The sequence below is a fragment of the Mytilus edulis genome, chromosome 7, assembly GCF_963676685.1.
Source record: "Mytilus edulis chromosome 7, xbMytEdul2.2, whole genome shotgun sequence".
Taxonomy (NCBI): domain Eukaryota; kingdom Metazoa; phylum Mollusca; class Bivalvia; order Mytilida; family Mytilidae; genus Mytilus; species Mytilus edulis.
Genome location: NC_092350.1, coordinates 81158830 through 81230918, shown reverse-complemented (window position 1 = coordinate 81230918; position 72089 = coordinate 81158830). Strand labels below are relative to the sequence as shown.

The window sequence follows — 72089 nt, the reverse complement described above, 5'->3', positions numbered from 1 at the left end:
GATCCAGCATTACTGATATTTCTTAAAGTAAGGAAATCGAAGAAAAACGGGTCATTTATAGCCATATTGAGAAAAAAATCCATGGTCACAATGTATTTAATGTTAATAATTATAGGCCAAATAACAGCATTTAAGAAGGAGCCTTGGCTCACCCCAAACAGCAATCTCAGCTTGTTTTTGCATAAAAATTGTTTCCAACTTCAAACAATACTGATGTCTCTTAGAGTAAGGAAATCGAAGGAAAACGGGTCCTTTTTAGCCATTTTACCACCCACCACCCCCTCTTGGGGACCTCACTCAGTCGGCGGCCCCAAATCCCTGCCTCCCCTGAATTAGAACCCTAGTTTCGGCCCTGGTTTTCCAACTTTGTCTTTATCCCGTGACTCATTCAGCGTTTGGAGCTTTAATGTTTTAACTTTTTTACCATTGTCCTTCGTTTTGGCTCTTGAAGATTCACCACCGGATGTTTTCTTCTCTACAAGGAGCTCGTGTTGTTTCGCCAATAAATCACGTTCCAAAATTTTGTTTTGTATTGTCAAGTTCACTCACAATGTTCGTAGATGAAGGTAATTTTGGACGAACGCTAACGTTAGCACTTGCTTCATCTGATTTCAGTGTTGATGTCTGACGATGAACCACGTTTTCAGAATTAATCATATCCCCTGCATCTGTAACTGAATCAAAATCAGTCTGCATTTCAAAAGACGAAAGAATAAAGTCCCTTAAATACGCTCCATGGATATTTTCTTGTTCAACCATTGTTTTCCATTTAAAAGGGGGAAAAAACACATTCACTACATATAAATGAAAAGTGGCTGGAACATGCTCTCCAAAAAAAAGTAATGATCACAAAAATACTGAACTTAGAGGAAAATCAATTCGGAAAGTCCATAATCACATGGCAAAATCAAATAACAAAACGCATCAAAAAACGAATGGACAAGAACTGGCATATTCCTGACTTGGTACAGACATTTTCATAATTTCTATGTAGAAAATCTGGTTTTATAAACTCGCGGATGACGTACCAAGGGGAGGCAAATCTAGCTGACAATTAGGTACAATGAGAGTTGCCTCCCATTGGGCCATTCCAGTTAATATCTGCTAAAAGGGGATGGATGGTCCTTTCTGAGGGGTGTTAAGTTTATACATCTTAGGGGTGAAATTTTGGATTTTTCATCTGACACGTACACTTATACACAAAAAAACTTCTGAGGATCTTGCACAGTAAATAATTAAAAATAATTACATCTTAGGGGTTACGAAAATGCCAATGTCAGATCTTAGGGGTACTTTGGAATGTAGACAGTTTCATATTATGCATTATCTGGTATTAAAATTCTGATGGGTACAATCCTTGCAATAAAAAAATCTGATAGGTAAGGCAGCAACCATTTGATTTTCTGGGGGGGGGGGGGGGGGGGGGGTATGGTTTTTTTTTCTGGACAAAAGTCGAAAACAATTTTTTTCTTTCAATTTTAGCATTACATATAGTGGCAGCTGAGGGTGAAACAAACAATATTTTTTTCTCAGAATCAAAAACAAATTATTTTTTTCTCCAAAAACTGGAAACAAACTTTTTTTTCCAAAAAAAACCATAGCCCCCCCCCCCCCCCCCCCCCCCCCCCCCCCCCCCCCCCCCCCGAAAATCAAATGGTTGCTGCCTAACTTTTTCCCATGAGAGCCAATCCACCCAATTTCAACAGAAACTCCTACATCTGATAGGTCTTAATTTTTAGATTTGATAGGTAGTTTTTCATTATGTTTATTTCTGGTAGGTATATAAAAAAAATCTCCCCATCCATCCCTATGGCACGCCTGAACCACTTTTATTAATTAATCTTAGATTATCTCAGATAAACTAGGTTTATCTGAGATAATCCCGGTTTATCTCAGATAAACTAAGATTATCTCAGCTTAATTCAAATTTGAAAAAAATCCTAGTTTATCTCAGAAAATACATAAAATTCATTATCTGGAGAAAATCCCGGTTTATTTTAAAATATTAAGAAAATCTAGGTTTATCTGAACGATTTTCAGATAATCCTACTTTATCTCCAGATAATTAATTATCTGAATTTCAGATAATTCATTATCTCATTTTCCAGATAATTTAGGTTTAAATATACCAAAGAACAAAGTAACGAGTGTTATAATTGGACGACAATCGTTTGCCAGATACCGTCAGATAATTCATTATCTCATTCCAGATAATTCATTATCTCATTTTGAAGATAATTTATATAAAAAATACCGTCAGATAATTCATTATCTAATTTAGCAGATAATTTATATAAAAAATACCGTTAGATAATTCATTATCTCATTTTCCAGATAATTAATGTTTATTACGGATTCTAAATATACCAAAGAAAAGTGTAACGAGTGTTATAATTGGACGACAATCGTTTGCCAGATTTTGTATAAAAAAGAATACCGTCCTTTTTTAGAGGCGGCATGCAATTATCAAACTACTCATGGTGTGGACATCACCGTTTTTGACACCTGGACAAGCGAAATTCGTTGAATAAATAAAAAAAAAACAACAGTAAATTACAGAAGGGCTGATTATATACAATATACATCATAATATACTTTGAACATACTTAATAAACAAATTTGTTATCTCTCTCTCTTTGACGCTAACTGACGGCTAATTTCGACATCGAATATTTTAATTTAATCAGTCGGTTTTAATCTTTTTATAATGACAACGGGTTTGTAAAATATTTAATTTTTAACTATTGCATTATTTCGTCATGTGTCAGTGAACAAAATAGAGATTACACTAGAAAGAAGAAAATCAAGTAATCCAATACACAATAATGCACGATTCAATTATGGAAAAAACAATTATTTCATCATGGAAAAATACATATTTTTCATTTTGCTTTTCAAAATAATTGAATACATAAGTCAGAGTTTAAATGCCTTAAACCTTAAAGAGTCAGTTTTAAATTGTAGGATATAAACAATACATGTACATTGTCGGAAAGACTAAATGTTTGCTTACTCGCTAAGAAACAGGAGAAAACGGTTTTCTTTTACCTCTTCGTTCTGTTTTTAAATCTGGACCCAAAAAAGTTTAATTTTTACAGGTAAATGTAATTACGGGTGACGTGATTGTCAAACCTCTACCTGTTATATGGGTAATAAATATACAACTACCCGCAATAAATGTTGACATAACAGGAAAAAAGTAATAAAAGTCCTTTAAGGAGGCTCGCGGGTATAAGATTTTCAAAAAAATTAAACATTAATTTTTCATAACAAATTTTATTGATTACCTTAAGTAGCTGCTACTTTATCATATGGTACAAAAGTCATTCCAAAAAATCAATTCGTGTTGGCCCCAGCGGACTTTTAAAATGTAGATATCATTGAAAAAGCTTAAAATTATCTCCCTTTGGTGCAAAAATGCCATTTTTTGGCATAAAAATTGAAATATCTTTTTTAACTCATCGGTGACCTATATTTTTTATTGTTGTTTTCGAATAAGCTGTACATAGACTAAATAATTGTAAAATTTTAGCGATTTCTGTAATTTAGTTCTTTTTTTATTTCGATATTAACGCTATTTCTCCTATTAGTTCAACAGAAAAAAAGGACATTAACAAAAATGTATGCTCCTTTCGAAGGCAGATTGTGAGCGTAAATGAACGGTGACCCCATTTTTTATTTCATTTTTCTATTAAGTATAAGATAAAGTTCATTTATAGAAAAATATAAAGAAATCCTATATTAAATAAAAAAAAAATCATTTAGACCCGCGAGCCCCCTTAAGACTGCTCAAAACAAAAAAATAACTCATGCACGAAAAAAGATATTTTGAAAGGTTAATATTCCTACGGTTTCTGTTTTATATTTTTCTCTTATCTTTTATTCTAATTATCACTCCTGACTCGAAAACTAGCATATTTTTACACAAGACACAAAATCAAAATCCAGTGATATGAATTTTTTTTTAATTAAATCCTGCTCATAGGAAATAGCCTTCTACAATAATTAATTCAGAGCTCTTCAAAATTGACGAAGAACATATATAGAAAAGAAAAAAAAGAAATTTAAAATGTGTTCGTCAATCTATGTACAAATAAAGAAGGGAACTTAATCCAGTTCAACCAAAAATCCATCTGAATTTCACAAACTTCTAGATGATCTTGGTGTTGTCTCGGTGTTGTAACAAACACAGATGTTTCAGCATATTTTGTACAGAATTAAAATTACTCTACCAAGTTGTAAATTGCTGGTCCTAAGCATGAATAATGGAGGAGCGAATTCAATTATTAGTCGTTTTATACATTTATAAGTAAAAATAAATAAATTCATAAAATTGGCCAAACAAGATAAATTCATCAAACCGGCAAGACAAGACAAGACAATTTATTACAACTTAGGGACTCGTTACAAGATTAAAAGTCAAGATTCTTATATAAAATAATCTCAATAATTGTACAAAATCCAATGTTTGATCGTATTTCACTTTGTTTCTTTTCAAGGTAAATAAATAACATTTTTTTTTTAATTTCATTCTTCAAGTTTTAATTGTTTATTTTTTCCAGACAGTGGACAATTGACATGACAATAGTAAACCAAGGAAGTTGATTACCACACTGAGACTCTGTTTGAATGTATTTAAAACGAATGTAGGACAGAAAGTCACAGGACAAAAAGTCGCGGACAAAAAGTCACAATACAGTTTTTGAGAAAAAAATTCTTTGAATAAGAAAAAAACTAATTTTTAAAACATTTTTTTTTAGTTTGACTTGAAGTATTCTATATGAACAACTTTGTTATTTAAATGTATTGAATAAATATATATAATGATTAAATAATTGTTATGTGCCAAGGAATATATCATTTGCATGATCAAAATTTAATAATTTTTCATTTATCAAGGCTTATGGAGAGTTGTCTCATTGGCACTCACACCACATCTTCCTATATCTATTATGAACAAATATCCAAAGCTTAGAAATGAAACAAATTAATTGTGACTTTTTGTCCTGTGATTTTTGTCCTATCAAATTTGTGACAAGTTTATGTACTGTGACTTTTTGTCCTGTGACTCTGTTTACCATTTGAAAATGACATCTTCAAAGTTTCGGTGTTAAAAATATCCAGTCTTTAAAAACAAGTAAACTTTATCAAATACAAATACAATAATATATATTTAATAAATATTTACACAAACGACGAACAAAGACATCGTTCATTGTTTTTTTGACACCATGTTATCATTTTTTTATTACAAGGTACAAAGTCTTGACATTTTTTTCATAAATACATTCTTCAAGGCCATACATTTACACCTTTATTACAACTACGGATCAAGGTTATCTAGACTACAACAGGTATATTTTCTGTTTCATCAAACAGCCCAACGAAACATATACCCCAAATACAGCTGTGCAGTCCTTTTTTGTTGCACCATGTGCTCTTTTTGTTCCTCATAGCAAATTACGATTTCTGTTGATTCTTTGTTTTCCGTACAAAACAGTGATTATAAGACCCTTTGTGCTCTTATGAACTCCTTTATGGTCCTTTCTGCTATATTGTGCTTTTATTGTGCTCAAAGGAGGTCCTTTATGGTGATTACGAGACCAAAGGAACATGATATGTTGTCATATGTTTGGAATGTAAAAAAATAAGTCTCAGAAAAAATCTCTGCGTGGGATTTTTTTCATGAATTTGGATTATAATATTTAAATATATAAATGATTTGGTCAATTTTAGAGGTCAATGTCTAACTCTATCTCTACCTCTATTACATGGTCCACAGCTGGTAATAGCATGAATAGTTCAGGTGGTCGTTGTGACAACCAGACATTTCTACCTAATGCTTTAAAACTTTTACTGGTCTAGTGCTATGGGTAATTTTAGATACCATGCATACATATGTACCTCTACTACTGGTAACCATGGCTCACACGGAAAAATCAATAGGACATTGAACAAGTTCCTAGTATAATAGATTTCAACACGTACCTGTAATACATATAGAATATCCAACAAGTACCTACTATACCAATAGCTAGGATATTCAAGAAGTACCTGCTTTAGATATATGACATTCAACTAGTACTTGTTATAACTATAAGACATTAAACAAGTTCCTACTATGATAGTAGGAAATTCAAAACTTACCTGCTTTATTCATAAGACATTCAACAAGTTCCTAGTGTACCAATAGCACATTCAACACGTACCTGTTATATCTATATGACATCCAACAAGTACGAACTATACCAATAGGATATTCAACAAGTACCTGCTATAGCTATGTGACATTGACAAGTACCTGCTATATGTAGAGGATATACATTAACTTCCTACTTTAACCATAGGACATTCAACAAGTACCTGATATGACTTCAGGAATTTAACAAATACATTTGTACCTGCTATGACTATATGATATTCATCGAGTACCATCCATGACTATAGGACATTCAAAAAGTACCTGTATATCTCCATGACATTTAACAAGTTCCTGATATGACTACAAGACACTTTGTATATCTATCACCCCTCTGTATATCTCTCACCACTCTGTATATCTTTCACCACTATGTATATATCTCACCACTCTGCATATCTATCACCCCTCTGTATATCTATCACCACTCTGTATATCTTTCACCACTATGTATATCTTTCACCAATCTGTATATCTATCACTAATCTGAACATATATCACCACTCTGTATATCTTTCACCAATCTGTAAATCTATCCCAATTCTGTATATCTATCACTACTCTGTATATCTATCACTACTCTGTATATCTATCACCACTCTGTATATATATTATCACTTAGTATATAACGATCACCACTCTATCTACACTCTGTATATCCATCACCAATCTGTACATATATCACCACTCTGTATATCTTTTGCCAATCTGTACATCTATTTTGATTCTGTATATCTATCACTACTCTGTATATCTATCACCCCTCTGTATATCTATCACCACTCTGTATATCTTTCACCACTCTGTATATATTTCACCAATCTGTAAATCTATCCCAATTCTGTATATCTATCACTACTCTGTATATCTATCACTACTCTGTATATCTATCACCACTCTGTTTATCTATCACTACTCTGTATATCTATCACCCCTCTGTATATCTATCACCACTCTGTATATCTATCACCACTCTGTATATCTTTCACCACTCTGTATATCTTTCACCACTCTGTATATCTTTCACCAATCTGTAAATCTATCCCGATTCTGTATATCTATCACTACTCTGTATATCCATCACCAATCTGTACACATATCACCACTCTGTATATCTTTTGCCAATCTGTACATCTATCTTGATTCTGTATATCTATCACTACTCTGTATATCTATCACCCCTCTGTATATCTATCACCACTCTGTATATCTTTCACCACTATGTATATCTTTCACCATCTGTATATCTATCAATAATCTGAACATCTATCACCACTCTGTATATCTTTCACCACTTTGTATATCTTTCACCAATCTGTAAATCTATCCCGATTCTGTATATCTATCACTACTCTGTATATTTATCACTACTCTGTATATATATCACTACTCTGTATATCTATCACCACTCGGTATATATATTATCACGTAGTAAATAACTATCATCACTATATCTACACTCTGTATATCCATCACCAATCTGTACACATATCACCACTCTGTATATCTTTTGCCAATCTGTACATCGATTTTGATTCTGTATATCTATCACTACTCTGTATATCTATCACCACTCTGTATATATATATATTATCACTTAGTATATATCTATCACCACTCTGTATATCCATCACCAATCTGTACACATATCACCAATCTGTACATCTATCTCCATTCTGTATAATTATCACCAATCTATATATCTATCGACAATCTGTACATTTATCACCACTCTGTATATATATCACCAATATGTATATGTATTACCACTCTGTATATCTACCAACACTTTGTATATTTTTTCACCACTTTGTATATCTTTTTTCAACCTGTTTATATATCAGCATTCTGTATTTCTATCACCACTCTGTACATCTATCACCACTCTGTATATCTATCCCAAATCTGTACATCTATCTGCATTCTGTATATCTATCACCAATCTGTATATCTATCGACAATCTGTACATATATCATCACTTTGTATATATATCACCAATATGTATACCTATTATCAATCTGTAAATGTATCACTTCTCTGCATATCTTCAACCACTCTGTATATCTATCACCACTCTGTATATGAACCACCGCTCCGTTAACTACCCCCACTTTGTGTATCTAATCTCATCTATACATCTATCACAACTCCACATCTATCTCCAATCTGTATATATATCATCACTTTGTATATATTTCCTTAAGTGTATATATATATCACATACTTGTATATAAATGACTTCTGTATATCTATCACTACTCTGTATATCTATCACTACTCTGTATATCTATCACTACTCTGTATATCTATCACCACTCTGTATATATATTATCACTTAGTATATCACTATCACCACTCTATCTACACTCTGTATATCCATCACCAATCTGTACACATATCACCACTGTGTATATCTTTTGCCAATCTGTATATCTATCTTATTCTGTATATATATATCACTACTCTGTATATCTATCACCCCTCTGTATATCTATCACCACTCTGTATATCTTTCACCACTATGTATATCTTTCAACAATCTGTATCTCTATCACTAATCTGAACATCTATCACCACTCTGTATATCTTTCACCACTCTGTATATCTATCACTACTCTGTATATCTATCACTACTCTGTATATCTATCACCACTCTGTATATATATTATCACTATATCTGTCACCACTCTATCACCACTCTGTATATCCATCACCAATCTGACACATATCACCACACTGTATATCTATCACCAATCTGTACATCTATCTCCATTCTGTATATCTATCACCAATCTGTATATCTATCGACAATCTATACATATATCACCACTCTGTATATATATCATCAATATGTATATATATTACCAATCTGTATATCTTCCAACACTCTGTATATTTTTCACCACTTTGTATATCTTTTTTCAACCTGTTTATATATCACCATTCTGTATATCTATCACCACTCTGTATATCTATCACCAATCTGTACATATATCACCACTCTGTATACCTATTACCAATCTGTCCATCTATCTGCATTGTGTATATCTATCGACAATCTGTATATATATCACCACTCTGTATATATATCACAAGTCTGTATATATTTCCTTAAGTGTATATATATATCACATACTTGTATATAAATTATCTCTATGTAAGTCTAACACCACTCTGTATATCTATCACCACTCTGTATGTCTTCCACCACTCTACATATATCTATCTCCACTCTGTTTATCTATCACCACTATATATATCCATCATTATCTGTACATATATCACATCTATGTATATATCTATTACCTCTCTGTAAACCAATCACCACTCTGTATATCTAACATCAATCTGTATATCTATCACCCCTTTGTGTATCTATCGACATTCTGTATATCTATCTCCATCTGTATATATATCACCAACCTGTTTATCTGTCACCACTCTGTATATCTATCAGCACTCTTTATATTTACCATAACTCTGTATTTCTTTCACCACTCTGTAAATCTATAACCACTCTGCATCTATATCACCACTCTGTATATCTTCCACCACTCTCTATATCTTTAACTCCCATGTATATTTATAACCAATTTGTATTAATAACACCTTTTTGTAAATCTACCGACACTATGTAAATCTTTCAACACTCTGTATATCAACCACCACTCCGTATATCTATCAACACTCTGTGTATCTATCGATATCTATACATCTATCACCACTCTATATCTATATCACCACTCTGTATATCTTCCACCACTCTGTATATATATCCCCACTTTGTCTATCATCCACCACTCTATATATTTCCTAAAACTCTGTGTATCTTTCACCACTGTAAATATATCACCAATATGTGTATATATCACCTTTCTGTATATATATATCATCACTCTGTATATCTTCCACCTCTCTGTATATCTATCACCACTCTGTATATTTATCACCTTTCTCTCTATATATATATATATCACCACTGTATATCTATCACCACTCTGTATATCTACCACCACTCTGTATATCTACCTCTACTCTGTTTATCTATCACAATTTTGTCTATCATCAATCACAATGTATTTCTACCACCACTCTGTATATCTATCTACACTTTATTTCTATCACCAATTTGTATATTTTGCAAATCGGCGGCCAATTCTATCACCCTCTAATTGAGGTCCAATTTTTGGCTCTTCTAATCGAAGTCCAATTTTTAGCTTCTCTAATCGTTGTCCGTTTTAATGGACCTATGGAAAGATCCAAACGTCGAGACATGTTTTGCCGACATGCCGTATTATACAAAAATATATCTTAAAAAACTGAACAAAACTGTGGAAATTGGGACAAAAAAGTTTATAACAGAACTGAAAGTTGGATTGTCCGAGAAGAATAAAGAAAAAAAAAGTAGTAAAGACAGTTCTAGATCAATATTTTTACAACCTAAACAGAGTATATGTGACAAATAAAATATATTATCTTTTAATGTACGTATTACTGATGTTTACAGGTTGCAATATCATTTTTTATGTAATTTAAAAGCTTATTAAAAACAATGAAACGTGTAGAGATTGCCAATCGGACAACTATAGACCAGAGTTCAAATAAAGTGGATGTAAGCAATTATATAGCCCTTTACCTTTACAGCTTGCTGCTCGGTGTGAGCCAAGGCTCCGTGTTTAAGACCGTATTTTTACCTATGATGGGTTTCTTTCACAAACTGTGACTTGGATGGGGAATTGTCTCATTGGCACTCAAACCACATTTTCTTATATCTATAGGGGACTGTACGTCCTTCAACAAGGAATCATTGAGCAAATAAAGGTCACGACATGACACATATAAAACAATTATTATACAACTAAAAACTAACTTAAAACAAAAAAATCTGAACAACAAATATTCAAGACATAAACCAACGACAACCACTATACTACAGGCACATAAAATATTTGGCTGGGTTTAACATGTTTGTGAGCGCTTTTAAATCTTCCTCTAATCTGAGACAATGGTGTAACAGCACAACATAAAAACATAATGCCAATTTATTTTGTATATTTTTCACTCCAGGTGTAAAACAAATGAATTTGTTGACAAACTTTTACAGAGTCCAAATTATAATACTTTAACAGTTGGCATTTATACTTCTTTATTTTGTCCATTGTTGAAGACTGAGTGTTGCCCTATATATATATTTTGTTTAGTTTTCTTTGTCGTTCGGTTCTTTTTAAAGTATACTCGCTTGTCATTTATCAATATGCATTTACATGTATAAGTGTAAGTTCAGCAATTTGTTATTCTATTATTCATTAATAGTGGACATCGATAAGAGAAGACTACTATAAATCGGACGTCGTTTTTGGCAATACATGACGGCACATTGTCATTGGACGTCGATTTTAGTATCAAACAATTGGACGTCGAATTTAAAAGAATTTAATCACCACTATGTATATCTAACAACACTTTGTATATCTGTTCCAGACCATACGAGTATTTGGACCGTACGCGTACGGTCCGGACCGTATACGTATACTCGTACGGTCGGACCATACGCGTACGGTCGGACCGTATAAGTATACGCGTACGGTCCAGCTGACCATACTTGTTTTGGGATCATATGGGTTAAATTCAAACAAACATTTATCAAAATCTTTATTTTTCGTTATACAAATTGTTATAATTACAGTTAGATGGATAAAGTGAATAAGCGAACAATTGAAATTAAATATTTGTTTATCCGATAATTCTATTTTGTTACTCAAGGTGACACTGGTTTCCACAGAGAACGTCATATTTTTTTTTACATTAACATGTTTTGATCATGCATGTTCCTTTGCATATGCATTTTTTGTAAAGTTCCTAAATATTCTAAAACTATAATTGTTCTCCCACTCTATGTTTACTTCCGATGAATTCAATTTCAATGAGCATACTGGGCTGCTATTAATGAATTACTTACATGCTAAATACAGGAGATTAACAGATTGAATAAGCGTGATTTTTTTTAAATAGTTATAATATGAAAAGTTTTTATTTCAATTACTATTGAACTTTTTATATTAATTTCAGATGTAAGTTATGTTGATCTACCATATACATTTGTATCAAATAAACTTGACCAACTTCTTAATATTAGTCGGACCGTACGCGTACGGTCCAAATACTCATACGGTCTGGAACATATCTACAATCACTCTGTATATCTATCACCACGCTATACCCCGTGACACCCCTAATAAGTTTTTCTATAGAGGCTATGAAAAAAAAATCTCCATTTTTTCATATATTTTTTAACATAGTGCCACTCGATACCTTGCGCAAAAGATGCGCCTGTTTCTCCTCTACAAGACCTAAATAGTCATACCCGGTGACTCCCCTCATTGTTTTTCTCAAGAAGCCATAAAATAGGCCAACCCCACTTTTTTCCGTTTTTTTCAAATTTTTAGCCCTATAGTTTCAGATTTTTGAACATAGCGCCACTCTATTCCTTGCGCAAAAGATGTTGTTCAATAATCTAATATGAAGTTGGGCTATTGGAAGTATTCCGTTTAGGATGATGATAGTAACATCTGCTACATAAGTTGGTAATGAGAGTATAAGCTTAGAGGTAGTTTTTTTCTAGAATTTTTCGATTAATTCTAGTGAATTTGTTTTGGTAGTGTTAGCTCTTATCCATAGATAAGTACTATAGAGATACGTAACACGAATGATTGAATGACACATGAAATGACCGAATGACACATGCAATTTTAATCTTACTAGTTTAAAAAGTATTTATTAATGAAAATTTTTACAAGATTAAGTATTACAATATGTTATATGAAGTTTTAATCTTAATTAGCATAAATTGGTGACTTTTAAACATTGATTTATAAATAGTATTGTGTATTAAAGATGATTTATTAAAGCAGGAAAGTACATACAATGTTGTTATAATTTTGTGGATACATCTGTTCCTGATTTCATATATACGATTGCCCAATGTGTTCAATCTGGACTACCAAAGTCGGGCTCTCATTTGTATAATAAATTAAAACTCACTGACACTCTATGAATTTACATGTATTTCATTTAACAGTAAAAAAAAATATTTTAAGTAATAATTTTCCAGAAAGTCTTAAAACCGCCCAGGACCTCCTGATTGCACTGAGTACGAAAGGTTTTCTTAGAACAAAAATAAAGATACAAGTTGCAAAAAAATAGATCTAATTCAATTCAAAATGTGGCGATCAAACACCCGTGTTAACAGCGTTTGTTTAATGGTTAACAATGCACTGGGCACGTGTCGTTAAATAACAAACTAATAAACAATATAATAGAGTTGTAAGGTAATAAATATTTCAGGTATTGGGCATTTGTCATCATCATGATTAGATTATCTAATTAACAAAAAACACTTAAAACTTTTTATTTCAATTTACTAATAAAATACAAAATGTAAGTACTAAAATGTAACATTAAGCAATAAAATGTATGATACCATATTTCCTTGTTTTAATAGAGAAAATTACGGAAAGAAAAATGGCGCGTGATATCTTTTTTAATTAAGATTATAACTTTCTAAAAGGAAACCCTTTAGGACTTCTAAATGGTGTATTTCATCTGTGCTAAACTTATTTCAACATTAAAGTTATTTGTCCTAGTTAATTGTGCGGATGTCAGATTTATGTAACATATTTCACTATCTTCATAAGGAAAAATACGGATATTACATTCAAATTCTCTTAAAAGAAACTTTCAAGACAACTTCCCTCTGATCTTCACTAATATCGATATACCTGTAATACATGTACATCCTAAATAAATCAATTGTTATTTTTTATAAAATTTAGAAAAATTAAACGTTCTAAAACGTTTCCCGTAAGAGTCTTATCTTTCATTATTCTGTCTGTATAGATGCACCATGGTCTCTATATCTTATCCCTAATTATGACCATGAAATTATCTTCCAATGTGTCGTGACTTTCTATTGGCTCCTTTTTTTCCGATAATCAATTTTCTCAGAATTTTCAGATAATCCCGGATTTTCTCAGATAATCCCGGTTTATCTCAGATAAACTAGGATTATCTCAGCTTAATTCAAATTCGAGAAAACTCTAGTTTATCTGTGCATTTAGACGTGGACATGGATGTCAGACCACACTTCTCAGAGTGTTAGAAGACTGGCGAGAAGCTCTTGATAAAAACCAGTACATTGCAGCAGTATTAATGGATCTTTCTAAGGCTTTTGACTGCCTGCCTCACAATATTATGCTAGATAAATTATCAGCATATGGTTTAACCCCCAATGCAGTTGCTCTTTTAAAGTCCTATTTATCTAATCGAAAACAGCAAATTAAAGTCAACAATGTTCTGAGTGGTTGGGCTGACATCCATAAAGGCGTACCACAGGGTTCGATACTAGGGCCATTGTTGTTTAATATATTTATAAATGATATTTTTCTTTTTGTTAAAAATGGTAGTTTATATAACTATGCAGATGACAATACTTTATCTTTTTGTACTCCAGATTTCGATTTATTAATTTCAACTTTGGAATATGATTCAAAAATACTTATTGAGTGGTTCAGGGTAAATAAAATGCAAGCAAATCCTGACAAATTTCAAGTTTTGGCTGTTGGCAAAAAGACCTTTGAAAAGAACCCATCTATACATATTCAAAATTCGAACCTCACATGTGAAAAAACAGTAAAATTATTAGGCATTGAAATAGACTACCAGCTAAATTTTGATGTTCATGTCAGCTCAATCTGTAGGAAGGCATCACAGCAATTAAATGTTTTAAAACGTTTAGGCTCATTTTTGGATAGACTTAGTAAACTTACTATATTTCATACTTTTATTCTTAGTAATTTTAATTTTTGCCCTTTGGCATGGCATTTTTGCACTGAGAAAAATTCCAAAAAACTAGAAAAGGTGCAGGAAAGAGCACTCCGTTTTGTTTATGAGGATTTTACCAGCTCCTACGAGGACCTCTTACTTAAAGCTAAGGTGCCTTCCTTGCAGATCAGACGGATAAGAACAATGGCTCTAGAAACTTTTAAAATTATAAACAACATCGCTCCTGTGTGCTTACAAAATTTGGTGAATGTCAAAAAATCTAAATATTCTTTCAGGTATGTAAATATTCTTGAAATTCCACAGGTAAAGTCAACCCGTTACGGTAAAAAATCGTTCAAATTTGCTGCTGCTACTTTATGGAACAGTCTTCCAAACCATTTCAGGACTGAAAACAGTTTTTCACATTTTAAAAGTCTTGTGCAGTCCTGGAACGGTTTGGAATGTCACTGTTCTGCTTGCAGATAATTCTTAAACTGTTTTATTATTTATGCTGCTTTTGGTTGCTCTGGTCAAGCATGTTTTTACTTCATTCTAAATTTGTTGATTATTTTTATTGCATGCTATGTATGTGAGATTCAACTTTGTATTACAGGTTGTTTTATATGTCAAAATGCACTGTTTTTATGTTATTTATATGTTTTTATATTCGGTCAAAAGCTCCTTAGAGCTTGTGTTGCTTATTTGTACTCATGCCGAATCAAAATAAAGTTTTCTTATCTTATCTTATCTTAGAAAATATAGAAAATTCATTATCTGGAGAAAATCCCGGTTTATCTGAAAATTCTGAGATAAACCCGCATTATCTGGGAAAATTCGAGATAATCCCGGTTTATCTGAGCTTAATGTAAAAAAGTGAGATAATCCTAGTTTATCTGAGAAAATCCTGGTTTATCTGAGATAATCTAGGATTATCTATAAAAGTGGTTCAGGCGTGCCATACATCCCCACCTGTTAGAAATTAACTGGAATGGCCTATTGTACACAAACTGCACATTTATTGGTTAATCAGAAATTAACTGGAATGTCCTATTGTACACAAACTGCACATTTATTGGTTAATCAGTTGATCATGTGATTGGCGTACTAATGCAAAATGGTGGACATTACAAACGAAAGTAGAATGTCGCATTGAAAAGTCAAAATTGTGGTAAAAAAAAGTTATTTTTGACAATTTTAAACATAGTAAATCAACAGTACTTACTTTCGGTATTTCATACACACAGGTTGGCGTCCAAGTAGGCTATCAAAATGATCAAACAACCACCCGGTTTAATATAAAGTGAATCCGGGTCCGTTCGCGCCCATTCACGTTCGCACCCCATCACATTCGCCCCCTTTCACTTTCGCACCCTACACGTTCGCGCCCACTTTTGATTGGTTTTGTGTTAATAACTTTGTAATCAAGTTTTGGCAAGTGTATTCCTATATCTAGACAATAATAGTGCATTGACTTGACTGTTGACATATCAATGATAATATGAGGAAGGCACTACTTTTAATGGCAGCTTTATACTAAGACTATACTATATCCTATATATATAATGATTGGTTGTTGGTTGTTTAACGTCCAGTGTCAAATATTTCATGCATTTTCAGGACGAATGCCCCAGGCTACATTTATATATAGTTTTTGTATAAAATAAAATTATAAGTTCAGATTGAAAATATTTAGGGAATGATCATTGAACTTCAAAAGACAGGAGGGGGTTATCTTATTTTTCCTAAAAAATATTTTCTTTTTCCCAAATTGATTAGAAAAAACATCTGTTCAAGCACTGAAGCAGAGGACAAAAAAAATATTTTGAATTCAGATCTTCACCAAAAACATTAAAAATGATTTTATCTTTCAGAAATGCAAAATAAATTTAACTTTTATATATATATCTAAAAATATTTAAAACTTCCTAATCAGCACAGGTAAGTCTGTACACAGTAATTTTTTAGGTGATAATAGGCTGTATTTGCCAATTTGTTATGATGAACCTTAATACTAGTGTTAAATTTTGACTAAATAATTTTAATTGATAGCGATGAAGGGGTTCAGTGAAAAAAATCTAACTCAAACAAAAAAACAATCGTATTCCTGATCATCTTCACTTTGTTTGATCTACATCAATTTCATGTCCTAATTCAGAGTCAGTTTTATGACATTTCTTGCATATATTTTTTTGTTAGCTCACTTTTCAAGTTTTTATATGACAGCAAAATAAATTTGAGAATGGAAATGGGAAATACAAGCTTGTCAAAAATTTGCTTTCGAGTAATGCTAATACCTCTTTATACATTTTATGTATATCCCGAGTTGGTACAATTTTAACCGCCATCTGTGCAAATGCCATATTGCATGGATTTTTTTTAATAACCCGCCAAAGTTAAGTGTTCCCCATATGAGTAACCTTCCGGTTTCCCAGATGAGTAACAACTGACCATATGAGTTACAGTCCTTGAAATGGTGGTTTATCCCCAACCTGTTTATTGGGAAAGAGGGTAGGCAGGGGTAAGATTAAATTTTCTGTCTTTATATAGTATAATATGATCAACAACTATCAGATTTACCCACCCAATGACAAAGAAAGTTTACTTTCTATTTCATATACTTCACAGGCAAGATGTCTTCTTTCTTATTCTTAATCTTAATCGGATTCAAGCTCAAATATGAAAAATCTACCAAATATGCTGAAAAATATCACTTTTCAGATGGTTTTAGTCAAAAATGAAAGTGGCCCCATCCGTGTTCATCGACAACCTTTGTATATGTTATGTACTATCATCAAATACAACTTAGCCTTCAGGAGCATCTGAGATCACCCCTAGTTTTTTGGTGGGGTTCGTGTTGTTTATTCTTTAGTTTTCTATGTTGTGTCATGTGTGCTGTTGTTTGTTTGTCTTTTTCATTTTTAGCCATGTCGTTGTCAGTTTGCTTTAGATTTATGAGTTTGACTGTCCTTTTGGTATCTTTCGTCCCTCTTTTACATTTCAATATCAAGGATGAACACGAATGCGGCCACTTTCATTTTACATGGAAACCGTCTAAAATTTAACTAAATGCTAGAATTGTGGAGATTTTAGTTATTTAGCATGACTTATTCTTAATAATGGTGCTACTACCCGATATATGTGCATTGTAATGTCAACAACAGCCCATATTTATGTAGCAGAAGCATTCTTCTGTCCAATAAATAACTAAAAGTTTACATTTTAACAAAAATTTTCAAAAACTGCTATATTTTGGGGCCAAAAAGGGGTCTTACTAGACCTACTCCTTTGAAACCCAAACAGAACACAATATATACAACCAGCACCCTGTTTTCATTGTTTTGGAGGTAAATACACAAGTGTGTCATATTGAATCAGCAAATTCCTCAGTTAATTCTTGTTTAAGTTTTAATTATCGTAAACATCAAATTATTTTGAGTTTTATATATCAAGTGCAACTGATGCATCCAAATATTTCCATATGCACATGTTTGTCTACACTCACAGTAATATAAAAATCTTGAGACGTAGACAAATCCATTTTAGCCAAAAGGTCCAGATGAACCCTAAAAATGTTAATAAGACTAAAAATGAATACTATAGTTAACATTATTCAAATTTTGGTTTCAAATTAGATTACATGTACCATTAATCATGTTAATGGTTGTATTAAAACGAAAATTTAAAATTCAAATAAACGTAATATATATTGAAATATTAATCACCAATCCTTCTGAGAAGATTTATTACATCTCAGCTCCTTTGTTCTACCAGTTATGCTCTGAGCCATACACAGTTATACTTGTTATACTCATATAAAAAAGAAAGATGTGGTATGATTGCCAATGAAACAACTGTTTACAAGAGACCAAAATGACACAGACATTAAACAACTATAGGTCACCGTACTGCCTTCAACAATGAGCAAAGCCATAGTTTCTATTTCTGAAACAAGGGTTAATTACATGAATCTATGGTTACGAATAACAATGGATTGTGACCACAGGATATGACGAGTTCATAACAATAGAAATTGACTATTTTTTCAATAGCATGAACATAAGAAATTACTTATAGTGTTCACTTGTCACTACAAGATGTTTCTATATATTAAAAAAACACAATTTATGAAATTCGTGTCGTGAAAAATAAAATTGAGCATTTATTTCAATTAAAAATAACCCTTTAAATATTCCTTTGTTTGAAGGTAAAAATTTTGATACCAGTTAAATATGTCTCTATTCTAAAGCTTTGATCGTGAAAGAAAACGGTGATTCTAACTTCCAGTAAATAAACTCATCATAGATACCAGGACTAAATTTTGTATATGTATTAGTATTCGCCAATGATATTGGAACATGTCTTTTTTGGCTTCTGTTTATTTGGCTAGAACGTTTGTTTTCTATTTGATATCAGATTTCATATATAGATACAAGACGATGTGGTATGAGTGCCAATGAGACAACTCTCCATCCAATAAAGTTATATATTATTATTTGATCAATAACATCACACGCCTTATATTCTCAGGATCAAAACAAGGAGATTTGGTTTGGGACAATATTATCAACCTTAACAAAAGTATAACTACGGTTTATAACATATATAAAGGGGAGCAACTTTCTCACAAGCAGGCAATACATTGCCGTAAGATATATGGATGCATGGTATGCACACAAGCACAAAAACAATGTTTTTCTACATCTTGACTTTACGAGTAAAAAAAATAACCAATATGAAAATAAGGTAACATAGCTTTAAGGTTTATTTGGACCCTTCGACTAAAATGAATGCATTTTCATCTCAAAATTTACTCTGAGTACAGACAAACCTAAGTATCTGGAAAATGTTAAAGCGTAGCATGCTCTATACAATGTATATATAAAGAAAATTAAAATACGTGTTTCTCTTTTTTTTAATTTAAAAGTAAACTGTATTTTGCAGTGCATTCAATGGTATTATTTTCATTCCTCCAGAAGGTGTCAAAATGAACAAAACTGTGGAAAGAGGTTTCAGAACTTCCCCATTAGTAATACTTTAAGTGAACTCTATTGATTGAGAGGGACAATAATTTGAACTTTGTACCTGAATGGATTATATCAAGTGAGACGCAACTGTGTGTTTATTTCACTACCTTTGCAGGGACGAATAAAAGTACAAAGCACAATTCAGTTTAGTTTTAGATATTATAAACCATAAAATGCATTTGAATTTTATATATCTAGGGCATCCTTTATGTACAGGTAAGTTTGTACTCAGAGTAAATTTTTAGTTAAAAATGCAGTCATTTTAGACAAAGGGTCCACATGAACCTTAAGCACTCTCAAGGCTATTTTATGTAGTTATATTATTTTTTTACAGGAAGGGATTGACCATAACCTGAGAATGTAATACATTGCAATTGTACAAACGAAGATTTTTAAATGATGGCACCACTTTCGGAAGAAGAAGAGAATTATGTTCGATTAGCTTTGTTATTGAAAGGAGTGGCACCCAGAGCAATTCGTACTTATTTTGACAGAACATTTCCACCTACCTACCTACCTTCAACGCTCAATACTAACTACAATACTCTTGATAACTTGAAATTCAGAAGAGTTTTAAACCAGGCACAGTGGAATCTTTTGTTTCCAACAAATGGTATGTTTAAATTGACTTATAAGGAACACATATAGTTTGTATTAAAAACTGTTAATATATATATGAATGCAAAAACCCCCAACAACAATCCTATGTTGAATATAAAGTGCATAGTAAAACACAAAAATACTGAGCTCCAAGGAATTTTCAAAACGGAAAGTTTCTAATAAAATGGCAACATCAGAACACACTAAACCAATGAACAACAACTATCAGTCATTCTGGACTCGGTAAAGGCATTTTCTTGTGTACAAAATGGTGGATTTTACATTGGTTTACAGATAGATAAACCTCTAACTTGTATGACAGTTGTATAAAAGTCAATTACATTGACAACCATGTGTGAACAAAACAAACATACATAATTGGTAAAAATGTCAATAACAGGGGTACAGCCGTCAATGTTGTGTTGTCTTAATTACTATAAAACAAACAGATATATAAACAAAAAATTACCATAACACAATGGCCTGATGAAAAAGTACAAAGCGGCTTTTAAGCCACGTCACATAAAAAAAGACACGAAAAGGAACACAAAGCCCATTAGACATGTTAGAAAAAAACGAAAGACAAAAATACAGAAATTATCATAGACCAAAAACACAAAAAAATTATACAGAGCCACGTCATATGTAACCAAAACACACAAAAAGGCATATAGAAAAAGCATGTGTGATCAATTTCTTGCCATCAATTCTGCTCAACCCTGGCTAAAGCCATCTTGAACTTACTACTGTGAGATTTTTAATATATACGACCAGTTTCCGGACATATTATGCTACACCTTTGTTTGTATGTCCATCTGTTGTGTTAGTCTGTCCGTCCGTCGTCAATATGTCGGACAATATTTCTCATAAAATGATTTAACCAATTTGTATGCAATTTTGGTGAATTATTTATATCTATTGACATGAGGGCTCTTAATTTTTATAAATACTTCAAACATTTATAAGGAATAGGATGTTATTTATTAAATAGTTATCAAAAGTACCAGGATTATAATTTTATACGCCAGACGCGCGTTTCGTCTACATAAGACTCATCAGTGACGCCCAGATCAAAATAGTACAAAAAGCCAAATAAATACAAAGTTGAAGAGCATTGAGGACCCAAAATTCCAAAAAGTTGTGCCAAATACGGCTAAGGTAATCTACTCCTGGGGTAAGAAAATCCTTAGTTTTTCGAAAAATTCAAAGTTTTGTAAACAGAAAATTTATAAAAATGACCATATAATTGATATTCATGTCAACACCGAAGTGCTGACTACTTAAAGAGGGGAATTTGCTAATTTTTGGGACAATAACTCAAAAATTGCTTTGAGCAGTTTTACTTAAATCTTTGTGATTGGTTTATGTTTATTAAAATAACCTTCCTTAAGTTGTTTATTTTTATACCGTTTTGATATGACATTGAGGAGTAATGTAATTTTATTCGTTGAAAAAGTGCCGGAGTAAAATACACTCAAGGCGCAGTTCTTTATTTCTCTCGTGTTAAAAGGATTGATGCGAGATTGCTGTTAGTCAATCAAAATACCATATAATAATGAAACACATCTAATGTAATCATTAAATTTTAGTTGGTAATAGACACTACATGTATATTGTGTATTTGTTCAAATATTGTATTTGGTGTATAGAATCACTGAAAAGTGTACATATCTGTAAGCCAATGTACATCTGACTGTTTTCAGTGTTATTTATAATTTAACAAAATGCCCAATTCTCAATTTTAGGACAATACTAACTGAAGATGTTCAATGGCTAATTGTTTGTAACCCGTTTGATGTTATAGGCGTACCTGTTTCTAATTAATTTGATGTTACAGGTTTGACTGATTCAACATCTTTTGATGTTACAGACGTTTTGATGTAATAGACGTATCTTTAGTACAAGTGTTCCTGATTTTAATTCCTTTTATATTACACATGTTTATTTGATTTTGATACTTTTTGTGTGCATTATTCTAATACTTTGATGTTACAGGTGTACCTGATTCAACAACTTTTGATGTAACATTGATGATTTGCTTGATTAGAAACTTGACATCTATTATTAAGCCAATCAATGGATTCGACAAACTTCCACTACCAGTGGAGACAACTCCAGGAGCTGATCTTGCAAGGATTAAATGGTACAGAAATCAATTAGCTCATCATGATAGTAACAAAATAGCCACTGCTGATTTCAATACAGCATGGAGTAATATATCTGATGTAAGTGTTACATATGTATCAATGATTATAGAATATTGCATGTATTTAAATGATTGTGTACAGAAAATCAAGAACATTGAATACAAGAACAATACAATCATTAAAATTGACAGTAAATCTATTAAAATAGCCAATCCAGAATTGGACATCATATTTTTAGCTCACCTGGCCCATAGGGCCAAGTGAGCTTTTCCCATCACTTGGCGTCTGTCGTTGGTTGTCAGTCGTCCGTCGTCGTTAACTTTTACAAAAATCTTCTCCTCTGAAACTACTGGGCCAAATTAAACCAAACTTGGCCACAATCATCATTGGGGTATCTAGTTTAAAAAATGTGTGGCGTGACCCGGCCAACCAACCAAGATGGCCGCCATGGCTAAAAATAGAATATAGAGGTAAAATGCAGTTTTTGGCTTATATCTCAAAAACCAAAGCATTTAGAGCAAATCTGACCTGGGTAAAATTGTTTATCAGGTCAAGATCTTTCTGCCCTCAAATTTTCATTTGAATCTGACAACCCGTTGTTGGGTTGCTGCCCCTGAATTGATAATTTTACGGAATTTTTGCTGTTTTTAGTTATTATCTTGAATATTATTATAGATAGAGATAAACTGCAAACAGCAATAATGTTCAGCAAAGTTAGATTTAAAATAAGTCAACATGACCAAAATGGTCAGTTGATCCCTTTAGGAGTTATTGACCTTTATAGTCAATTTTTAACCATTTTTTGTAAATCTTAGAAATCTTTTACAAAAATCTTCTCCTCTGAAACTACTGGGCCAAATTAATCCAAACTTGGCCACAATCATCTTTGGGGTATTTAGTTTAAAAAATGTGTGGCGTGACCCGGCCAACCAACCAAGATGGCCGCCATGGCTAAAAATAGAACATATTATCTTGAATATTATTATAGATAGAGATAAACTGTAAACAACAATAATGTGTAGCAAAACAAGATCTACAAATAAGTTTTCATGACCAAAATAGTCAATTGACCCCTTAAGGAGTTTGCCCTTTATAGTTAATTTTTAGCATTTTTCATAAATTTTTGTCTTAGGCGTGTAGGAGAAGGTATTTCGTGTTTATGATATCAACAGAAAGTAAAAACACCTTACAACAAAATTATTAACAAATAAGCATGTAACAATTCTACTTCTATTGATATCAAATTAAACACAAGGTTTATGACCACAAGAGGAAGGTTGGGATTGATTTTGGGAGTTGAGGTCCCAACAGTTTAGGAATTTGGTGCCAAAAATGGGACAAATAAGCATTTTTCTTGGTTTTCACACCATAACTTTAGTATAAGTATATAGAAATCTATGAAATTTAAACATAAGGTTTATGACCATAAAAGGAAGGTTGGGATTGATTTTGGGAGTTTTGGTCCCAACAGTTTAGGAATAAGGGGCCCATAGGGTCCAAAATTAAACTTAGTTTGATTTTAACAAATATTGAATTCTTTGGGTTCTTTGATATGCTGAATCTAAAAATGTACTTAGATTTTTTATTATTGGCCCAGTTTTCAAGTTGGTCCTAATCGGGGTCCAAAATTAAACTTTGTTTGATTTCATCAAAAATTGAATAATTAGGGTTCTTTGATATGCCAAATCTAACAGATTATGTAGATTCTTTATTTTTGGTCCCGTTTTCAAATTGGTCTACATTAAAGTCCAAAGGGTCCAAAATTAATCTCAGTTTGATTTTAACAAAAATGGAATTCTTGGGCTTCTTTGATATGCTGAATCTAAACATGTACTTAGATTTTTGATTATGGGCTCTGTTTTCAAGTTGGTCCAAATCAGGATCCAAAATTATTATATTAAGTATTGTGCAATAGCAAGAAACTGCAATAGCAAATATTTTCAAAAAAGCAAGAAATTTTCAATTGGAGTTATCTTTCTTTGTCCTGAATAGTAGTTGAATCAACTTAAATCATTGTTTTATACAATATACAATGTATATTCACTTTTACTACCAACTGATAAATTAAAACAATCTTTACCATTCAGTGATAACAAGCACTTTTTTACATTTTAATCTTTTATGATGTATTTAAATGAGTAGTTATTGTTGCAAACTCCATTAGAAATGGGGGATGTGAAAAATCAAAGTGCTGGATAGCACCTCTGGAAAGTTTGCAACTGTAGCTGTGTATTATTCCAAAAAGGTTATAGACGTGTAATATTTCAAAAATGTATTTCATCACAGCTTGGATGTTTTAAACTAAACCATTGTCTTGTCAGTAATTATCAAAAATCACTTTTTTTCATGTTTGTCATAAAAAGTTTTGATATTTTCTCTTGCAACCTAAAACTGTAGACTAAAATATTGCAATATACAGAAAGCTCTGATAATTTCTTTTTAAGTACCCATGCCATGTCAACATCAAGGGCCTCTGAATTAGTATTTTTCTATTGGTTTAGATCCTTCATGTTTCTTTTTAGTAAATTAACACGTAAGGTTTTTTTGTTTGAATTGTTCCACATGTTTCCTATCGGGGCCTTTTAAAGATTTCTGCATGTATATGGTACAGATATTTTTCATTATTGACGACCATATGGTGGCCTATAGTTATTAATACATTTTCCTCCTTTGAACTCTTTTGGATAGCATTGGTTCTTTGCAAAAAATACCACATCCTTTTTTATAAATAAGACAGTTACAGTAACTTAAATCAATACAACTGTAATGAAAGTGAATTTAAATTAAAGACTTTTATCAAAAATAGGGAACGTGTCCATGGGACACAAATGATGCCCCCGCTAGCATTAATGTTATAAAGGGTCACAACTCAAGAACTGTAAATGTGCGTGAAGCTACCAAAATGTGTACTTGATCTGAGTTATGGGGGTAGTAAGTATTGTGTATACATTCTAATTACACAGTATTGCGCAATAGATTTGTCAGATCTTGACATTTGTTTTGTGTCAGAAACCTATATATTATGTCAAAAATTTGATCGCAATCCAAATTCAGAGCTATTATAATCAAGCTTGAATGTTGTGTCCATACTTGCCCCAACTGTTCAGGGTTTCGACCTCTGTCAGGGATGATTCCAGGTGTTTTCAAATGGGTCCCTTGAACATCAAATTGGGAATTTATATCCCAATTGGGAATTTTTTATGCATACTATCTAAGACGAAATCATATCATTTTCCATAAAAATGGAAAATGTATATTAAGTTAAACGTCTACACTGATTTAAGAAGTTGTAATATTTTGAATAATTATGGATGTGCTACTGATTGTGATATATATAATTCTGATCTCATAGATATGATCACCAGATTACTTAAAAGTTATTGGATTGAGACCAGGAAAGTTGTATTATGTGGAATATCATTGCACATGATGCACTAGTCAAAATAATTATGATGTCTTGAAATGCTATTGCATTTTATTTTTTTTGACGCCTTACTTATAAGTAACCTAGGCATATTACATATAAATAAACATATATACCAGCTAACATAAATCTATGGCAAGCCGTTTTACTATTTAATCAAATGTCAAGATATCTCATGTAATATATAAGATATCTCATTTAATATATAAGATATCTGCTATAGTTTGATTTACATAAGATGTCTTATATATTATATGAGATATCTTATATATTATATAAAATATCTCATAAGTTTATTAGAGATCTAATAAAGTATATGAGATATCTTATAAATATCTTTTATAATATTATTAATTCGTATATTTGAACAAATTTGATTCGTTTAGGGATAGTCACATGTTAAACTATATTTTCGAAGGTAGAGAGAAACGGCGGATAGCAAAAAGCATATTGACCGGCAAAAAGCATATTGCACGGTTATTTTTGGAATATAAAAAAAAACGATATACTTTGTGACGTCATGTAATGAATTTCAGGATATTGCTAAGCGATCTTAAACGTTTTGAAACAAATGATATCTGTGATCGATTATTTGACGAAAAATATCTTGAAATACATAAGATGACAAACAAACAGAAAAAAGCAATTGAAATAACAACTAATATTTTGTTATTGTCAAGGAGACAATATGATATTTATAAAATGCCAAAAAAATCAAATGACGATTTTGTAACAAATATGGTCAGAAATTAATAATATAACAAATATAGCCTTTGTATGAGGTCAATACAGGATATATCGACCCAAAGAAGTATATCGACCTCAACTTCGTCCTCAGTCAATACACTTCTTTCAGGTCAATATATCCTTGTATTGACCTCATACAAAGGCTATATTTGTATAATTTACAAGATAACTTTTATAATTTACAAGATATCTTATATAGTTGATAAGACATCTCATATAGTTTCTAAGATATCTTATATAGTCTATGGGATATTTTATAAAGAAAATTATATAAGATATCTTATAAACTTTATATTTTATAATATATCTTATATACTTGATAAGATATCTCCTAAAGTTATTAAGATATCTTATGAATATATTTCAGATTATATATCTTATATAGTTTATAAGATATATTTAAGATATCTTACCAAGTTTATAAGATAGTTTATAAGATATCTTATATAGTTTATAAGATAGCTTTTAAGATATCTTTAAGATATCTAATATAGTTTATGGGATATCTTATAAACTATATATCTTAAAAGATATCCCATATACTTTTACAGATATCTCCTAAAGTTATTAAGATATCTTATGTATATCTTTCATATAAGATATCTTATAAACAATACATATCGTTTATAAAATTTCTTATATAAATTAAATAACAAAATGGCTTGCCATATGAACCAATGAAAAAAAAATCATCCATTTGGTATTTTTTCAACAGGTCATCTTTAAAAGTTTACCTTGATTAAAATGGATTATAAAATTGAACTGATCCGTTGTCGTATTCAGAAAGACAATTACAAAAGTTTATATACTTAATAGATAAGATATTTAAAGCAATTGACCAGTGCACTTTAAAATTATTTGGAAAAATTGTAAATTTTATAAATAAATAAAAGAATATTTGAAATTAACATAAAACGATTTATGCATGCGCCGGAAAGTAATTCTCAAAAAGTTGATGGTATTCTAAAGAATAAGAAAGGATCATTTTCATAACTTTTGAAACAGTTCCATATTAAATGGTGACATATCGTGTTTCATGAATGGTCTAATGAGGGGGGGCAAGGGGGGTCCCCATAACAGCAAAACAGTGAATTGATTTGGTGAAAAACAGATAACAAGGAATTGAAAAGGGATAATAACAGATAACAGTAAATGAAATATGAAAATAGATCTGTCCAGGACCAATCCAGTAGATGACTCGTAGATCTTAGTATATAACTTGTGGTATGGACCTAGAAAATTGTAATTTGTGTAAACAAGACGTTCCGGCCGTTGAGGCAGTTCTGCCTTGGTTGATTTTTTCCGTAACTTGTACAATAAGTTATAGTATGGATGTTGAATTTTTCTGAACGAAATTACTGGTTTCTGTTTTTGATATAGGGATATTTTTAATCCACGGCATTTGAGGGATCAATTTTTAATGATTTAGGTTTTTTTTATTTAATTTTTAAAAATAGTGCAGCCAGTGACACTTTATTATCAATTTGATTTTTTGATTTTTTTTCTTCTGAAAAGCAATATATGTCATATATATACTTTACAAGTAATAAAAAAAAACATTGATGCACAATATATTTTTTTTATTTAATGACCTTATGATAAAACTTACTTATAAAATACAAAAATACCCAGATCAGTGGAGACAGGACATGTAACTGAAACACGCATACCAGTTATGATTATTCTGATAATAGAAATTGACTGAAGTGAAAATTCTGATAGTATAATAGAAATTGGACATAGTGAAAATTTGGATGACACCAAGTGAAACACCAATCATGTGTCTTATGTGAAATTATAGAATATGAAAAATTTGGGTACAGCATTGGAGAAGCTGTGGGATTTTAAAAAGGGTGTTTACCGAAAAATTAAACTGAAGACACATCTGTGTTTGCATCAATGGTTTCTGAGCTTCAATTTTCGCCATGTGAAGCAGTTAAAAAGCTTTTAAATATATGGTGGTCAGGGTTCTCTTTCATGTTAATGAAAAGAGAGGGAGTAGCACTTATAATTTAAATACTAAAAGAAAAAGATGTTGTATAATTCCCAAAGCCATAATTCAAACCCACACCACTTAGTAATGTAAAACAATTCAAAGGAGAAAACTAACTGCCTAATTTATCCACAAAATAGTGAACGAGAAACTTAGTAACACAGTTACAAACTACATGTACAACCACTGAATTCAGGCTCCTGACGTGGAAATAGGCAAATACAGAATGTGACTGCATCAACTTTAGCATGCTAGTTGGTGTCTAATCCTCCCCTAATCAGGGACACTGGTGTAATAGTACAACATAAAGATTATTATGTGGTCATTGAATAAAAAAATCTATAGGGTGTACCAATGCTTTTTTTATAACAAAATCCATACTATGAGTTATTGTACAAGTAATAAGTGAATTATAATTTGTACAAAATGCTACATGTTCACAGACAATGGAATTTATTTCAAAGGATAATAATAATATATACTGGAATGGTCCTGGGTCCAATTGATTTTATATGTTTATGTGATGTATGTTACTGAAATTCTTCTGCAAATACAGGGCCACCCTATAATACCAGTAGAAAGACCCCAATAGATATACATTGTAAGAAGATGTGGTAAGCGTGTCAATGAGACTATTATCCATTCAAATCACAATTTTCAATAATCTTCAATTTCTACGGAAGATTGGCTGTCAAAATGCTAACATTCCAATTTTCAATAACAGTTAACAGCAAATAGATTCTCACAATAACAGATAACAAAATAGATAATAGTCATATAACAGCTAACAAAGAATAAGACAATTACAGCTAACAGTAAATATATTTTCAGAATAACAGATAACAAAGAATTAAAATTCCCCATAACAGCATAACAGTTAAACCCCTTGCCCCCCCTCTCTAATCATCAACATTAATATCTTTCAAAAACGCTCAAACTTTTGTCTTTTGATGAAAAAGAGCAAAATATAAAATAATTTATTTTCATCAAATTATATAACCATGCAGCTCTTTTGGGCGATCAGCTTTTACGAGATCGGCGCCCATTAAAATGGATTCATTAATATTATCAAAATTTGAATTTGCTCTTAGCCGAGGTCTGTTTTCACACCAATTTTGACAAACATGTTTTTGATCAACCTGCTAGGCGATCTACTTTTACGAGATCAAATAATCCCATAACATTTTAATCAATTGAATCCGGCTGCTAAAATTGTTTACCACATGTTGACATAATCATAGATATCTATGACATAATCAAATTGTCCACTAAATTCAAAATATAGGACACTTCATAAACATCTATACTTTGCCTATATTTTTCAACGTTTAACGAATAAAGTCCTAAACTTTTCCGGAAATACCGATTTTTATTTTATTTTCATGAATTGGGAATTTATATTCAAAAATATTTTTTTTGGGCCGCTGACTGGTTTTAGGGCCGCCAAGCGGCCCTAAACTATATAGTGGAATCAACCCAGTCTGTGGTTGTATAAAGATGTGCCCAGCGGAGCATCTGGTTCCATTTGTAACGAGGCACAACCCTAGAGCAGTAAAAATTACTCCACAAAAATTCAAGATTGATCTTTGTTTTATTGTCGAGCCTGCAACTTTTGTTGCAGAAAGCTCGACATAGGGATAGTGATCCGGCGGCGACAGCGGCGGCGTTAGCTAACTTCTTAAAAGCTTTATATTTTAGAAGGTGGAAGACCTGGATGCTTCATACTTTGTATATAGATGCCTCATGTTACGAACTTTCCGTCAGATACATGTCAAATGTCCTTGACCTCATTTTCATGGTTCAGTGACCACTTGAAAAAAAAGTTCAGATTTTTTGTAATGTTGAATTCTCTCTTATTATAAGTAATAAGATAATTATATTTGGTATGTGCGTACCTTGCAAGGTCCTCATGCCCGTCAGACAGTTTTCACTTGACCTTGACCTCATTTCATGGATCAGTGAACAAGGTTAAGTTTTGGTGGTCAAGTCCATATCTCAGATACTATAAGCAATAGGTCTAGTATATTCGGTGTATGGAAGGACTGTAAGGTGTACATGTCCAACTGGCAGGTGTCATCTGACCTTGACCTCATTTTCATGGTTCAGTGGTTATAGTTAAGTTTTTGTGTTTTGGTCTGTTTTTCTCATACTTTATGCAATAGGTCTACTATATTTGTTGTATGGAATGATTGTAAGGTGTATATGTCTAGCGGGCAAATGTCATCTGACCTTGACCTCATTTTCATGGTTCAGTGGTCAAAGTTAAGTTTTTGAGTTTTGGTCTCTTTATCTAATACTATAAGCCATAGGTCAACTATATCTGGTGTATAGAAATATTTTATGATCTACATGTCAGTGGCTCAGGTTTTATTTGACCTTGACCTCCTTTTCACGGTTCATTGATCAGTGTTAAGTTTTTGTGTTTTGGTCTATTTTTCTTAAACTATAAGTAATAGGTCAACTATAATTGTTGTGTGGAAGCATTGTTAGCTGTATATGTCTGCCTGGCATGGTTCATCTGACCTTGACCTCATTCTCATGGTTCATTGGTCTTTATTTAGTTATCTTGGTTAATGTTTAGTTTATGTGACAGTTGTAATAAAGCTTTATACTTAGGACTATCAACATAATATCAATGATTAATAAAGAAGGCGAGACATTTCAGCGTGTGCACTCTTGTTGTTAAAAGTATTAACACTGTATAAATTTCATAACATTTGGTTGAGCCAACTTAAGTTAGATAACTGAAACGAAAATATTCAGCAATTGTTTACATTATATGTAAAGGGGCGTAACTTTAAAATGGTATAACTATCGCCACCAAAATTCAAACTTGATCAGTGTTTGTGGTAATGAGCATTGTATATAAGATTCATAGCATTTAATAAGACAAACTAAAGTTAGAGAATAGAAACTAAAATTTCCAGCAACTTTTCTATTTGTAAAGTAGCATAATGCTAGAATGGTAAAAGTGACGCAACTAAAATTCAAACTTGACTTGTGAATTGTGGTTATTAGCATTGCGTATAAGTTTCATACAATTTGGTTCAGGCAAACTAAAGTAAGAGAACAGAAATGAATTTTGGGATGTACAGAGGTACATGTACGTACAAGTAAGGGAAGGACGTACATACTTACAGCAAAACAAGGATAAAACTCAATACCGTGGGAATATAACAACAGCAGTATGACCACAGGAATAAAAAGTTTATATACACTAGATTCATAGAGGTGCTTATAACTTGTAACACATTTAGTTGCTGTTGTGAAATTAAGCATTGTCTTATGAGTTAAGAACATTTGAGAATTTTTGTTTTAATCCATTCATTTGTCATGATTTGATATATTACGGTAATCATTGCCTCTGTGTTTGGGTGACAAAGCAATTGAAATCTATTTATATAGGGCATGGTATGCTTTAAAACTTTTCCAGATGCACAGGCCGCGGTTTGTCTGTAATCTATCTAAATTTTGAGGTGAAAATGCAGCCATTTTAGCCAAAGGGTACACATCATGAACCTTAATCATTTCTATAGAACTTGTCTTGATACCCTGAGCTATAGTATTCGAAGAAGTAGATGCTGACTCGGTTGCTTTTAATACGGATGCTATATGATACGAATTTACAATAATACACCAGAAGTGGTATGATGTAAATTATTGGAAGAAGACTGAAGAAGAACTGACGTCGGGTCAATGTTTTTCTGCTGTCAGTTTGATCCACTTGAGCATGCTGAACGAGTAATTAAAGTTCCTTATATCCACATTGGAATGTGAAACAGTTAGTATTTAAATAACGGAATTAAATTTTCAAATGATTTTTGGCATCAAAATCTTCCGATCGATGTTTAGACAAAAACAATGCATTTTTAAATTATTTTTTTTTTATCAAAGCCGGTATTTACCTTTACTCGTCCTTGGCGTGAGACGTTAGACATATAATATAATTATCGAGTATTTTATATTCTTTCATCTGTGTTCTATTTAAACAAACCATTATCACTTTTCAATTATCCGACGGCTTGGTCAAAATGTCAACTTGTTCTCGCATGTAGTAAACAGGTAAAAGTAGAGCGGGGAAATGTTCATTCATGAAATATTCATGAATGAATGAAAACGCAATCTCGCGTAGATTTCTTGTGATTTTCTCTACAGCGCATGGCAGATCCGCGAAGTAGTGTTTGTAAGGAAAGCAATAGCAAGCTATAGCAAACTTTCCAAAAAATTCGGGGGGGGGGGGGGGGGGGGGGGGGTCATTTCAGATTTCATAAATAAAAAGAAAATTTCTTTAAACATTTTTTTGAGAGGATTAATATTCAACAGCATAGTGAATCGCACAAAGGCAAAACAAAACTTTTAAGTTCATAAGACCGCATTCATTCTGTGTCAGAAACCTATGCTGTGTCAACTATTTAATCACAATCCAAATTTAGAGCTGAATCCAGCTTGAATGTTGTGTCCATACTTGCCCCAACCGTTCAGGGTTCAACCTCTGCGGTTGTATAAAGCTGCGCCCTCTGGTTCTATATTACATCTTATTTTTTCTATATTATATATATAGGAAAGCTATATGCATTTGCATTATGCAGAGGCTATATTGGTGTGCAATACATTATGAATAATCTCCGTGCATTACACTGAGTACATTCTTATACAATTTTATTAGGTAAGATTTTAAAGCATCGAACATGATACATTCTCATATGGTCGTTTTTGGTTCATTTTTATATCATTAATTTTACACCAGTTAAATTTAAAGCATTACACTATATATACATTGCTAAAGCAATACCTAATGCACAATATTATGTATGTTCCTGTCGTAATTGCACTAGGTACGTTGATCTCAAAAGTATCATATTAGGTGTATGTTTTCATTGTATGTGTACAGATATGAAATATCTGTGACGGGAAGTTATACCAAATACTCTGATCTTCTCTATTTTGTTAAAATGAATAAACGAGTACTTCTTTTTAACCTCATTGCGGCCTAAAAAATTCTCAAGATTAAATGAAATAAACACGTTTTAAATTTCAAGCGTCCGAAGCGCTTTTCTGAATTAACCTTGATAAGGAACACTAAAGGTCCAACATTTGAAAGCCACGAATGTATAAGAACCAAAATAGTTAAAGAGCCATAGTATGCATTATGCTTATTGTTAAATCCTTGTTACCCCAAGGATGACTGGGGAAACGAAATATGGTCATTTGGTCTTCTCCCGACCGGCAGTAAAACGCTTGCCGAAGTGGGGCATCCGTTTGGATGTCTTGTGTAAAGAGAGGGCCACGCTCTTTACACATTAAGAACCCTTGCAACAACTCTTTGAGGGGTCCGTAGGTGGCCTGTTGCACAGCAAAATTTCTGTCCCTATCCAATATACCCCCATTTTCCAGTGGCACTCCAAATTTCCTAGACCATTATCCCGGATGGCTTCTGTTATGAGCAAAACTTCCTATTGTATTTATCATGTTTATTGTTAACTTGTTCTCGTCCTGAACATGCATGAAATATTTGCTACTGTCCGTTAAGCAACCAACAATCAATCAATCAAATTAAATCTGTGTATGTGGATTTTTAACAAATAATGCCTGGAACGAACAAATATTTTCTTATGTTACTGCATGAAGCTTTTCCATTCAGCAAACATTACATCATTCTTTGTCATTTAGTTAAATAAAAGGGAAAGTTAAATCAAGACAGGAAATTTGATAAATAAAATATTTTTTGCAGAGTTGCGTCACGAGCATGTGTGTCAACAAGACTAATGAAATAAGTTTATAATGTAGGCTATATTGTGTGCGCAAATCCTCAGATTAACAGCATGCAGAAATGACGAATATGAAAATATGCAGAAATTTGGTCTACTTTTTTAAATACAAACATGCAGAAGTAAGATTGAAAACGAGGTGTATACCCGATCCTAATATTAAAACCGATCAATTGATTCTTACAACCAGAGACATATATACACATATATGTCTCTGTTACAACACTGTGTTAACCGGGACAAATTCAAACTCGATATTTGATTCATAAAAAAATTTAACAATCCATGCAAGCATTAAAAAAAGGTGCGGAAACCACTCTTATTTAGAAAAGATGAAGTTCAATTGTTTAAAGATGAAGTTAAATTGTTTAAGTCTACGGTAACTTTCTTTCATTTGCGGTAGATTTAATTACAAACTTGCATGTTTTTTGCGACAGAAATATTCTTTAAAATTAGTTAGTTTATTTCCTTATCAATTTTTTTGCTGTTTTTGGTTACTATCATGAATATTATTATAGATAGAGATAAACTGTAAACAGCAAAAATGTTCAGCAAAGTAAGATTTACAAATAAGTCAACATGACCGAAATGGTCAGTTGACCCCTTTAGAAGTTATGGCCCTTTATAGTCAATTTTTAACCATTTTCCGTAAATCTTAGTTATCTTTTACAAAAATCTTCTCCTCTGAAACTACTGGGCCAAATTGAACCAAACTTGGCAACAATCATCATTGGGGTAACTAGTTTAAAAATTGTGTCCGGTGACCCGGCCAACCAACCAAGTTGGCCACCATGGCTAAAAATAGAACATAGGGGTAAAATCAGTTTTTGGCTTATAACTCAAAAACCAAAGCATTTAGAGCAAATCTGTGGTTAAATGGTTTATCAGGTCAAGATCTATCTGCCCTGAAATTTTCAGATGAATCAGACAACCGATTGTTAGGTTGCTGCCTCTGAATTGGTTATTTTAAGGAAATTTTGATGTTTTTGGTTATTATCTTGAATATTACATGTATTATAGATGTAGATAAACTGTAAACAGCAATAATGTAATGCTTGGGGTATACAATGTTTTTTTATACTTTCATCATAAATTATATTATGAACACGAGACAAACGAGACATTTCAGTGTGTCCACTCTTGTTTTTACTTTTGAAGAAGATATGACAGAATCGAAGAACCATTTATATAAATTGAAAACCCAAAATAATCATTGTTGGAAGATTTAAGCAAAAAAGTTAAGGTGAGCGATTCAGGCTCTTGAGAGCCTCTTGTTTGATTGATGTGTCTCTTTGCATGAGTATTTTGAAGACGAAACACTCATCTGTCAAACACAATACAACTCTGTTATCTATGATGAGTTTGTTTGGTTGAAAAATGACACATGACACATTTTGTAATTACCATGCATGTACATGTTTTTCCTTTTGTATTTGAATTTCCATACTTTTAGTGACAATTAATTTATGTCACATTCGGCAATAGCTTTATCCTGATCATCAGTTGAACACATACAAATCTACAAAATTTAGCTAATGGCATTTTGATTGTTTACTAGTATAAAGTTTTAAATCAAATATCTATTTGTAGGCTGTAAGTAGATTAGGTGGTCATCCAATGAATCAAGAGTGCCAAGAGTTAAAGGTTAAAATCTTAGATCAGTCAAATCAGGAAATTATGCTGGAAATCAAACAATTACAGAAAGAGATGGAAGAATATAGACGTCCAATTCCATTGAACATCAGAGGTATGTGTTTTATTGTCAACCTGTAAAAGCAGCAATAAAAGACCCGGACATGACAAAATGTAAAACAAACTAAATAATAACAAAACAATAGAAACAAACAAAACAAAACAGACTGGCAGCAACCAACGACAACCACTTTTTTTGGTAAGTTATAAATCCTTGAAGAGTATATTTCAGTGAGGTAGGGTTCAACTGACCTGTATGCCATTGTTCACAAGTCAATGTTTAGTTTTTATACAACCGCAAAAATTGAAAAATTTTTGGTCGTATATTGGTATCAAGTTGGCGTCGTCGTCGTCGTCGTCAGAATACTTTTGGCTTTCCCACTATAACTTTAGTTTAATTAAATAGAAATGTATGAAATTTAAACACAAGGTTTATGACCATAAAAGGAAGGTTGGGATTGATTTTGGGAGTTGAGATTTTGGAAGTTTTGGTCTCAACAGTTTAGGAATTAGGGGCCAAAAAGGGGCCAAATAAGCATTTTCTAGGTTTTCCCACTATAACTTTAGTTTAAGTAAATAGAAATCAATGATATTTTGTCACAAAGTTTATGACCACAAAAGGAAGGTTGGGATTGATTTTGGAAAATGGACCCAAATAAGCATTATTCTTTGTTTTTGCACAATAACTTTAGTATAAGTAAATAAAAATCATTGAAATTTTAACACAAGGTTTATCAACACAAAAGGAAGGTTAAGATTGATTTTGGGAGTTGAGATCCGAACAGTTTAGGAATAAGGGGCCAAAAAGGGGCCCCAAATAAGCATTTTCCTTGTTTTTCGCACCATAACTTTAGTACAAGTAAATAGAAATCTATGAAATTTAAACACAAGGTTTATGACCATAAAAGGAAGGTTGGGATTGATTTTTGGAGTTTTGGTCCCAACAGTATAGGAAAAAAGGGCCCAAAGGGTCTAAAATTAGACTTTGTTTGATTTCATCAAAAATTGAATAATTTGGGTTCTTTGATATGCCAAATCTAACTGTATATGTAGATTTTTATTTTTTGGTCCGGTTTTCAAATTGGTCTACATTAGGGTCGAAAGGGTCCAAAATTTAACTTAGTTTGATTTTAACAAAAGTTGAATCCTTGGAGTTCTTTGATATGCTGAATCTAAAAATGTACTTAGATTTTTGATTATTGGCCCAGTTTTCAAGTTGGTCCAAATCGGGGTCCAAAATTCATCAAAAATTTAATAATTGGGGTTCTTTGATATGCCAAATCTAACTGTAGATTCTTAATTTTTGGTCCCCTTTTCAATTTGGTCTACATTATAGTCCAAAGGGTCCAAAATTAAACTAAGTTTGATTTTAACAAAAATTGAATTCACAGGCTTCTTTGATATGATGAATCTAAACATGTACTTAGATTTTTGATTATGGGCCCTGTTTTCAAGTTGGTCCAAATCAGGATCCAAAATTATTTTATTAAGTATTGTGCAATAGCAAGAAATTTTCAATTGCACAGTATTCAGCATGTTCAATTTTTCTCATTTCAGATTTCATAAAAAAAAAAAAAATTCTTCAAACATTTTTTTGAGAGGATTAATATTCAACAGCATAGTGAATTGCTCATAGGCAAAACAAATTTTTTTAAGTTCATTAGACCACATTCATTCTGTGTCCGAAACCTATGCTGTGTCAACTATTTAATCACAATCCAAATTTAGATCTGAATCCAGCTTGAATGTTGTGTCCATACTTGGCCCAACCGTATAGGGTTCAACCTGTGCGGTCGTATAAAGCTGCGCCCTGTGGAGCACCTGGTTTTGTGATTGATATAGAATACAGAGATGGGATCTGATTGCCCATTAGAGATAACTATCTGCGAGCTTTCGGATTAAGCAACATAAGGTCACTGTTCTACTGTTACGTAACAATAAGCAAATTTCAACCTGTAAAAGCAGATATAAAATACCCGGACATGACAAAATGTTAAACAAACTTAATAATAAGACAAATAACCCGATTTATAACAAAACAATAGAAAAAAACAAAACAAAACAGACTGACAGCAACCAACGACAACCACTGAACTAGAGGCCCCTGCTTTGGGTCAGGCACATATGTATATATATATAGAGAGAGAGAGAGAGAGAGAATTTGGCCGGGTTTACATGTCTGTGATTGCTTAATCCTCCACTAACCTAGAACCTAGTACCTAAACTGTTCAGGGTTCGGCCTTTACGTTTGTATCAAGCAGCGGGATATTTTAGTATTGTGACAATGAAGCCTTGTGAACGTAAATCGTTCAAGTCGGTCTTGATGAAAAATCTCATATTTGGTAGCATTTGCTGCCATCATGTTTTATTGATCACTTTGTACTGTCAATTTGAATTGGATATTTTTTTAAAAAAGGAGTTATGAGACTTTTTTTTCTCTTGTACCATAGTGACACATAATGTCGGGGACATTTGTACAGACTGAGTTCAGGATTGATTATTAATTTCAGGTTGATGAATTGTAGTCATTTGCTAAAACTTAAGTGCCAACTCCCTCTAGCCAAGTTGACCAAGGCTTGTATCTAAAATAAAATAAGGCGATGGATGTGGTATGATTGCCAATGATACAACTATCCACCAGAGACCATAATGAATTAGTCGTCAATAATACTACGTCCTATTTAGTCTGTAACAATGCTAAAACCAAATACTGAAAGAAAAAAACTCAAATTAGAAAATAAAAAAAAAAAAACAACTGCATGACTTTTGCACATACAACAAACGAAAAACAGGTATGATATAAAGTATAATAACAACTACTGAATTAGGCTCCTGACTTTGGACAGGAATATACAGAATGTAGCATGGTTAAACATTTTGGTGAGCTGGCATTCTTTCCCTTTCCTGAATCAGTGATGCAATATAACAACACAAGAACAAGTTGTACACAACAACAAATGAAAAAAAAACACCTGTTTTACTTTTAAGTTTTCCAAAGTTTTAGTTCTTGAGATTTCTGTTGAAGTTAATTCTATGACAAGACATTGTTTGGATCGGAAACATATTTCTTTTACGTAGGAATAACGTTCATCAGGTAAGCTCAAGACAAACATTTTGTAAATTTTATAAAGTACAGGTCATTATGGCAAGGTCACAGTAGTCAGTCTGAAAGTAACTGTAAATATTTAATAGAAATATCATTTTTTTTTAATTTTAAGGTCAAATTAAAGAGGAATTGGAAATTTGGGCAGAAGATGATAAAATGTTTATAGAAACAAATGGAGCAAAGAGTGTATTAAAATGTATCAAAGAAAATGGTTGCGTTGTTGTCACTGGAAGTTCGGGAACAGGAAAATCTTCGTTGGTGCGTCATGTTGCTCTTCAAATGCAAGAAAGTTATGAGATCATACCGGTAACAAATCCTGAAGATGTTATCCATTGGTACAATCCAAGTAAACAAATCCTGTTTGTTGTTGATGACTTTTGTGGAACATATACCATAAATCCTATAAAGTTTGAAAACTGGAAAAATCAGATGGAAAAAATCAAATCATTAGTTGAAAAGAAACTGTTTAAATTAATTATGTCTTGTAGACTACAGGTTTACAAAGATGAAAAAATGAAATCTTTGTCATTTTATCAATCCTGTGAATGTAATCTTTTGTCTGAGGATCTACGTTTATCACAAACAGAAAAACAATTAATTGCTAAACTTTACTTGAAGACAAACGCTTCTAAAATCACGAAATTTAATCACATGTTTGACTGTTTTCCTCTTTTATGTAAATTATACAGCAAAAACACAAAACTGAAAATGTTACAGTTCTTTAAAAATCCATTTTCAATTTACAAAGAAGAGATAGATAAATTACAGCTAGAAGGAGCACATGTCAAATACTGTGCACTTGCTCTGTGTGTCATGTTTAACAACCATATTAAAGAAGAATGGCTCACAGAAGATGTCGATAAAGATATCAAAACAATTATAAAGAACACATATGAAGCTTGTAAAGTGATGAAAGGAACATCACGATTGGTACTTCGTGATGAACTAGATTCACTAACTTCTACGTTTATGAGAAAGGATGATGACGTGTACAGAACTATTCATGACAAGCTGTTTGACTTTCTTGCTTATTACTTTGGCAGTGCTATGATATATTGTTTAATTAAAAATGCTTCATATATTTTTATTCGTGAAAGGTTTTTATTTGAAAAAGAAAGCAGTAGTGATGAATTCATAATACCTGTACCGGAAAAATATCAGCAAATATATATAAATAGACTGGTAGATGACTGGTTGAAAGGAAGGGTAGCAGATGTCTTCTGTAATATCAATATGGACGATCCTATCTTCACACATAGGTTTCTTGTACATGTAAAAGGTTTACAAATATCACAACAAGAACAATTGGCTAGTATATGTGACACAGAAAGCAATAGCACTTCATTAATAGAGTGCTCTTATAAAGGATATATTGATCTGGTTACATGGTGTTTACATCATTATATCGGTAATGTAAACCATTGTCGTGATGATGGAGTATCACCTCTGTTCATGGCTTGTCAGGAAGGACATACTGAAGTAGTACAGATGTTAATAACCAATAATGCTGACATTAATAAGTGTAGAGATACTGGAGCATCACCTCTGTTCATGGCTTGTCAAACTGGACATACTGAAGTAGTACAGATGTTAATAACCAATAATGCTGACATTAATAAGTGTAGAGATAATGATGGAACATCACCTCTGTTCATAGCTTGTCAGAATGGACATACTGAAGTAGTACAGATGTTAATAACCAATAATGCTGACATTAATAAGTGTAGAGATAATGATGGAACATCACCTCTGTTCATAGCTTGTCAGAATGGACATACTGAAATAGTAAAGATGTTAATAACGAATAATGCTGACATTAATAAGTGTTGTGACGATGGAACATCACCTCTGTTCATAGCTTGTCAGGAAGGACATACTGAAGTAGTAAAGATGTTAATAACCAATAATGCTGACATTAATAAGCGTAGAGATAATGATGGAACATCACCTCTGTTCATAGCTTGTCAGAATGGACATACTGAAATAGTAAAGATGTTAATAACGAATAATGCTGACATTAATAAGTGTTATGACGATGGAACATCACCCGTGTTCATAGCTTGTCAGGAAGGACATACTGAAGTAGTACAGATGTTAATAACCAATAATGCTGACATTAATAAGCGTAGAGATAATGATGGAACATCACCTCTGTTCATAGCTTGTCAGAATGGACATACTGAAATAGTAAAGATGTTAATAACGAATAATGCTGACATTAATAAGTGTTATGACGATGGAACATCACCCGTGTTCATAGCTTGTCAGGAAGGACATACTGAAGTAGTACAGATGTTAATAACCAATAATGCTGACATTGATAAGTGTAGAGATAATGATGGAGTATCACCTCTGTCCATGGCTTGTCAGAATGGACATACTGAAGTAGTACAGATGTTAATAACCAATAATGCTGACATTAATAAGTGTAAGATTACAGGAGAGTCTCCTGTATTTATAGCTTGTTTTTACGGACATACAAAAACTGTTGAATTGTTATTAAAGAATGATGCAGACGTTAACCTTAAATCCGAAGGACTAACACCCCTAGATATTGCGAGAAGAGAAAATCATTGCAATATTGTACATGTTTTACAAAAAACAAAATAATATACTGTAAAAGTTCGGCACACACTATTAAATATAGAATGCTATTCTTTTCATGTCAGAGTGTTCTCAATAAATATAAGGCACTGATATCATTTGATATTGCTTGAGGATCAAGAGAAGATAACATCAGTAGTGTTTGTTTTTATTGGGTCAGAATATATATACCATGTAATTATTATAGTAAACAGTACATTTCTAGTTGTAGTATAAAAGTGATAATGTTTTTTGTTTGACAATGTTGAATTCTGTGTAACATATATCATATCGTTTCTGTGATCATGTTGATTTTTCTTCTCAAAATTGTTTTTCTATGAATTTTGAAGAAAATAAATCTGTCAAAACAAATGTTTTGTCGAATAGGTTATCAAATCTGGTCAAAGATTTTTTTCGGAGATCTTTAATATTTCTTAGTTGATTTACCATGTTTGGTCATGTTGACTTATTTGTAAATCTTACTTTGCTGAACATTATTGCTGTTTACAGTTTATCTCTATCTATAATAATATTCAAGATAATAACCAAAAACGGCTAAATTTCCTTAAAATTACCAATTCAGGGGCAGCAACCCAACAACAAGTATTCCAATTCATCTGAAAATTAAAAGGCAGATAGATCTTGACCCAATTAACAATTTTACCCCATGTCAGATTTGCTCTAAAAGCTTTGGTTTTTTAGTTATAAGTCAAAAACTGCATTTTACCCCTATGTTCTGTTTTTAGCCATGGCGGCCATCTTGGTTGATTGGCCGGGTCACCGAACACATTTTTAAACTAGATACCCTAATGATGATTGTCAATTTGTGGCCAAGTTTGGTTTAATTTGGCCCAGTAGTTTCAGAGGAGGAGATTTTTCTCAACGTTAACGACGACGTGGACAGACGCTGGACACTGGACGCCCGACGTAAAGTAATGAGAAAGAGCTAAAAAACTAATTTTCAGCCAATATGTTAAAATAATAGGACAAAGGACACAGGGTAATAGTGAGAGCCCCCTGATCTCTCAATCTTTCTATTATGCAGACATTTAGTCAATAGGTAGATACAAACGTGACTAAAAGGAATTTGGGTACACTTCCTGTCTTTTATGTTTACGGAGCGCCCAAAGTGCCAGTTGGAAATTCAAAATATATAGCGAAAACCTACCCGAAACCGCTTTAATGAGGTTGAGACCCCCCTGGTCTTCCAATGTCCATCAAATTCAATCACATCATTGACTCTGTATATATAAAGGTTGTATTAGATGGATTTTCCAGAATAACGTCATCTACAATATCTACGGAGGGCTTAGATTGTCACTTTTCAGCTACATATTGTCAAAATTTTAGGACAAAGGGCACAGGGTAGTGGTGAGAGCCCCCTGATCTCTCAATCTTTCTATTATTATGCAGACATTTAGTCAATAGGTAGATACAAACGTGACTAAAATGAATTTCGGTACACTTCCTGTCTTTTATGTTTACGGAGTGCCTAAAGTGCCAATTGGATATTCAAAATATATAGCGAAAACCTAACCGAGACCGCTTTATTGAGGTTGAGACCCACTGGTCTTTCAATGTCCATCAAATTCAACAACATCATTGACTCTGTATATATAAAGGTTGTATTAGATGGATTTTCCAGAATAACGTCATCTTCAATATCTACGAAGGACTTAGATTGTCTCTTTTCAGCAAAAAAGTGTCAAATTTTAGGACAAAGGGCACAGGGTAGTGGTGAGAGCCCCCTGATCTCTCAATCTTTCTATTATTATGCAGACATTTAGTCAATAGGTAGATACAAACGTGACTACAGTGAATTTCGGTACACTTCCTGTCTTTTATGTTTACGGAGCGCCCAAAATGCCAATTGGATATTCAAAATATATAGCGAAAACCTAACCGAGACTCCTTTATTGAGGTTGAGACCCACTGGTCTTTCAATGTCCATCAAATTCAACCACATCATTGACTCTGTATATCATGTATATATAAAGGTTGTATTAGATGGATTTTCCAGAATAACGTCATCTACAATATCTACGGAGGGCTTAGATTGTCTCTTTTCAGCCATAAAGTGTCAAAATGTAGGACAAAGGACACAGGGTAATGGTGAGAGCCCCCTTATCTCTCGGTCTTTCTATTATTATGCAGACATTTAGTCAATAGGTAAATACAAACGTGACTAAAATGAATTTGGGTATATCTTTTGTCTTTTATGTTTACGGAGCGCCCAAAGTGCCAGTTGGATATTCAAAATATATAGCGAAAACCTACCCGAGACCTTTTTAATTAGGTTGAGACCCCCTGGTCTTTCAATGTCCATCAAATTCAACCACATCATTAACTCTGTATATATAAAGGTTGTATTAGATGGATTTTTCAGAATAACGTCATCTACAATATCTACGGAGGGCTTAGATTGTCACTTTTCAGCCAAAAAGTGTCGAAATTTTAGGACAAAGGGCACAGGGTAATGGCGAGGGCCCCCTGATCTCTCAATCTTTCTATTATCATGCAGACATTTAGTCAATACGTAGATACAAACGTGACTCAAAGAAAATTTGGTACACTTCCTGTCTTATGTTTATGGAGCGCCCAAAGTGTCAGTTGGATATTTAAAATATATAGCGAAAACCTACCCGAGACCGCATTAATTAGGTTGAGACCCCCCCCCCCCCTGATCTTTCAATGTCCATCAAATTCAACCACATCATTGACTCTGTATATATAAAGTTTGTATTAGATGGATTTTCCAGAATAACGTCATCTTCAATATCTATGGAGGGCTTAGATTGTCACTTTTCAGCCAAAAAGTGTCAAAATTTTAGGCCAAAGGACACAGGGTAATGGTGAGAGCCCCCCTGATCTCTCAATCTTTCTATTATTATGCAGACATTTAGCCAATAGGTAGATACAAAAGTAACTAAAAGGAATTTGGGTACACTTCTTATCTTTTATATTTACGGAGCGCCCAAAGTGCCAGTTGGATATTCAAAATATGTAGTGAAAACCTATCCGAGACCGCTTTCATGAGGTTGAGACCCCCTGGTCTTTCAATGTCCATCAAATTCAAGCACATCATTGACTCTGTATATATAAAGGTTGTATTAGATGGATTTTCCAGAATAACGTCATCTTCAATATCTATGGAGGGCTTAGATTGTCCCTTTTCAGCCAAAAAGTGTCAAAATTTAGGACAAAGGACACAGGGTAATGGTGAGAGCCCCCTGATCTCTCAGTCTTTCTATTATTATGCAGACATTTAGCCAATAGGTAGATACAAACGGGACTAAAAGGAATTTGGGTACACTTCTCATCTTTTATGTTTACGGAGCGCCCAAAGTGCCAATTGTATATTCAAAATATATAGCGAAAACCTACCCGAGACCACTTTAATGAGGTTGAGACCCCCCCTGATCTTTCAATGTCCATCAAATTCAACCACATCATTGACTCTGTATATATAAAGGTTGTATTAGATGGATTTTCCAGAATAACGTCATCTTCAATATCTACGGAGGGCTTAGATTGTCACTTTTCAACCAAAAAGTGTCAAAATTTTAAGACAAAGGACACAGGGTAATGTTGAGAGCCCCCTGATCTCTCAGTCTTTCTATTATTATGCAGACATTTAGCCAATAGGTAGATACAAACGGGACTAAAAGGAATTTGGGTACACTTCTTATCTTTTATGTTTACGGAGCGTCCAAAGTGCCAATTGTATATTCAAAATATATAGCGAAAACCTACCCGAGACCACTTTAATGAGGTTGAGACCTCCCCCCCCCCTTGATCTTTCAATGTCCATCAAATTCAACCACATCATTGACTCTGTATATATAAAGGTTGTATTAGATGGATTTTCCAGAATAACGTCATCTTCAATATCTACGGAGGGCTTAGATTGTCACTTTTCAGCCAAAAACTGTCAAAATTTTAGGACAAAGGACACAGGGTAATGGTGAGAGCCCCCTGATCTCTCAGTCTTTCTATTATTATGCAGACATTTAGCCAATAGGTAGATACAAACGGGACTAAAAGGAATTTGGGTACACTTCTTATCTTTTATGTTTACGGAGCGCCCAAAGTGCCAATTGTATATTCAAAATATATAGCGAAAACCTACCCGAGACCGCTTTAATTAGGTTGAGACCCCTGGTCTTACCATGTCCATCAAATTCAACCACATCATTGACTCTATATATAAAAAGGTTGTATTAGATGGATTTTCTAGAATAACGTCATCTTCAATATCTATGGAGGGCTTAGATTGTCACTTTTTAGCCAAAAAGTGTCAAAATTTAGGACAAAGGCCACAGGGTAATGGTGAGAGCTCCATGCTCTCCCAATCTTTCTCTTATTATGCAGACATTTAGTTAATATGTAGATACAAAAGTGACTAAAAGGAATTTTGGTACATGGCCTGTCTTTTATGTTTACGGGGCGTCCAAAATGCTAGTTGGATATTCAAAATATATAGCGAAAACCTACCCGAGACCACTTTAATGAGGTTGAGATCCCCCTGATCTTTCAATGTCCATCAAATTCAACCACATCATTGACTCTGTATATATAAAGGTTGTATTAGATGGATTTTCAAGAATAACTTCATCTACAATATCTACGGAGGGCTTAGATTGTCTCTTTTCAGCCAAAAAGTGTCAAAATTTAGGACAAAGACCACAGGGTAATGGTGTGAGCTCCATGATCCCTCAATCTTTCTATTATTATGCAGACATTTAGGTAATAGGTAGATACAAACGTGACTAAAAGGAATTTTGGTACATGTTCTGTCTTTTTTGTTTACGGGGCGTCCAAAATGCCAGTTGGATATTCAAAATATATAGCGAAAACCTACCCGAGACCACTTTAATGAGGTTGAAACCCCCCTGATCTTTCATTGTCCATCAAATTCAACCACATCATTGACTCTGTATATATAAAGGTTGTATTAGATGGATTTTCAAGAATAACGTCATCTTCAATATCTACGGAGGGCTTAGATTGTCACTTTTCAGCCAAAAAGTGTCAAAATTTTAGGACAAAGGACACAGGGTAATGGTGAGAGCCCCCTGATCTCTCAGTCTTTCTATTATTATGCAGACATTTAGCCAATAGGTAGATACAAACGGGACTAAAAGGAATTTGGGTACACTTCTCATCTTTTATGTTTACGGAGCGCCCATAGTGCCAATTGTATATTCAAAATATATAGCGAAAACCTACCCGAGACCACTTTAATGAGGTTGAGACCCCCCCTGATCTTTCAATGTCCATCAAATTCAACCACATCATTGACTCTGTATATATAAAGGTTGTATTAGATGGATTTTCCAGAATAACGTCATCTTCAATATCTACGGAGGGCTTAGATTGTCAGTTTTCAGCCAAAAAGTGTCAAAATTTTAGGACAAAGGACACAGGGTAATGGTGAGAGACCCCTGATCTCTCAGTCTTTCTATTATTATGCAGACATTTAGCCAATAGGTAGATACAAAAGTGACTAAAAGGAATTTGGGTATACTTTTTATCTTTTATGTTTACGGAGCGCACAAAGTGCCAATTGTATATTCAAAATATATAGGGAAAACCTACCCGAGACCGCTTTAATTAGGTTGAGACCCCCTGGTCTTACCATGTCCATCAAATTCAACCACATCATTGACTCTATATATAAAAAGGTTTCATTAGATGGATTTTCCAGAATAACGTCATCTTCAATATCTACGGAGGGCTTAGATTGTCACTTTTCAGCCAAAAACTGTCAAAATTTTAGGACAAAGGACACAGGGTAATGGTGAGAGCCCCCTGATCTCTCAGTCTTTCTATTATTATGCAGACATTTAGCCAATAGGTAGATACAAAAGTGACTAAAAGGAATTTGGGTACAGTTTTTATCTTTTATGTTTACGGAGCGCCCAAAGTGCCAATTGTATATTCAAAATATATAGCGAAAACCTACCCGAGACCGCTTTAATTAGGTTGAGACCTCTGGTCTTACCATGTCTATCAAATTCAACCACATCATTGACTCTATATATAAAACGGTTGTATTAGATGGATTTTCCAGAATAACGTCATCTTCAATATCTACGGAGGGCTTAGATTGTCAGTTTTCAGCCAAAAAGTGTCAAAATTTTAAGACAAAGGACACAGGGTAATGGTGAGAGACCCCTGATCTCTCAGTCTTTCTATTATTATGCAGACATTTAGCCAATAGGTAGATACAAAAGTGACTAAAAGGAATTTGGGTACACTTTTTATCTTTTATGTTTACGGAGCGCACAAAGTGCCAATTGTATATTCAAAATATATAGCGAAAACCTACCCGAGACCGCTTTAATTAGGTTGAGACCCCCTGGTCTTACCATGTCCATCAAATTCAACCACATCATTGACTCTATATATAAAAAGGTTTCATTAGATGGATTTTCCAGAATAACGTCATCTTCAATATCTACGGAGGGCTTAGATTGTCACTTTTCAGCCAAAGACTGTCAAAATTTTAGGACAAAGGACACAGGGTAATGGTGAGAGCCCCCTGATCTCTCAGTCTTTCTATTATTATGCAGACATTTAGCCAATAGGTAGATACAAAAGTGACTAAAAGGAATTTGGGTACAGTTTTTATCTTTTATGTTTACGGAGCACCCAAAGTGCCAATTGTATATTCAAAATATATAGCGAAAACCTACCCGAGACCGCTTTAATTAGGTTGAGACCCCTGGTCTTACCATGTCCATCAAATTCAACCACATCATTGACTCTATATATAAAAAGGTTGTATTAGATGGATTTTCTAGAATAACGTCATCTTCAATATCTACGGAGGGCTTAGATTGTCACTGTTTAGCCAAAAAGTGTCAAAATTTAGGACAAAGGCCACAGGGTAATGGTGAGAGCTCCATGCTCTCTCAATCTTTCTATTATTATGCAGACATTTAGTTAATATGTAGATACAAACGTGACTAAAAGGAATTTTGGTACATGTCCTGTCTTTTATGTTTACGGGGCGTCCAAAATGCTAGATGGATATTCAAAATATATAGCGAAAACCTACCCGAGACCGCTTTAATTAGGTTGAGACCCCCTGGTCTTACCATGTCCATCAAATTCAACCACATCATTGATTCTATATATAAAAAGGTTTCATTAGATGGATTTTCCAGAATAACGTCATCTTCAATATCTACGGAGGGCTTAGATTGTCACTTTTTTGCCAAAAAGTGTCAAAATTTAGGACAAAGGGTACAGGGTAATGGAGAGATCTCAACGATTTCTCAATATTTCAATTATTATGTAGACATTTAATTAATAGGTAGATACAAACGTGACTAAAAGGAATTTGGGTACACTTCTTGTCTTTTATGTTTAAGGAGCGCCCAAAGTGCCAATATTCAAAATATATAGCGAAAACCTACCCGAGACCGCTTTAATGAGATTGAGACCCCCTGGTCTTTCAATGTCCTTTAAATTCAAGCACATCATTGACTCTGTATATATAAAGGTTGTATTAGGTGGATTTTCCAGAAAAATGTCATCTTCAATATCTACGGAGGGCTAAAATTGTCTCTTTTCAGCTACAAATTGTCAAAATTTTAGGAAAAACTGCACAGGGCAATGGTGAAAGTCCCCTGATCTCTCAATCTTTCTAATAATATGCAAACATTTAGTTAATAGGTAGATACAAACGTGACTTAAAGGAATTCGGGTACTCTTCCTGTTTTCCATGTTTACGGAACGCCAAAAGTGCCAGTTGGATATTTAAAATATATAGTGAAAACCTACCTGAGACCGCTTAAATGAGGATTAGAGCCCCCAGGACTTTTAATGTGCATAAAATTCAACTAAATCATAGACTGTATATATATAAAGGTTGTATTAGAAGGATTTCCCAGAATAATGTCTCTTCGATATCTATGGCGTGTTTAGGTTGTCATTTTTCAGCTACATATTGTCAAAATTTTAGGACAAAGGGCACATGGCAATGATGAGAGCTCCCTGATTTCTCAATCTTTCTTATATTATACAGACATTTAGTCAATAGGTAGATACAAACATGATTATAGTGAAAACCTACCTGAGACCGCTTAAATGAGGATTCGAGCCCTCTGGACTTTTAATGTGCATAAAATTCAACTAAATCATAGACTCTGTATATATAAAGGTTGTATTAAAAGGATTTCCCAGAATAATGTCGTCTTCGATATCTACAGAGGGCTTAGATGTTCACTTTTCAGCTAGAAATTGTCAAAATTTTAGGACAAAGGGCTCAGAGCAATGGTGAGAGCCCTTAGTCTCTCAATCTTTATAATATTATGCAGACATGTACATGATAGGTAGGCAAACATTATAACCTTGTGCTGGAAGGGGAAAACTATCCGCACTTGGGGATGTGAGAGATTAAACCAGCAGTGGACCACCATCTGGACAAAAAGAAAGACCGATTAAACTGTGCAAATTGTGAGCTATGGAATTATAAATCCAGGCACACCGGGTATGATTACCACGACTTTTATGTTTTTTGATAAGGACGGAAGGTTCGAAAAATTGAAAACCGTGTCTAAAAACTATTCAATTGGGGATATATAAAAAAGAAAATGTGGTATGATTGCCAATGAAACAACTGTCCATAAGAAACCAAAATGACACAGACATTCACAACTATAGGTAACCGTACGGCCTTCAACAATGAGTAACGCCCATATCGCATAGTCAGCTTTAAAAGACCCCGATAAGACAATATACGTACAGTTCAAACGAGAAAACTAACGGCCATATATATATATAAAAACAAGTTAATAGTGGTTTTAGTTGATCTAAATTGATTTTTTTAATTCTTAGGATAAAGCCATGGATCTAATAGCTAAAATGGAATTAGTTGTTGAAATGTCAAAGCCCTGAGACTCATTGCCAAAATGAACCACCTCAAATGGTACTCCCGGATGAGGAAGGATCAGTTAGGGGAGTTGATCGAAACGAAGACTTACTTTAAGTTTTAGCGCCGTCCCAACCCTAGACGAGGAAGAAGTTTATCACCCAGGCAAAATAACATAGGTTGATAGGGGTTAGCAAGCTGTCGAAAGATCGACTGCTGGAGAAAGTACAGGAAAAAATACGAGAAGATAGGAAAGCCATTGAGGATAAAATTGAGGTATATCCACCGAATAAAGCCTTGAAACATGTATTTACTGCCTGGAAGATGACCCCCAATTATTGACATGGATGTGCAGACCTTTCTTGATGTCTCTCCGGTGTCACGAGTGGAACTTATAGACGATTGGGCATTGAAAGGAGAAAAAAATCAACGTGGTGCTGCTTTGTACCTTTGTGAAGATTAACCCAACAGGTAAAATAGATGATGAGAACGTGGGATACTTTCACTCGAGAAACCAGATTTTCACCTCAACCATGGACTTGAAACTCTTGTGGATATGGATGAAAAGATCGCCCACTGGACGTATGAAAAAGTGTCTGGATATTGAAGGCAATTGTAAAACGTCAAGTAAAATTGAGAAAGGAAATGGTGAATATGTCAAAGCGACAACCACCCGACCATAGAGCAAACAACAGCCGAAGGCAACCAATGGGTCTATTCAACATTAACAAACAACGACCGCTGGGTGGGTCCAAGTATATTGATTTGCCGACGTGGATCAAAGCAAAGAAGGCTGTAATCAATGAGAAACATAAACAAACAAACGGACAGGGTTACACAGTACCACCGATGGCAGGACATGCAGAAAGAGCTCAATCTGGTTAGCCTTCAGGATATTAAAAAATTTTAGAAGGCCAATTCCACCCAAGCGGCTAATGTTTTTGGAATAAAGGACAGTGAAGTATACCCGCTGCGTATTTCAGACGTTTGCGAACAGCGAAAGAGAGACATCAACTTGCTGCTGATCGCGGACGACGGGCGAAAGCACTACTGCTGGATCCAAAATATGTCCCGGCTGGTGTCGTGCCATATTTCGGAACACGATGGGGAGATCTATCTGTGTTACAGGTGCTTGAACCACTTTTATAGCAAGGAAGTTATGGAGACCCATCAAGAGTGTTGCGTCAACCACAAGGCGGTCAAGATCAAGCTGCACAAGGAAGGGACCTACCAGCTGACCTTTCACGACAACACCCACTCGATGAAAGTCCCTTTCGTGGCGAACCCGGACTTTGAATGCTTTATTTAGGAAGTTGAAACCAAGAGGGTTGAAACCAACAACGATAAGGTAGCAATACACAGTTAGAGTTTTCGCATTATGGCCATGGTGATTTTTTTAAATGAGAAATTTGTGAACAATACAATTGATTTTTACATAATTGAAGAATAATTTAGCCTTAGTGGTTTAATATGAACATTTAGATTGTTTTAGCATGTTTTATATTTTGTTAAATTTTAATGTTGTGTCGTTGGTCGTTGGTTACCCCGATTTTGTTTTTTGTCCATGGATTTATGAGTTTTGAACAGCGGAATACTACTGTTGCCTTTATTTATAGGGCATTTATCTGTTTGACATTTCGTATTTTCCTATCCATACCGCCCATAGGTCCATAAATTATTGTAGTGTTTATCAACAAAGAGTTGGCGCTGGATCTTTGTATTCAATATGGACAAACGAGCAGAAATGCATATGCTTTTTTTGGTAACCTTTTGATAGATATATGTCTATAGTTTCAGGAAAGGTATCACTGTAATTGATTGAAAATTTTCCTTTGGACCATATTTTGTAGACTTTTGTGACATGTTCACCCTCCTTTTTTGCAATATTTTGGTATCAAATAAAGGCAGATTGTTGCCATAGTTACATAAAAAAGAGATTATATTTCTTCATTATATACATTTTAAATCAAATCTTTAGAATATTCTCTATCTATAAATATTCACATGCATAACACAATCATTAAGCCTTATTTATGAGAAAAGAAGATAAAGAGGGTGTTTATAAATTATGAGTGTCAATTTTAAGTTTTTTTCCTAACTGCGTATTGCTACCTAAACCATATACCAAAGCCTATCAGAGGCACACGCCGTCGGGATTTTGTTATTACAGCAAGTGCTTTGACGACAGTGTGTATGCGCGCAGGTCTTTTTTGAAAGCATTGAGAAAGAAATCAAGGCCATTAAATCCGAAAACAACCTTGAAAAGCCGATCGTCATGACGGAAGAGTACAAAAAAAAACACCGAGAGGTCACACAGTGCTGGCTGTGTAGTGCTGACAAGGTGAGGGATCACAAACGCATGAAATTCTGGTCGCAGTATGATAAGGTAGAGCCATTTTCTCAACCCAAATGCCCTGCCAAGACAATTCTAGGCCACCTGTATACACACCGATGCCAATCTATGCATCAGACACTTGAATCTTTCGAAGAAACGGGATCCGTATCAACTATTTACAACTCGTGTGCAATTCATCGCTTACGAGCGTTCAAACCACGCTTAGGAGTGTTTAAACCAACGCTTAGGTACGTTCAAACCAACGTTTAGGGGCGTTCAAATTCATTGTTTATGGGCGTGCACGCCAACGCTATAAATAAATGACGTTTATCAAGATAACAGACCAGTGTGAGGCGCTCGCCAGGGAAGTGCAAGACATCAAGCGGAAGATTCAAGCCAGTAACATGCAGCATCGCCTCGACAAGATTGGACTCAACCGGGACCTGTCGAAGGTGTTGAAGTCTGTGGTTGAGGCTCAGCGAGAGGCAGCTCCATCGATCATCAAAACGATCGTAAACCTTCCTGCAGCTGTGCCAGGCCTCCCTCCTCCATCGCCCGAGTTTGCCTACCAACTACCTACAGACACCACCCTCGGACCTAGAGCACAGCTCAGTATGAGTCTTTTTGCCGACCACACCTTTGGGTCGCGATCTGCAAATGATGGTATCTTTATCGGAAGCTAACCAGTTACTTCTGACGGCGATGTTATTTTCGTAGACGGTGTGAGACACATGGGAATCCTTGGCCTCTGGGAACTCATGGTGAAAAAGAAACCAGAATCGTTCGAGCCCGAACTCGAATAAGAGTAACAAGTGGATGAATATTGTGTCGCACATCTACAAGCAAGATAAGCATGGTAGCGGATTGTAAACCGTATTTCCACCCTCTGACTTTGACCAGCTCCTCGATCGCTTAGATCTGTGGAACGCTGCCTACCGAACTTGAAACAATAGTGTGCGCAACGAGATTGTGGCGATCCTCGATGCCATGAAGAAAGGTGGAAATATCAGCATCAAAGAATTCGAGCGTAGTATCCTGTAAATAAATGTTAAGAATCAAGAAAGGTTTATGCTCGAAAGTATGTATACGATGGTTAAAGTTTGTTTGACACTGTCGCTTGGCGCATGTTCATCTCCTCTGCTGCCAAAACCTTGGGAAGTAAGGCTATGAGCGCCGCCATATACGCAGCCATGAAAGGTGTTGAAAAGGGGAGCACCAAAGCCGTCGACCATGTCGTTGACAAAGTGACCCACCCTCAGAAACCCAGTGTTCAACACAGCAAGCCCAATAAACAGCTCACCAGTGTTCGATGCAGTAAGCCCCAACACGAAACCCAGTTAATCAATTTCATCTCTGGTCGTGGTATCGCTACCATCAACGACCTCGTTCAACGCTATAAACGAATACATTATGTCTGACATCCTTACAATCACCGAAGGGTTGACTTTCAATGAAAATCTTCAAGAATATTTACACGCGATTTGTGAATACGAACCTCAAGCCGGCGCCCAACTTACCAACATCGAAACGCAGGACCTGTTCCTCCACCCCACCGGGAGATATCGCTTGGTAAAAGGACGATTTCAGATTTCAAAAGAACGACGGCACTGCAAATGCCGACGTTGATCTCGTGTCGCTCATTTACAATGGTATCAGGTATCTCTTCAAAATCATCAGCTATCGACTCTTCGGTCAGCATATTGAACACATTAACGAGCCCGGCATCGCCATCACTATATTGGGAATGTAAACCTACTCCGACAACTTCACCAAATCGCAGGGTCTTAACCAACTGTGGTATAAGGAGTCTTACACCGATGCCGAGGCTGAGAACACTAGATTTGCAGCCTGTCATGGAAACATTATCACCAAGCCCACCAACAAAAGATCGTTTTCGTTTGCAATCCCCCTGAAACATATCTTTGTTTTCGCAGATGATTACAACAAAATAGTGTTCAGGTTAAGGCACGAACTCTCACTCGTTTGCAATTCAGATGCAAATGCCATTCTAGGGCATTCCAATAATGTGGCAAAAATAATCCTGTGTAAGATCTCTTAGTTGTTCGCTCACGTCACTCCTTCAGACGAAAACAAGATGCGACTTTACAAGACCAACCAGAATAAATCCAAGATCCAAGATCCACTGTTGATTTTGCATGAGACAATGCAATTTCATAGCCGTTCCCCAAGACTCTAAGTTCACAGTTTAACTGGCGCCTAGGTGCCAATAGTGGTTGTCAAGTATTAGCCGCTGTACATTTACTAAGTAACTAACGTCACTAACGTTACCTATTGTTTACGTTGCCTATTGTTTACGTAACGTTGCCTTGAACATAACTTGAATACAATTTGATATGAACACAACGCATTTCATTACTAACCCTAAAGCGAAGTACTAACCACAAGAAACACGATACACGATATTGGTGCCGTGACCCATGGAGAAATTAAAAGCAATTCGTGGTGGTCACCGTAGTGCAGTTACAAGATTAATTAATAGAACGAAGGAAAGAATTTCGCAAGAAGATATTGGACATGAAGAACTTTCGGCTGCCGCAGACAACCTTACAAAGAAGAGGAACCTGCTTGAATCTTTAGACTCACAGATCTTAGATGGAACCGAATTAGAAGACATGGAACAAGAAATTCTTGACGCGGACGATTATGCAATGAATATGGAAGTCGCCATTCGCCGATTCAAGGACATAGTTTCTGGAAACAAAACAACCCCATTTCAGCAAACGGTGAGTGAAACAACTTATGTTCCAATAGCCAATACACTTGATTCATCAAATTTTCCGTCAACAAGTATTGCAAATCATAATTCAAACCATTCAGAAAATGTATTTTCCGTAGATAACAACTCCGTTTATACGAATGCAAACCCAACAACAGCAACATACTTCTATCACAAGCTACCGAAGCTTGATCTACCAAACTTTACGGGAGACATATTAACATGGCAGACATTTTGGGAATCGTTTGAGACAACCATTCATCACAATCCCTCTTTGACAAATATACAAAAGTTCAGCTATCTCAAATCTCAGGTACACAGTGAAGCCGCACAATGCATATCCGGTTTATCTCTATCAAACGCCAACTATGAACACGCAATCATATTGTTAAAGGAGAGGTATGGACAGACACAAACCATTATAAACGCATACATGCAGAATCTACTTGAACTTACGCATCCGTCACTTACGCCGCACAGCATAAGAGTATTTTACGATAAAATGGAATCGTGCATAAGGGGATTAGAGTCGCTCGGACAATCGCAAGACACATTCGGATCACTTTTAGTACCAATCATATTTGGAAAGTTGCCCGACGAAATGAAAAAACTCATGACCAGAGAACACGGAAAACGGAATTGGGATATAAGGTCCCTTAGAGAAGCAATCGGCAAAGAGATGTACGTACAGGAAACTGGTAATTCAGATAAATTAGACAGTTTCACACCCACAGCGTCATTTCACACAACAGTTGAACCCAAAATCACTGCAAGACCTCAATATGTAATAAATCAGTTCAAACCCAAAACCTGTATTTATTGCAAACAATCGCATTCGTCAGTCGAATGTACCAGTGTTGTAGACAGAGAGAGCCGCTTAGCTATCATTGAACAGAAAAAAGTATGTTACAGTTGCTTTGGAAGTCATAAAGTTTCAGAATGCCGCTCGCGTTTTAGATGCAGAAAATGTGATAACAAGCACCACACTAGTCTTTGTGACAGTAATAAGAATCAAGAAAAGGAAAGCGTAAGCGTAAGTACAGCAAAATCTTTACCGCAAAACACCACAGTAAGTACAGTAGAGAGCGAAAATGATGCATTAACATGTTACACGTCGACATTGAACATTAAACCAAGGACAGACATTTTATTAAAGACAGCCATTTCACCAGTTTGGGTAGATGACAGGTCAGCTACCGCTAATATTCTTTTAGATGAAGGATCTCAGAAGTCGTTTATTAGCGAGGAATTAGCCGCTGAATTGCAATTAAAACCGAATGGAACCTCGACAGTTAGCCTAGCAGCATTTGGAGATGAAAACAGAAATATACGATATTTGGACATTGCCGTAATAGATTTACAAACTCAGAATGGGAAGAAAATACCAATGGAAGTATTTATTGTCCCTACTATCGCAGCCCCATTACACAATCGCATGCCATACAATGCTGCTAAACTGCCTTACCTCAGTGGACTTACATTAGCGCACCCTGTGAGCGACAAGGATAAATTCAGGATTTCATTTTTAATAGGTTCGGATTACTACTGGGATATCGTAGAAGACACAGTTATCCGAGGACCAGGCCCGACAGCAGTAGAATCAAAACTCGGATACCTACTTTCTGGACCAATGAAAGACTCAGCTGGACCCACATCCTCATCTTTCATGTTACAACACAAGACAGAAGAAGTCGATTTGAAACGTTTTGGGAAAATCGAATCAATGGGAGAAGTATCTGACAATTCAATGAAATTTAACAAAGACTATTTTGAGACGTATCATTCAAAAAGCAACACAATGAAGAACAATGGTAGGATTCACACATTTAGCAGGGAACCAGGAATAATGAAAATCCACGGAGACAGAGCACCGAGTAAAACTGAAGCCAAGCTAAAGATTCAAACATGGACTTAATACTTTCATGACAATATACTTACTGGTATCAAGTGCGCCGTAATTTTGATAATGATCATAGTGAATAGACAGTTTAACAATTTCTATTTATTTACATGGACTTTAAATAGTTAATTATCATTTCACACTTTGTATGTTAATTTCTTTTTCATAATTTTAGATTAATTTTCACTTTTCGGCGCCCCCAGTGTCAAGTATTAGCCGCTGTACATTTACTAAGTAACTAACGTCACTAACGTTACCTATTGTTTACGTTGCCTATTGTTTACGTAACGTTGCCTTGAACATAACTTGAATACAATTTGATATGAACACAACGCATTTCATTACTAACCCTAAAGCGAAGTACTAACCACAAGAAACACGATAGTGGTCGTGAAAAGCCTAGATATTTCATTGTTGTCTTCCAAACCGACAGAGATAATGACCAAACAATAATATTTCCGTGTTCAATCACTATCAATTGAGAAATATCAATGTCATCCTCAAGGCTGAACGCTACCCAGCCGTCGACTTTATTGCTGGTCTTACAAAAAACAGGGTTGCCACTGTGTTTAAGGAGGCTACAGACGTCAGAAAGAAATTCTACAACATTCATACTCTCCTCAGTAACGTTGGCGTCAACCCCTCTGATTTCATTGACCTATACCCGCTGTTTGTCATCGAAATAAGTCCTTTTAGTCACGTTTGTATCTACCTTTTAACTAACTGTCTGTAATAATTATAAAACTAGGCAGATTGAGAGATCAGGGTGCTCTCACCAGTGCCCTGTGCCCTTTATACATACAGTGTCTAAAAGTTCGGCTATTTTACGGACCTTGAAAGACCAGGGGGGTCTCGACCTCATTAAAGCGGTCTCAGGTAGGTTTTCCCTAGATGTTTTGAATATCCTACTGGAACTTTTGGCGCTCCGTAAACATGAAAGACAGGAAGTGTACCCAAATATCTTTTAGTCACGTTTGTATCTACCGATTGACTAAATGTCTGCTTAATATTAGGCAGATTGGGAGATCAGGGGGCTATCACCATTGCCTTGTGCCCTTGTCCTAAAATTTTGATAATTTATACCTGAAAAGTAACAATATAAGCCCTCCATAGATGACGACATTATTCTGGGAAATCTTTCTAATACAACCTTTATATATACAGCGTCTATAACTAACTTAAATTTTATGGACATTGAAAGACCAGGGGGTCTCACCCTCATTTAAGCGGTCTCAGGTAGCTTTTCACTATATGTATATCATTTTTGGGCTTTCCATAAATATTTCTATTTATGTTCCTAAATGCTATCTAGAGTTAGCGGTTTTTCTTTTTGTTTTAAAAAAAATCATGTATAAAAGTACATCTTTGAAGTTTTTTTTATTGTAAACAATCTATATTCCATAAAGACAAATATGCAAGTTAGAAAAGGGTTTATATATTCGAATCCACGACAGCTTGAAGAGGTCATGAAACAGTTTTCTACGGATCTTATCACATCTTCACTATGAAAATCATGCTTTTAATGTTATTAAGTATGATTTTTGTTATGATTTTCAACTTAATTACCGACTGCTAGCAGCCGGTTGGATATTAAATATCGAATTCGGAATAATGAATAACGAACCGGCTGCTAACTTCACATACATGTTTATAGTTTGATTTATTTGATTAGTATGATTTCTATCAAATATATTTATATTTAGATGTGCGTTTCATTTGTTTAAAATGTTTCGTGTTCTGTCTTTTATATTTTAAATAGCATGAAATTTATAGGGAGTTGTCTCTCTTTTCTCGTTGAAGATTATAAGGAAAAATGTGTCTTCTTTTTTTTCGAATTTAAAACCAGATTAATAAACAAATTATAACAAGTAAAATCATAAAAGAATGGGACCTGGTTTCATCCAAACTTCTACGGTTATATATAGAGCAATACATATGCCCAGATAACGTTGAACAATTATGTAAAAAAAAAGTTGTTAATGCACTAAATCCAGGTTAGTTTTCATCACAACTATAAATAAAACAGAAAAATAGTTTATTTATGGATACATTTACACTATCTTTAACTTAAGATTAAAAAATTTACAGGTAAAACTGTTGTATTGTCCAAGCATTATATCAAAGACGTATTTGGCATATCATGATAGGTATGACTGTGGTTTATAGAATAGAGAAAAATGATAAAAATGTACAGATTACAGAAATGAACGATGTACAGAATATAAACAATCATCTGATCAAAGAAATGTTTTAATAGTTAAATCATCTTCATGAGAATTTTACAGAATAAACATTGTATTAAAGGTAAGAAAATTCCGTTAAAACTAAAAAAAAAAAAAACAGAAATGAAGTCCCCTTCCCCCAATTCATAATACATCGCGTCTTAACAAATCTTTTAAATTTTGTTTTCCCGTTATAGACCTTCATAAAAAGATCCTTTCTTCAAGCCGCTGTGACTACTGAGAATAGATATTCAGTATATATATATATATATATATATAGAATATATAGAATAAATTATTGAAACTGAGTAGACTGGAATTATATTTATCCAAAATAGCTGTAAACTGTAGTACAGAACATACCATAGGGCGAGCGAGAGAGAGAGAACAAACAGGATTTATACAAAAATACCCTACTTTGTTCGTTAAATGTTCTTCTTAAACATCTTGGATAAACAAATATCTAATCACATGCGATGATATCAGATTGTACCTATCAATGGTGTTTTCAAACGTGTTGTTGTGGACGATGCTCTCTCGGATTTGTGCTTAGATTCTATCGAAAAATGGTTCTAGGTTATAAAAACACTATAAGAGAAAAACAGTTATTTACGCTTTGTTTTGACGCTGAATAATTTTGACAATTTAAAAACAGCAACATTCCTATTTACGTTAGGTTTAAATGTTTGTTTTGTTTATATTTTACGAATGCCATTGTCACAGTACAATACGAGTAGAATACAATTGTGTTAGCGAACAGAGATTGAACCTTAATAAGGTGGTGGTTGTGTGTGTGTGTGGGGGGGGGGGGAGGAGGTAATAGTTTTTACCTTAAATAAATGCTGATTCCCAATTTGATGCAAAAAGTTTTTGTGGTCAAGCAGATGATAAAAAATTAAATATTCTGAATCCATTAAACATTTTCCCCATACCTTATAGTGTTATACTTTGGAAAAAATAATTTGCTTAATTGTTTGTGACGAAAAAAAAAATCTGATTGAAACCAAAACCATAACCCTCCTTTGATGTTAAATGGTTGATCCGTAACAGTTTATCAACATATGTATGAAAGAAAGTGAATATTTATTACAGCACATTTATATGAATGATTTTTTTAGATAAATCCAATTTAAGATATATGAAGTATATATTAGGTGTAAACAAAAAGTCTTCTAATCTAGCTGGGCTAGGAGAGCTTGGTAGATTCCCTTTTTATTTTTCATTTGTATTATCAATGCTAAAATATTGGTTTAGAATAAAATATATGAAAGATGGTTTACTGTATGATACCTATATGTGTAACAAAAACATGTTTAATAATGATGTTGAATGCTGGTATTCATCCATACATTTCATTTTTAAAAAGCTGAATATTCATAATTTGGAGGTCACGTGAAGCTAAACTTTTTTTATCAGGTCAGTTAAGCAAAAACTTTGTAATTGTTTTGTAAAATTTTGGAACACAAAAAGAACAGATACACAGAATAGTAAATAAGATACTTATTTCAAACTTAAAACTTGTTTTTCGAAAGAAATGTATCTATCTTTAAACAATTTTCAATTGAGAAGTGCCATATGTAAAATTAGAATCAGTGCACATGATCTTAAAATAGAAAGAGACAGATATAAAACATTATATATAGAAAAAGACCAAAGGCTTTGTAAGAAATGTATTCTAAATCTGGTTGAAGATGAACAACATTTTATTACTAGTTGCCCAGCATACAAAAATGATAGGGAGATATTTTTCAAGGAGATAAACTGTATCTGTCCTAATTTTATATATCTTTCAAATGAGGCAAAATTTGTTCGGTTATTTACTAATGAAAATTTGTCTAATATACTTAAATATTTAGGGAGCTATATTATTACATGTTTAGATGTTAGACGAAATGTTAATTAATGTATGTAATAACGATGATAATTGTAATGATTTTATGGTTCTGATCCTGCCTGGAATTAAATGTATGTGATTTTTATAGAATGAAGATAATAACATATGTCTGAACTTTTTTTAATGTTTCATTTTAGCATATAAAAATGTTTTTTCTGTTACAAATCATAATGTATTGTTTTATGTGTACATGTCATGCTGACCATCAAGGGCCCTTGATTGGAATAATAAATATTCATTCTTATTCTTATTCTATGTCACCATGAGCTACTTAACATGTCAATGTAAAGCGGAATTTGATGCGACTGTCATACAATTGAGAGGTTTACCTAGCTATAAAACCAGGTTCAATCCACCATCATTTTTTACATAAGAAGGCATGTAACAAGTCAGTTTAATGACAGTTGATTCCCATTCTTTTGATGTCTTTGAGCTTTTGGTTTTGCCAGTTGATGAAGAACTTTCCGTTTCAAATTTTCCTCGGGGTTCCGTATTTTTGTGATTTTACTTTTCTCACTGACGCCACTTAAACTACAAACGAGTTAAATTAATTTAACAAATTACTTTTTCAATGAACAATTCTGAGAGGTCAATGTTGTCATAATTCCGAAACCTTGTTATTCCCTCCCCATGTTGATTCCTTGTTACCAGGACCGTTTGTTGTTATTACTTGTCAATCAACAAATTTATAATGTCTACACAGTGAGATAAGATGCATATGTTTTTGTACGAGAATTTGAGAAATTTTCCCACGTTTATATTATATATTTAGTAGATTAGCTCAGATACGACTTGCACGTCCATCTTAATTAGTTATCCATATACCAGGGTATACCCTGAAATATGGTGCGACCCATTTGGACCGTTTATACAGTAACATTCAGCCAAATCGAAATGCATTGGTTGCTTTGACAACAGCTGGCACCAGTAATTTGATTGGGTAACTGAACTCTTACGATGAAATGATTCCCAAGTGTGGATAGATCTACATAACATGTTTATCCCTCATTTTTTATCCACACGTTTTTGAATACAAATTCGAATTAAACCACCCTCGTTATATTATCTATTGCTAGGTCGTTTTACTAAATTCTGCTTTGCATTTTTACATATTTCCCCTTCCAAAAGAATCGGGACCTTTTATAGCTGACAATGCGGTATGGGTTTTGCTCATTGTTGAAGCCGTACGGTGACCTATTGTTGTTTATTTTCAGTGCCATTTTGGTCTGTCGTGGACAGTTGTCTCATTGGCAATCATACCACATCTGCGTTTTTATATATATTTATATTTCAGTGTTTTTTTACGTACCAAATTGTGTTGACGTTTTTCTGTAAATCGATAAACTTCTACACACGTGACCGGTCATCCCCGCTTTTGGTTTCAAAAGAATTAACGTTTTTTAATTTTATTTTTAGCGCAAAAATCGTATTTCAAAAATTAAGCCTCTGTTCGATTTATCAGTAAATTCATATTCTGATCTCGTACTAAGTTTGATTTTAGGGATATTCTATTTTTTGTTATTGGGTTCTCATTCCAGTTAGCGTGACAATATTTTACAGTTGGTCTTAGTGAAAAGTGTAAGAAAATGTTTTTAATGATTTTATGGTGTGTGTTGTTTATATTTCATCAAAACAGATGTTCTCGTGTTATTTTGACCACTTTAATTAGTTATGTGAGTGAAATGAAACATTTCTAAGATACCAAGAACAACTAGCTTTTAGAAAACAAACTATCCAAAACAAGAAAAGGCAAAAACAATTGACAGAATTTCAATGTACCGCATAATATGGGATTTTGGTAACCCTTAAATTTCTAAATACTGAGCTAAATACATAAAACAAAGAATAGGATACTAGTATTTAAAAGTATTAGATATTGGAAAAATCGTGTTTAGTTCAAATAATTCTTATTTGCTGAAATATTGTGTAAAAGGGATGACTCATGTTGCATCATACTTTATATATTTAGTCTTCTCCAAAGATCGGGTATCTCAAAATCATGCAAAGGATTATGATTAATTGCTATGGACGAAGACAAACTAAGCGACACCAGAGAAATACAAATTGTTGTTTTTTTCAATTTATCTTCGAAGGGGAGAAGAATTGAATTTTACATTTCCTGTAGATTGTTAATAGTCATGTAAGGTCATTATTAATATTATTTTGTGTCATTATTACATGTCGTCACAAGAACCTACAGAAAATGTCATATTTCATATCCACCCCCTGGAGGTGGTTTGCCGGGATAAATACATGATACTAGCAGTACTATTATAATAGGAAGCTTATATAATTGTGTACTAAAGACACGTATTTTGTCTTTATAAGGATAAGCAGTGGCACCCAAATTGAATCATTTCGAAGGCAACGTACACTTCCAGAAATTACAAGATTGATGAATATAAAAACCAAAGTAAAAACATTTTTGTTTCCTTGAATGTTATTTTGATTCAGAAATATCAAATTTTCAGTATAACCGTTTTAAAACCAGTTCACCTTATATGCTGGCTTACCAAGTGGGGTGTTGAATTACAATTAATAAAAATATAACACATATTTCTCTGAGTTATGCGTTTTGAAGCTGGCATTTATATATCTCTTCAGCTTATCATTCCAGGGGTATTAAATAATGTATAATACAATTTATTTGCAGCTGTTTTCGGGGAGGGTTAATTGCTATATTATTGCTTCTTAACACATATGTCATTTTCCAGCATGAAAAATGGTTAAAATTTCTTTTAAAGATGGAGTACTAAATACTCCCTGCAAGCCCTCGCCAGATAAAATGTCAAAGTTTATAATATATCATAAAATATTAGGTATATGATACGTCTATCATTTCATTTGGCGCCAAAAAATACAGCGGGCTTTTGACGCGAAGGCAACTGGAATTCTTTTGAAGTTATTGTCTGGAAGTGCGAGAGGAGTTCCAAACAGCCAAGATATCTACATCAAGATCTATTCAGAATTACAATGACATATATTTTATTCATGATTTTTATTACTTATAGGGTTATTATTTTGACTCGAATGATTCTCAGTGTTTCAATTCGTGCATTTATCTTGACGATTTCATTATATTTCTTTAGGAAAATACATGACTGAAAAGAAGAATAGAGAAAGACGACAAAACAAAAATAGGAATCGAGAGTAAAATGGATAAAAATTAAGAATCGAGATTGAAGTGGATAAAAAGTAAGAATTGAGAGTAAAGTCGATAAAATTAAGAATCAAGAGTAAGGTCGATAAAATTAAAAAATAAAGTCGATAAAAATAAGAATCGAGAGTAAAATGGATAAAATTAAGAATCGAGAGTAAAATGGATAAAATTAAGAATCGAGAGTAAAGTCGATAAAATTGAGAATCGAGAGTAAAGTGGATACAATTAAGAATCGAGAGTAAAATGGATAAAATTAAGAATCGAGAGTAAAGTGGATAAAATTAAGAATCGAGAGTAAAAGGAATAAAAAGTAAGAACCAAGAATAAAGTGGATAAAAATTAAGAAAAGGGAATGATTAGCCTTCAAAAGAAAAAAAGATAGCAACAATGACACCCTTTCATATGTTCATTTATTTACACCAAGATGGTCCCAACCAACTAATCAATCCAATTTCTTAGATTTTAACTCCCAGAAAAAAAATGTTGAGAATCTGTATTGTTTGAAATTACTTATTTCTTAGCAATTAAATAATTAAATTGAGAGATCCGCATAAAATAATTTCTTATGTTTACATTCTTGTCAAGAATTTGACGAAGACTGACATATTATTCGTTTAACTAAAATTGAAGTTTTCCAGTATGCGTTCAATGAGTCATTTTAAGATGATTTTAAGTGCAAAAAAAAAAACAGATGATGGCTCTCATATATAATAGTAATATAAACAAACATCGCTTTTATTTGGTGTATCTTTTATTTCATGTTTCCTCGTCTGTCAATATTATTAAGATTGAAAAAGTAATTCTTTTTAAGAAATTGCATAGGTGATGCATTCTTTGTCTAGCAGTTCTTAAACGGAACAATTTGTTGTAAATATTTATATCTGGTTTTGTTTGAAGTGTGTTTTATTTCTAAACGCTCTTGCTCTACCTGGAACTCAAAATTATAAATTTAAGTCCGTCCATATTCGTAACGGTTTTTTCTTTCTTTCTTAAAATTAACAATATTGCACAATATAACATATTTATATCTGAGGGTTTGGATGGGGTTAAATGATTAAAGAATAATGCCCTTAAAAAATGAAGATTAGAGAATAACGGTCTAAAAAAGGAAGATTAAAGAAAAAAAGGGGTTAATTTTTTGAAGATTAGAGAAAAAAGGGGGTAAAATTAAATGTTTACAGAATAACAGACCCCACCCCCTTCCATCCAGACCCTCATATCTGTTAGGGCGTATCCGATCATAAGCTTTTTGGTGAATACATTTAGAAAGATCTGGTAAGAGTGCCAATGAGACAACTTTCCATCCAAGTAACAATTTTTAAACAAACCATTATAGGTCAAGAACAGAACCTCAGATTCCTATTGCAATTGCAAACAATTGCAGCGGGATTATAAACGCTTTTAGTGGTACCAAACTTTCTCTCTTTTCTGAAACAATATAGTTAAACATTCTAACATAGAAAGATACGCTATAAAATATTAATAAGAATGACTGAACTCAATAAAAAAAAGTCTGCTTATTTATACAGTGTATTATATAAAATATTATAAGGAGACATGGCTGGTCAAATCTATCCACCAAAGAACAAATGACAGGAATATAAAAAAAAATAAACATTGTACTGAAAAACAGTTTTAGGGTCTTTCAGAAACATATTACACATTTATTATTTAAATTGATTTGAAATAATTCCCTATTACAAGATCTTACAAACATGCTATTAGAAATGAATACTATCACATGTATGGTCAATAATGATTACTATCACATGCATGGTCTATAATGAATACTATCACATGCATGGTCTATAATGAATACTATCACATGTATGGTCAATAATGAATACTATCACATGCATGGTCTATAATGAATACTATCACATGTATGGTCTATAATGAATACTATCACATGTATGGTCTATAATAAATACTATCACATGTATGATCAATAATGAATACTATCACATGTATGGTCAATAATGAATACAATCACATGTATGGTCAATAATGAATACTATCACATGCATGGTCTTTAATGAATACTATCACATGTATGGTCAATAATGAATACTATCACATGTATGGTCAATAATGAATACTATCACATGTATGGTCAATAATGATTACTATCACATGCATGGGATATAATGAATACTATCACATGCATGGTCTATAATGAATACTATCACATGTATGGTCAATAATGAATACTATCACATGTATGGTCAATAATGAATACTATCACATGTATGGTCAATAATGAATACTATCACATGCATGGTCTATAATGAATACTATCACATGTATGGTCAATAATGAATACTATCACATGCATGGTCTATAATGAATACTATCACATGTATGGTCAATAATGAATACTATCACATGTATGGTCAATAATGAATACTATCACATGCATGGTCTATAATGAATACTATCACATGTATGGTCAATGGTCAATAATGAATACTATCACATGTATGGTCAATAATGATTACTATCACATGCATGGTCTATAATGAATACTATCACATGTATGGTCAATAATGAATACTATCACATGCATGGTCTATAATGAATACTATCACATGTATGGTCTATAATGAATACTATCACATGTATGGTCAATAATGAATACTATCACATGTATGGTCTATAATGAATACTATCACATGTATGGTCAATAATGAATACTATCACATGCATGGTCTATAATGAATACTATCACATGTAGGGTCTATAATGAATACTATCACATGTATGGTCTATAATAAATACTATCACATGCATGGTCAATAATGAATACTATCACATGTATGGTCAATAATGAATACTATCACATGTATGGTCAATAATGAATACTATCACATGCATGGTCTATAATGAATACTATCACATGCATGGTCTATAATGAATACTATCACATGTATGGTCAATAATGAATACTATCACATGCATGGTCTATAATGAATACTATCACATGTATGGTCTATAATGAATACTATCACATGTATGGTCTATAATGAATACTATCACATGCATGGTCTATAATGAATACTATCACATGTATGGTCAATAATGAATACTATCACATGTATGGTCAATAATGAATACTATCACATGTATGGTCAATAAGTTGTGCATAGAGTGCTCGTCTCAATTTGCTTTATTTTTTCTTCTACTAGTATACACAAGCGACATTTGATCGGCTTGCAGTCCAAACAACGGAACAGATTTAGTGAACATCAAACATATATCATTAGTGGTATTCACTATCATAGAACAACCTCTAAAAACTTCATTCTGGTCTAGTAAAACCTATAAGTCTACTTTATAATACAATCACATTAATATGAATGTTTGTACTTGTACTTTCAAATTTGCAAAGGTATCACCCCGCCAAAACATTAAAATATAGTCTTATCTATAATACTACAAGAGTGCACACGCTGAAATGTCTCGCCTTCTATACTAATCATTGATATTATGTTGATAGTCCTAAGTATAAAGCTTAGTTTTATTACAACTGTCTCATAAACTTAACATTAACCAAGATAACTAAACAAAGACCAATGAACCTTGAAAATGAGGTCAAGGTCAGATGAACCATGCCAGGCAGACATGTACAGCTAACAATGCTTCTATACAACATATATAGTTGACCCATTACTTATAGTTTAAGAAAAATAGACCAAAACACAAAAACTTAACACTGTGCAATGAACCGTGAAAATGAAGTCACCGTCAAATAAAACCTGCGCGACTGACATAAAGATCATAAAATATTTCCATACACCAAATATAGTTGACCTATGTCATACAGTATTAGATAAAAAGACCAAAACTGAAAAACTTAACTTTGACCACTGAACCATGAAAATGAGGTCAAGGTCAGATGACATCTGCCCGCTAGACATGAACACCTTACCATCCGTCCATACAACAAATATAGTAAACCTATTGCATATAGTATGAGAAAAACAGACCAAAACACAAAAATTTAACTATAACCACTGAACCATGAAAATGAGGTCAAGGTCAGATGACACCTGCCAGTTGGACATGTACACCTTACAGTCCTTCCATACACCGAATATACTAGCCCTATTGCTTATAGTATCTGAGATATGGACTTGACCACCAAAACTTAACCTTGATCACTGATCCATGAAATGAGGTCGGGGTCAAATGAAAACTGTCTGACAGACATGAGGACCTTGCAAGGTACGCACATACCAAATATAGTTATCCTATTACTTAAAATAAGAGAAAATTCAACATTACAAAAAATTTGAACTTTTTTTTCAAGTGGTCACTGAACCATGAAAATGAGGTCAAGGACATTGGACATGTGACTGACGAAAACTTCATAACATGAAGCATCTATATACAAAGTATGAAGCATCCAGGTCTTCCACCTTCTGAAATATAAAGCTTTTAAGAAGTGAGCTAACACCGCCGCCGCCGCCGTAGCCGCCGTAGCCGCCGCCGGATCACTATCCCTATGTCGAGCTTTCTGCAACAAAAGTTGCAGGCTCGACAAAAATGACGAGGTCCAATTTGTCAGCCGTCATCACGTAAAAACGATGAATCGAAGAATTCAACTTTATATATTACTAATATAGTACAATGCTCTTGATTAAAAATTACACCACTCCAGACCCTTTTGTTTTCCACATAATTAATATTGCCAATAATTAAGAAGTTCCGGGTCGAATCCGATACCGATACCAATAGTATATTCACCAGTTACTTATTACCTTATCTGTACGTTCCGCATCTAACAGGCGCATCATCAAACGGTGTATTCAAGATTGATATGCTATAAACACGGGTCATAGTCACAGGGTTGACACTACTAAATTGTAAAATTGTTACATATTGTAGTATTTTAATCAGTAAGACTTTCTAAGATAACAATACGAATACTAAAAATCTGGACTAAAAATAAGGCGTATAGGTACAGTTTTCAATTTGTTAGCGTGCATGACGTAAAACAGCGAATCTAAGAATTCAACTTTATTTATAACTAATATAGGACAATGCTGTTGATTAAAAAATACTCCATTCCAGGACCTTTTGTTTTCCAAATAATTAATATTACCAATAATTGTTCCAGTTCGACGGGTTCAAACAAAAAGATTTGAAAGCAGAGAAAACTATGTATCTAAAAATCGGCATGACTTTATCTTATGACAATACTAATACTAAAATAAGGCTTGCGCATAGTTATATACATGAATTCAGTCACGGACCCGCGATATCACGGGTGTGTTCTAGTAGAATATGAATGTTGTTTAAATTTAGATATATGTTTGTAATGATTGTCATGTTTGTCTTGGAAACAATCCAATATTTGGATTTTACACCAATAAAATGATTTGATTTGATTTGATTTACAATCGTACACTAAGAGATGTGATACTTGTCGATGCTAGAGACTAAATCAGTAGCGAATCTAGGGGGTCGGGATCCCCTTTTTGTACGATCAACGCTTTGAAAGGGGACATATGGTTGGAATCCCTTCGTATCCTTGGTTAGAACTTTTTAAAAAACGGTTGTATAAATTGATTGTTGCGTGCTTTAGGCCAAGTTGCAATTATTTCATGCGAGCCCAACAAGACGAGCAAGAACAATGAAAACAAGGGAAAGTGGTGCTATCTTTGTTTATATGTTATCAGCTTAGTGCATTTATTTCAACAGATGTTTCATTTTATTTTTTTATCAGAGACTCTTTATTGATACAACCTTTATACAAATATTTACATCATAATGTACAAGATTTTTAATCAAAACCCTCGTGGGTGGTACGGATGCATATAAGAGTATCAAATCTCTATGTATAAGTAGTATTCTATCTATCAGCTTTTTGATGTGACATTTTGATGTATTTAGCCTATGGCAATAAATTACAATTTCAGACGAGGGTTTAATGCTCCATTTGTCGTGTTTACTTCTTTGCACTTTATTTTTGTCTTCGATTGTCAGTTGATGTCTTCAGCAACTTTTTTAAAATTTAATTTGTTTATGGATTTCAGCGTTCCCAATGAAGGTAAATCCACAGAAGCACTTTGGTCGTAAGAAATTTATAACGTGGTGTTCGTTTTGAACAGCAATGGATCGATACCAATACTGGTGAACTATCAATCCCTGTGTGTATCATCAGCTCAGTATTCGGTACTTTGGCATGATTTATACATGTTAAAAACCTTTCTAATACTGAACGTTTATAAATTTTGTAATTATCAAGAAAAGGAGGTTTCAACTCGCTCAGGAAAAGTTGACCGTGCGTAGATGAAATTGGCTAAAATTTTGTAATTCTTCGTCATATAGCTCTTCAACGGTTCTTATACGTTTTTGACTTTCAATTATTCGGCCTTTTGGCATTCCTGATTATGTTTTTTTTCTCCAGAAAAGCACTTCGGAAGCATGAAATTTAACATAACGTGTTGTTTTCATCACTTTAAGTAAACATATTAGAGTAAAAATAAATGCTGTATCAAGAACCGCAATTTTCAGCGTTAAAGTCGATAATTATTCATTTTAAAGTCGATAATTATTCATTTCAAAGTCGATAATTACGAAATTAAAGTTGATAATATCGAGATGATAGTCGATATTTAAAAACAAATACTATATGTTCCTATAGCTACATCATATATGCAATGGCCCGGCTAATTTTATTTTCCTCAAAGGCTTTGAACATTCCAACAAATTAGAAACATAATTATTAATGAAGCAAATCATAATTTACATAACCCATACGACTTTGCAGCAGACGAGACTAAGAACATATGGAGTACATCTGGCTTTTTCGATCGCAGCAGAGGGCACCCGGACATGGTTGTATTTGTTG

General features: G+C 33.6%; 1 protein-coding gene across 1 annotated transcript; it reads left to right on the top strand.

Annotated features, from left to right (window-relative positions):
- Positions 1 to 16114: 16114 nt before the first annotated feature.
- On the top strand, positions 16115 to 42476 carry LOC139482368 (uncharacterized). The gene is made up of 5 exons (XM_071266227.1): positions 16115 to 16188; positions 20379 to 20657; positions 22640 to 22869; positions 36314 to 36470; positions 39634 to 42476. The coding sequence occupies exons 2-5, from the start codon at positions 20441 to 20443 to the stop codon at positions 42129 to 42131; spliced, it is 3102 nt and encodes a 1033-aa protein (XP_071122328.1). The 5' UTR covers positions 16115 to 16188; positions 20379 to 20440; the 3' UTR covers positions 42132 to 42476.
- Positions 42477 to 72089: the final 29613 nt, after the last annotated feature.

Bases quoted from the DNA above. Each gene is read 5' to 3' on its own strand.
- LOC139482368 (XM_071266227.1), top strand. From the start codon at position 20,441: ATGATGGCACCACTTTCGGAAGAAGAAGAGAATTATGTTCGATTAGCT. The intron at 20,658-22,639 runs GTATGTTTAAAT...TTGATGTTACAG, and splicing joins TCTTTTGTTTCCAACAAATG to GTGTACCTGATTCAACAACT. The intron at 22,870-36,313 runs GTAAGTGTTACA...ATCTATTTGTAG, and splicing joins CATGGAGTAATATATCTGAT to GCTGTAAGTAGATTAGGTGG.